This window comes from Dermacentor silvarum, chromosome 4 (genome assembly GCF_013339745.2).
Source record: "Dermacentor silvarum isolate Dsil-2018 chromosome 4, BIME_Dsil_1.4, whole genome shotgun sequence".
Classification (NCBI taxonomy): Eukaryota; Metazoa; Arthropoda; class Arachnida; order Ixodida; family Ixodidae; genus Dermacentor; species Dermacentor silvarum.
Window position 1 is genome coordinate 68,673,893 of NC_051157.2, and position 72,089 is coordinate 68,745,981.

General features: G+C 43.8%; 1 non-coding gene across 1 annotated transcript; it reads right to left on the bottom strand.

Annotated features, from left to right (window-relative positions):
* Window positions 1-21,359: 21,359 nt before the first annotated feature.
* On the bottom strand, window positions 21,360-21,555 carry LOC119451116 (U2 spliceosomal RNA). The gene has a single exon (XR_005191678.1). It is a non-coding gene; the product is annotated as a U2 spliceosomal RNA (small nuclear RNA).
* Between the last annotated feature and the right edge of the window lie 50,534 nt (window positions 21,556-72,089).

Sequence of the window (72,089 nt, forward strand, 5' to 3'; positions counted from 1 at the left end):
TTGTTTCGCTGTCCAACGTCAAGAAATGACCGTCCCGGCCTCGGCACCTCTGTCTGTCGACATCAGCTCCACCCTGTCGCCTTCCGAGAGACAGCACCTCCTGGAGCTGATACAGCAGTTCGAAGATTGGTTTTCAACTACGTAGAAGGTCAAACAAACACCACTGACCAAGTTCCGTATAACCACGGATGACACCCCGAGGCCGATTCGACAAAACCCTACCGTGTAACTCCAAAGGAACGTGAAGAGATTTAGAAGCAAGTGACGAAGATGCTTGAGGATTACGTGATACAGCCTTGGAACAGTCCCTTGGCGTCACCCGTGGTCTTCGTAAAAAAGAAAGACGGCAGCTTGCGCTTCTGCATCAATTACCGCAAATTAAACCAGGTCATGAAAAAAGACGTCTACCCGCTGCCATGCATAGACGATTCGCTGGAGAGGCTATGGCATGCACGTTATTTTTTGGTCAATGGACCTGCGAAGCGGGTAATGGCAGAAAGAGGTCGACGAGAGAGATCGTGAGAAAACTGCCTTCGTGACCCCCGACGGTCTTTACGAAATTAAGGTACTTCCTTTCGGCCTGTGCTCAGCACCAGCCACTTTTCACCGTCTGATGGCCACCGTACTATCAGGCCTGAAGTGGCAAACATGCTTGATTTATCTAGACAACGTCATAGTGTTCTCAGCTACATTCAAGGAGCACCTAAGCCGGTTACTCACTGCTCGTTCGGCTGACCTGACGTTAAAGCCCGAGAAATGTCATTTTGGTTTCAGTGAACTGTGCTTCCTCGCCATGTCATCAGTTACCAGGGTGTACGACCTGACCCAGACAAAATAGACGCTGTGGCAGAGTTCCCCACAACACCCGACAAGAAGGCAGTGAGGCGCTTTTTGGGGCAGTGGGCTTATTACCGACGGTTTATTGCTAACTTCTCATGTATTGTTGTCCCGTTAACACCCCTTACACGAGACGATATTCCATTTCTGTGGGGTGAAAAAGAGCAAGTACCATTTAACGAACTGCACCAACGCCTTCAAACGCCTCCAGTTCTTGCGCACTTCGACCAGGAAGCCCCTACCTCACTTCACACCGATGTGAGCAACGTTGGTCTGGGTGCCGTACTGGCGCAGTGGCAAGACCACTCTGAATAAGTAATCGCCTACGCCAGCCGAACTCTCTCTCGTACAGAGGAAAACTACTCGACTATCGTGAAGGAATGCCTCGCCGTGGTTTGGGCGGTCATCAAATTTCGCCCGCATTTGTACGGGCGTTCGTTCAAGGTTGTCAGCAATCATCAGTTTCTTTGTTGGCTGACTAACTTGCAAGACACATCTGGCCGTCTGGCGTGCTGGAATCTTAGGCTTCAGGAGTTCGACATTACCATAATTTACAAATCAGGAAAGAGGCACACCGACGTCGACGGCCTTTCACGGTCACCCGTCGAGCCAGCAGGTACCGATGACGTGGGCGTGGACGCTGCATTTTTGGGAGTCGTCGAAACCGTCACCATTTCACAGGAGCAGCGCCACGACCCAGAGCTGCTCCCACTCATTATTTCTTGGAAGGCCGAAGTAAAGACGTCCCGTGACTCTGTGCCTGGGGACTGCCGTCGTTTTGTCTGCGGAACGATGTTCTCTATAAGAACTTTTCTGCCAGCAGCAGCACGTACCTGCTTGTCGTACCGGCATCACTTTGAAAAGAAATACTAAAAGCATGCCATGATGAAGCCACCTCATGGTTATCTAGGCTACACGAGAACATCGTCCCGACTCCCACGCAAGTACTATTGGCCAAAGCTACCCGCTGCTGTAAAACATCACGTACAAACATGTGCCGGCTGCCAAAGACGCAAAGCACCCCCCGACAAGCCTGCAGGTCTCTTACATCCAGTCGAGGTACCAGGACAGCCTTTCGCTCATGTGGCAATGAATTTCCTGGGCCCGTTTCAAACTTCTACAGCCGGCAACAGATGGATCATTGTCGCCATCGATTACCGGAGGCGCTACGTGGACACTAAAGCTACGCAGCGGGGCACAGTAGCCGAAGCAGCTAATTTTTTCGTCGAAAACGTCGTGCTTAGGCACGGTGCCCCAAAAGTAGTCATCACAGACAATGGAACTGCCTTCACTGCAGAACTCCTTGACTCGGTTCTCAGACTCAGTGGTACAAGCCACCGGAAAGCAACCGCATATCATTCCCAGAACAACATACTAACCGAGCGCCTTATTAAGACCCTCGCAGACATGCTATGCATGTACGTCGACGTGGAACGTAAGAACTGGCATCAGATTTTGCCTTACGTAACCTTTGCATGTAATAGCTCGACAAGAAACTACTCGAATGACACCGTTCAGCTTAGTACACGGTCGCGAAGCCACGACAACGTTGGAAGCCATGCTGCCGCATGAGTGTGACGACATTCGTACTAACGTTGACGAAATTACTCAGCGCGCCGATGAAGCCAGACAGCTTACCCGCGTACGTATCTGCCATTAGGAAGACCAAGATTTAAAACGGTACGATCTTCGCTAGATACCCGGCAGTACATTGCTCGTTAAACAAGTGGCCATCGGTGGCTTGGCGGCTAATACAAACCAACGCATTCCCTAACCCCATTGCCTTCAGAGTTTATCACCCAGACGAATACAGAGACATATGTAAGCATTGTAACATCCGAGCAGATCTTCAACACATAATCTGGGCATGCCCAAAGAAACAATAACAATAACTGGTCAAATACACAACAACCGAGTTTAATAATAACAAATAAGGAGCAATGGGAGACCGTGCTGCTCAGCTCGGACCCGGATGTTCAAGCAAGAGTAGTCCAAATGGCTGAAGACGCCGCCGCGGCTCAGGGGCTGCCGGCCGCCGTCTAAAGGGGGGACGAGGGAGGCTTCTAGTCATTACCCCCTCCTCTAACCACATTTTGGGCAAAATAAAGTTATTTCTCTGTCTCGACACGCGTCCGTTTTGAATTCTCCCGACGAGAAAGTATGGGTTTGGATACTCAAACGCCGTCGTGGACTTTCCGAAAAACTGCTGAGACGGTACTTTGGGCCGTAAAGAGTCATCCGACGCCTGAGCGACGTGACCTACGAGGTCGTTCCTCACAGTCACAATAGCTCCAGTCACCGCAAGCACTTACCCGAAGTGGTGCATGTGGTGCGGATGAAGCCGTACCTGTCGAACTAAGTTTCTTTTTATTGCGATAGCAATTATATGGACACTCAAAAGCAGATTTCTGCCGTCGGCGTCGCCGTCGCCGTCGCCGTGAGGTTCCGTATGACGTCATTTGGAGATGAAATCGTCGCCGATGATAAGTGGTTCTTGAGGGAAAGGGAAAGGTTGGCGCTATCTTCTGCAGCCCTTGAGGGAGCACGGCTCAGCGCCTTTAGCGCCGAACGCTGTATGTGCGAGTGAAAGGGCGCGAGGGGCGCGTCTTTCACGGGGAGTGAACGCACGGCGGAGAACAAACGCGCGTTCTGCGCCGTACTCGCTTAAGGGCTGCAGAAGTAGGCGTCTCTTTTCTCCTTTACAATCACCATACATGTAGAGCAAACGCGCCTTCTTCAGACGCGTGAGAGGCCGTGGAGGTGGGGGAGGGAAGGGAGGCGACGTTTAGCTGCGGCACCAAGTGCCTATTTATATCAGAGGCTCCGGCAACAGTCACCAACGCCACACGCATTTTGAGCTAACGCGGGCAAAACGCCGATGGCGTCGACAACAGTTCTGCGTGTTGCCGATGCTGCTGCATGTCCAAGTTTATACAGCTGATAAAGCTAATATCATTACTCCGTATAGCTCTCTACAAGTTTGCTATCGCAATTGATGCTTCGGCTTTCAGGTGAAACTGCGACAACTTTTTTGTTGTTGTTTTGCGTGTGTTACTCTGTGTCATTGTACACCACCCTCATACGCTTAAGTAGCGCATCGGGACGATGCTTCCTTAGGAGGCACGCAAATACCACGCCTGTACTGCGGTGAAGAAGAGGACAATACGAGTATGCATGAGCATTTTCATCAAGGTGCAGCGAAGAAGTCGCGGCAGCGCGCAGTATTAAAAAGGCGACCTGCTGCTGCTCTTCTTGAGCAGTGCTATGTGACCCCTGACTTTGACGTTGCGGCATATATATATATATATATATATATATATATATATATATATATTGTAAAGGTGAAGTGAACTCGGCCGCGCGCGCTCGCAAGGCAGGCGCTAGAGAATGAAGACGACGAGGCAGGGAGAAAAGAACAGCCGGCCCAGGAACGGGTGCTGTGTCTCTGTGTCTCTCCTTTACAATTTATATATATATATATATATATATATATATATATATATATATATATATATATATATATATATATATATAGGGTGTGTCAGCGAGCACTTTCAAAAATGTTGAAAGGTTGCCGGTGGCTGATAGGACATGTCTCGTTCATGAGCTGGTCTACTCCAAGAGACGGACATTGCTTGCACAAGAAATTGAAATGCATAATCGTCTAATTAGCTAAAATTCACTAATACAGTTGTCAACTAATTGCCTTACGTATTGTATTGCATGAAATTTCGGAGAGAGGCGTACTCTGCAGACAAGAAAACAGTGCGATATTTTAAAAAACACAAAGACAATGTGCACTATGAATTTCAAAGAGCGCAATGAATTCATCGCGACAGCATATCTCACGAGAAAACAGCTTTTCTGTCATAGCCTAGCCGGTGCACTCATATGTGTCAATGCTGTTGCCACGTTGAGTATTTTGTTGAACTTGATATACGAGTAGGCAAAGGTAATATAGCAAACTTGGTTCGTGTATTGTAGGCTAAACGTGAGGGACATTCAGTTTCTAACCATTTGCATTCCTAGTGTTACAAGTTTCAAAATTGAGGCGTTTTATATTCCTAGTGAAGTTGTTATCCTGTGCTTGGTTGCCGTGGAACGAAACTGTGGAGGCAAACGGTGTGGACTGGTGACAATAAAAAAGAAATAGGTACCACCGAGTACGACATAGGCCTTGCTATACTACACTAACAAAGAGAAAAAACTATGCAAATGAAAAGTTGCTCAAGTAAACACAGAGAGTGAAGAACACAAGCAACGTCAGCAACAGCACTCCTGGTACACGAGGAGGGAAAGTTGTGATTCCGAGCTCACGGGCATCGAAAAGAGGAGGCAATTATGGAGCCCACAAGAAAGCGAACAAAAAAAAGAAGGAAGGATGTGAGAGCCGTGCACCGATAAATATTTCGTCCTCAGGAGTGCAAACGGAAAATAACAGAGGAAGGAACACAAAAACAACAGGCTGAACCTTCTCAGCGTCCGCAGCTGTCTTGGACAGCTGCGAACGCTGGAGATTTTTCTTCTTGCTGCTATTTCTCGGATTAGCACAAGTTCCGGCAACTCTTTCGTTCTTACCCCAGCGCGATGGCGGTTGTCTCAAGCTGAACTTCTGGCTAGCCCCTTTCCGCTCCCAGCCACTTTCTTTATCTGTTGTGCTGGAACATTTCTGCGGGACAACAACGCAGGGATTTTTTTTTCTTTCTGCGTCACTGCCCTAAGTGTTCCTCATAACAAGCTAGGTGGTATCGCGCTTGACACTGCTCAGGTGTGACCAATCATACTGGTCAGGTTTTCCTTTTTTACCTGATGGTGTTTTTAGAGTAAAGCAGGTGTTTTCTCAGGGTAAGGTGCCAAATGAGCGTAATTTAGTCTACAATCAGCAGTTTATTTACAGTTCTTCTAGGTGAATGTTATCGCCTCTGCCATTTTTCTTTCCTTTACGAAAGTTATCGCACTTCGAGATGAAGAAGGTGGGGGGCAGCTTTGTCCATTAAAAGGTAAAGCACTTCCACTAAAAAGTAAAAATAAAAACTATCTTCATACTGCAAGATATTCAACTGTTTTTCAGAACTGTTATTGCTTCCTTAATTCATAGAGCATATCAGTAAGGCACAGTGCAGAGTGTTTAGTCATTGCATTTTGTTTGTTTGTTCAATTGTCCTTTTGTTTGTTTTGCGTCGAAGTGAGGAAACCATTGCACTTGCGCATACAGGCTGCCAGACGGAAACACGGTTTGTTTCATTGATCATTTCGATAAGCTTCTTGGCGGTGTAAACGACAACAGGTATAAATTATTACTAGGAGGAGGTGATATTACCATTGATTTATTACAACATTCTTCTAATCGAACGACCCTTTTTGGTACTGTGGATTCGAATGGGTATACGCTTTTAGGGAACACAGCGACAAGTGTCACTGCCTACACTGCATCACTGCTTGATGTGTTTATCACAAACATAGGCACAGAAATCGTGATAACGGGAGTCCTTGTGCTCCAGTATTAGCGACCACTTTCCCATTTATTTGCTCGCAAAAACTGCAGGTCAACCTAAGCCTAAAAAAACTGAAATTTATTAAAACTAAAAGACTGAAAATTAAAAATAAGAACTCGATAACTCACAGCTCAAACCTTGCATGCCTTCCTTTCAAGGATTCAAAAACGAAATTGGGAAGTAGTTCAACGTAGTGAATCTGCAGATGCAGCTTACGAGGCATTCATTTCCAATTTTAAATGCATCTACCATGAGTATTTCATTGAAATGGCGAAGACAAAAAAAAAAACCGCGGTAAGGGTCGTAAGCCATGGTTTAACCCCAAATGCTTAAAACGAATAAAACAAAAAACGAGATTTGTGGCGAACCACATCGCCAGCGCGGTTATGAAGAAGAGAAGACGACGAAGAGGTTAGAGGGAAGAATGTAGTAATAAATGGGTTCTACGTACAGTACCCTAGTGAAATCTTTACATTGGCGCAGTCGAAAGCAGGAACCTGTGAAGAAGAAGATGAACGTCGTGTTCAACGAGGGACGAACCACCATCAACGGCTACAGAGCAAGTGACGAACAACATGTCAGGCCACTGGAGGACGTCACCACGCCTGATGTTCTGCGGAGCGTTCCAAGTGCCTCCGGGTTTACGGCTGACGACCCCGTCACTAAAGGTATCGTTCCTGCCTGCAATGAACAAGACGAGTCCGAAACTTGTTTTAAAGGAGCCATCTCAGCTCGCGAAACTGAACCAGCTGTAGTGCCGCTGGACAATGATATAACTGTTACGAACGCACTACTTGAGCTTCAGCAATGCCAGATGAGGCAACAGCAGCAGCTGGTAGATCTTCTTGTTGCGCTATCAAGATCTAGAAGCAAGAGAGAACAGCCTTTCTTGAAACCAGACATATTTGATGGAAATTCGTCCGGTGTACATACCTGGCTTCGTTTTTATGAGTACGCTTGCTCCAGGAACCAATGGTTGACTGACGAGGATCGCATACAGAACATGCGGATATTTCTGTGTGGCAATGCGCGGAAATGGTACGATCTTCGGTTCACTTCACAGTTGAGCGAATCGTGGGATGAATGGAAAGAGAGTTTCTCTCGAGCATTTAAAAAGAATCCCGTGGAACTTTGGAATAACGCCATATTCTACAGACAGAAGGCAGTTAACATCAGAGAATATGTGTTGGAAAAATGGCATTTAATTTGTACAGCCGAGCCGAAACTTCCAGAATCGTCTGTTATCGCCCTCATTATACACGGTATGACAAGAGAGTGCCAGAAACAAGTTCTAGCTAGGTCGCCAAGCACAATGGACCAATTGCTTGAGTCACTGGCGTACATTATGACCCCAGATTTTAATGTACCATCAAATAAGACAAGGGTAACAACTCGAGACCAAGCGATAACTACACATGATGCTCGGTACCCCTTCAGCAGTCATACCTCCGAAAGTCAAGGCACCACCGAACCTCACCATTACGCTGAAGAAACGGTGTTCCTTGTTAAATCAGGCGTTTTAATAGTGCCGATGCTTATAAACAGCAGAAACATGTCAGTATTAATTGACACTGGTGCTTCCGTAAGCCTAATTAATGAAAATATTGTGGATTCCTCCAGCATCATTTCCGGGAAGTCTATTCGTGTGTGTAGCTACGATGGTTCATCTCGGGAATATCATAAATGGACAAAAACAGCTCTTGAGTTCCAAGGTCAGAAGTTCAAGGTGGAAGCACTCGTCGTGTCAGCGGTGGACTTCGACTTTCTTTTATCGCGGCCCGATATGAGGAGCATGAAGATTAACATATTATGGAATGACGAGGTGACCATTGGACAACGTGAGCAAGATACGTCTTGGACTGAAACACCCGACGAACGAAAGCTATCTTGCGCGGAAGACGTGCCGTTGAAGTTCCCCGAGCTAATATGCATTGGGCCATATCCCGAAGCCACAACAGCGATTGAGGTGCCGTTCTTGTTGCGCGACAGCACAGTCGTCAGAAAAAAGCCATATAGCCTCAGCCATGAAAAGAAAGTATGGTTAAGGCAAGAACTTCAAGGCATGTTAGAGGCAGGGATCATTAGGCCATCGACATCATCTTTTGCTTCCCCTATTACCATTGTACCGAAGGAAGATGGATCATTCCGACTGTGCACTGATTACCGAATGATAAACAAGCAGACTGATCTTTTTCCATACCCGATGCCTAGGATAGATGATATCATTGATGAGACTGGAGGATGCGAATGGTTTTCACGTATAGACTTATGCAAGGGGTACTGGCAAGTGCCATTAAAAGAAGAAACTAAGAAATTCACTGCCTTTGTCACACCATTCGACATCTACGAGTATAATCGGTTACCATTTGGCTGGAAGAATTCTGGGTCGTGGTTCCAAAAGATGATGAACGAAACACTGAGCAAATTCATTGGAAACTTTTGCAATGTGTATGTGGATGATATCATCGTCTACTCCAGGACAAAGGAAAACCATGAGGAGCATTTGTGTAAAGTACTTCAGGCTCTAGGCGCCGCAAGACTTAAAATTAACATGAAGAAAAGTGAGTTTTTTTGCAATAAGGTGGTTTTCCTCGGTAGGGTGTTTGACGGTAAAACAAAAAGCACCAAGGAAGAGAGTGTGCAACGCATCAAGAAGATGGTGAAGCCGTATGATGTTCATTCCCTCCGAGTGTTTTTGGGACTGGCGGGCCATTTCCGCGCATTCATAAGAGACTATGCCAGAAAGACGAAATGTCTCACTGCACTGACCCAAAAGGGCGTGCCATTTATGTGGTCAGAAGAATGCGAGAATTGCTACACCGAGCTTGTCCGCATCATTTCATCAGACCCTGTATTAATGCTCCCTGACTTTAAGTTGCCCTTTGAGCTATATACCGACGCATCTTATTATGGAGCAGGTGCCATACTCTATCAGCGTGATGCAACAGAACGCCAAGGAAAAGAACTGAGGGTGGTAGGTTACTACTCTTGCACTTTTACGAAAACACAAGAAAATTATGCAACTACGGAGAAGGAAGCACTGGCAGTGGTGATGGCCTTGCGATATTTCAGAAGCTACTTGGAAGGAAACCACTTCAAGCTGTTCACAGACAACCAGGCGTTGACGTACCTGTTAGAGCTATCGCAGCCGAAGGGCAGAATAGCTCGATGGGTTAGCGAAGTACAACAATTCAGCTTTGACGTCATACATCGCCCGGGACAGAAACATCAAGATGCCGATGCCCTATCTCGACTCCACGTGCCGCACGAAACCCCAACTAGAAATGTAAACCTGTTACAGCTTTGGGAAGGCACCCAGGAGATGGAAGTAAGAAATGGAAAATTGCACGTTCCGGAGACCAAAGTGCCGACAGTCCTGAAGCTTTACCACACCAGTCCAGAGTCAGGAGGGCACGACGGATTTTGGAAGACATACCACAAAATAGCCCAGCGATTCACTTGGAAAAACATGAAAGAAGACATCACAAATTATGTGAAGACTTGTCATCAGTGCCAGCTTGTTAAAGCCAAGTACAAGCCTAGAGGCAACAGGATGGTCTTGCCAGAGTATTCCGATATCCCATTCGAGGTTGTTCATCTTGATTTCGCTGAAGTCAAAAAGAAGGGGGAGGGAGTTAAGAAGACGCAAGCATTCCTTGTCGCCGTAGACGAGTGCACGCGTTTTGTCGCCGCCAAAGCTGGGAAAGAGGACGCAAACTGCGTGATATCATTGCTGGAACGAGAACTCTTCAAGAACGTCAGAGTCGTCGTCGCAGACAATGGCCCAGCCTTTAAAAGCGAGAAAGTAAGACTTTGGGCTGAGAAAAGAAATATCACCCTTCGTTTCCCAGCACCTTACCATCCGGAAGCGAATTCCCTTGCAGAGCGAATGATAAGGGACTTGAAGATGTACATACGATTATACCCCGAATTCAAAGGCGGCTGGAAATGCGCCTTAGAAGGAGCCGTAGCGCATCACAACAGATCGTATACAGCGGGCCTGGGATGCAGCCCACATTTTGCGGCGTTTGGCACGAGTTCATGGCTGCCAGCTGATCACGAATTGGGTTTAGTGAAACTAATTGATCTGAAGGAACATCCCAAGACTTCTCAGCAGCGACAAAGATATAGAGTGACAATGAAAAAGAATTTTGACCGCAGACACAGCACAAAAATGCCGGAGATTGAACCAGATTCCTGGGTTCTGGTTCGAAAGGGACTTGATTCGAAAACGCCCTTTACAGGACCTTACTATGTCGTCAAGACAGCCAGACAGCAAGGACTCCTGAAGACAATATACTACCAAGGACCCAGTAAAAAGTTGAAAAGGCTTCAATTGGGAATGTGCTGCCGTATTATCCTCGTGGGGACCAAGATAGCCGATTGGGAGTGTGTGGCGAACCACATCGCCAGCGCGGTTATGAAGAAGAGAAGACGACGAAGAGGTTAGAGGGAAGAATGTAGTAATAAATGGGTTCTACGTACAGTACCCTAGTGAAATCTTTACAAGATTGTTCAAAAAGGTTCTTAAAACTAAATTAGATACTAGTTTCGAAATCTTCAAACAATACCGAAATAAGTTGACCTCCTTTCTTAGGAACGAAAAGAAGATATCTGCATTACCGTTCTCGGCGGGAATACTGTAATGTAAGAGTAGATGTGTAGAAAAACTTAATAAGCTGCTAAACCGTGCGCAGCAGCCATCGACTGTTGAGGGACTCATTGTAAATGGTCAACGCATACACGGAGTAGAACTAGCTGAATAATTTAATACATTGTTTCGGGACGTAGTCAACATTGGGCAACGTACTTCTTCTACAACCTATTTTATTAAGGAAAATGATCAAAGTATTTTTTGTAACCAAGCGATGAGCTTGAGGTGCGAGACATTTACGCGTCCTTTAAAAACGGCAGAGCGCGAGATATGGACGACGTACAAATAGACATGGTAAAGTTTGTGCTCGAAATCATTGCTCCCTTGCTTACTCACATATACAACCTTGCGTTATCGACAGGCTGTTTCCCGAAAATGATGCAGATTTCTAAAGTTAGTGTGCTGTACAAAAAGGGCGATAAAAATGAGTTGTCGAATTATAGACCAATTTGTATATTACCGATACTTTCAAAAGGCACCGAGAATATTATTTGCAAATGGCTAATAAAATTTTGTCAAGCATTTAAATTACGAAACTAATATCAGTATGGCTTCTTCCATGATCAATCAACTGAATACGCCCTTCTGACACAGAAGAAATCATTCATAGGCCTTTTGAAGTGAAAGAGATATGTGTAGGCATTTACACGGACTTTTCAAAGGCTTTTGACTGCCTTAATCATGAAACCTTGCTAGAAAAACTTCAACTGTAGGGTATTCGTGGTGCGCCACTACTTTTCATGAAATCTTGCTTAAAATAGAGGTTTCAATGTGGAAGCTTAGTTATAGTAGTCTCATTTTTACAAGTAGTCAGTGGCGTTCCGCAAGGAAGCATTTTGGGCCCTCTATTGTTCATCCTTTACATAAACGACATAACCACTATCAACAATAAACCCACCTATGGCATATACGCTGATGATACCAGTCTGTTTCTTTAGGGGCCGGAATCTGCGGTGCTTAACCCCTGAAATAAATAAAGCACTGGAAGATATGCAAAACGGTAGTAAAGCAAACTTGTTGTTGAATAATTGTGACAAAACAAAGGCTGTTCTTTTTCATCCGCGTCAACTTCCAGTCGCTATGAACAATCAATTATTTCTGGGCGCAGCGGCTATAGAGTTTGTCAACACAATAACAATTTTAGGTGTGCTTTTTCATAAAAACATGCCCTGGGATGATCGCTTTGACTGCGTTCAATCTCACCTGTGTAAAAGTGTAGGTGTTATGAGAAAATTTCGACACATTTTACCTGTATCGATAAAACTAACGCTCTGTAACACACTGTTTTTATCACGCATAAACTACTGCTCTTTAGTGTGGGGAAATTCAACACAAAAAATAGCCACAGAATAGTTATGTTAGAAAAGAGGGTTTTTCAGTCAATAGCGAATGTTGATCATCGCGTGCATAGTGAGGATTTCTTTCGTCGTTTTAATGTCATACCAGCATATAAACTTTATGATTGGAACTTAGCTGTCAAATATAAAAAGTCTGTTTATCCCAATAAATTTACTTTTATACATATTGCTGATGTAAAAGAAATACTCATTGCTATTCGTTTCGCAGCCAAGATTTCTGGACCATCTCCTTTTGCCGAACTGACTACGGACAACAAATGTTACGGTATTGTTTGCCTCACTTGTTGAACACATTGCGAAGCAGCAGAATGGTATTGCAAAGATGTAGCATGCGAGATATTAAAAATAAATTCTTGAAACTTTCTCCTCTTTTCCAACCTCTTCAATTAGAGTTCGAAGCCATTGTGTTTTGTTTGTTTATAAAAAACAATTTTGCTGAAATATTCTAATTAAGTATGTTTTTCTGATTTGGTTCTGCTTTAAGCCTCAAGATAGAGTTCAACGCCATTGTAGATAGAGACTTCAAATCAATTGTAACAAAAATGTCACAGTTTCGCCCTAAGGGCGAAGCAATGAATGCGATAGCAACACAGCAATGTCATACGAAGTAAGGTGAGCGGCTTTGGTAGCAATATGAATTGTAGTAAACATGAGCTGATTAAGTAAGCAGGTGTGCTGCGGCGTAAGTAGACCGACATGAAGAGAGATTCGATGACCACGAGAAGGCGCGTGTGAAACGGTGGTGTTGATGAGAAGCGCTTCCCGTGGGCAGCGCGTGCGAAGGGACACACCTGTAGCGCTGCACTGCCGATCCGGGCAGCATTGCGTGTGTAGCGTGCGTTGGAAAATGTGGCCCGACTATTACGAACTGAATGAACAAGCGTGGTGTGAGCGCGCACAAACACGAAGAGATCACACTGAATGACAGCAGACAACGACTGTCAAAACGCTGGCAGCAAGCATACGCCGCAGCGGGCGAAGGTACGTGCGGTCTATCGCTTCAACGGAAACTGAGTGGCGAATGCACTTAAAGGTCAGAGCCGTGTGGAGATAAGAGACGGTGCGAGCGAGCGACGAGCGCGGTTGTTGGCAGAGAAGTGCCCCCCCCCCCCCCCCTTGCTCCCTCCGGCGCTGGCTTCCTGCTTCCTTGCTTGCGCGTGGGAGATAGAGTGCGTTCGCTCTCCGTGATAGCGCGCGTCTCCGCACGCTTCCTCTCGGGCATACGGCGCGCGGCGAAGATTTTATCTATAGGGAACGTCACGGCGACGGCGACGGCGACGGCGACGATGACGGCGACGACGACGCCGACGGCAGAAATCCGGTTCAAGTGTCCATATAATTGCTATCGCAATAAAATGCTTATTTTAAAACAAATGCTTCTCTGTACTTCTGAGAACACACAAATTACCTAATGGTGTTAAAGCAGAAAATACAAGCTAGTGCTTTGCGAAATTTACATAATATCGTAACCTATTTGTTACATTCTCAGAAACTGTAAAATTGACATGTGTACATTATCCATCTTCCGTCTATGTAACACGCTTATATGCTGCTGTTGTATGCCTTGTATATGGGGACTCGGGCTTTCTTAAAGCTCGCCTTTTTGCCCAAGCTTCCACACATCTACACGCTGTAAATAAACTCGATGATTGATTGATTGATTGATTGATAGTCCACTCCACCTACCCTATCTGGTTTCTGTACCTAGCACGGTGCCTTAAAGTAATGCTAAGCATTAGGGCTCCTTCAGAGAGGCGGTTTTGTTGTTATTACACCGACGTCGGCTACTGTCTTACAAAATTGCGGACAAGGCTTGAAAAGCTAGATGCGTCTTTAGGTATAACCTAAAAAAATTATTGAAGTGTGAAGAAAAATGCAAGGATGTTTATCCACCTGGCACAAAGGTGCAATCATTTAGTGCAAAAAAAAAAACAGATAGCATTGACGATCAACCTAATTACGGCGTTGCACGTTGCTTATAGAGAGAGAAAGGGAGAGAGAAACAGAAGAGAAGAAAGACAAGGAAGTTGACCAGACGCACGTCCGGTTTGCTGCGCTGCAATAGGAAAGAAGACTATTGATTACCAGTAAGTTTAGCGCTCTATGAATCATAACCACACGGAAAGAAATGGCATTGTTTGTATCTTTAAATATAGGAAGTGCATAAGATTTACACGTATGCTAAACGTGTGTAAGACGCAATGTCTAATAGAAACGCAAGAAGCCTGCCGCAAGCCTAGTGGCACTGCACCGAGCAAAAAAATTTACTTTGCACGAACCACTGCAACAAATTTCTTATCGAGCTAGCAAGAGAGTACCAGCAGGGTGCTCGAGAAAAATAATTCACCAGCCCTTTCCCTGTCGAGAAAATGGGGGTAAGCGAAGCTTTTGTCGTGTGTGTATCTGACCTTCGTTAGGATAACGTAAAGTTCACGACATCTCACAGTAATAACACATAAACGTTTATTAAATGTATGCATCGAGGAAAGGAAACGTACAATGCAATGGAAGTTGCACGAAAAGTTGCACGAAAAGTTGCACGAAAGGGAAACAAAACTAGAAAGAAAGGGAACGAAAAGTAGTAGGAAAGGGAAGGGAAAGTAGTAGGATAAGTACACACACGGCAACACACGATAAATGAATTTTCTCGGCAGGGGAAGGGCTGGTGATTTTCTTTCTTTCTTTCTCTCTATTTTTTTCTCTCTCTTTTTTTTCTCTCTCTCTCTCATTCTCTCTCTGTTTCATTCTCTCTCTCTTTCTTTCTCTTTTGCTCTCTTTCTTCCATTCTTTCTCTCTCTTTCTCTCTTTGACCCTTTCTGCACAATCACCAAGATCGGCCCACTTTTCAGCGGGACACCACCACCACCACCACCGCCGCCGCCGAAACTTGTAAGCCTATAAAGCTTCGCTTAAAATGAACGCGAGATGTTGAAGTGGTGGCATGCTACATAGAATTAAGGAAAGCATTTATTACAGAATTCCCAGAGATGGTTAATTTAGTGCAGATTTTCATCAGTGATGACGCAAATAATGAAAAACGTTCTCGCAGCAAGTAAATATTGTTTTACATGGCACACGTGTACTTGTGAAACTTTAAAGGCTTAACTTGCTTTGGCCTCAGGAAGAAGGCCCAAGAAAATAACAAGCAAATACTTTTTAAAATGTTCTATATTTTTTAAAGCGCATACGGGGATTCATTTCTCTGTTTAATTTTAAGCTGCTGCACCAACTTTATACGGCTATTAATTGTGTGTAACATTAACTTTATACCCGGGTAATCCCTTCATTTGTATAATTTATTCGCTACTTTCACGGCACAATAGGGGCAAGCTTACTGCGCAGTTTTTACTCTTGAAGAAGAGAGACACGTTTGAGAAGATAGACAAATAGAGAATAAATTTTCTTGTTTGCAAAAACCACTGTGTAACTCATGAATTTCTCTGTTTTAAGAGCTGTTCATGTATATGAATGCCATTCTGTGAAATAAAACAGCACTGTACTTACTTTCTACATCATATTATCTTAAATAGTTATTTGGGTTAGCGGGCTTCCTAATATGTGCATGCATAAGTACACCTATGCGTTATCAAACACACAAAAAAGTTCGACAGCATGTTACACTCCTGAATCACGTAAAGGCGAAAGCCTGATGCACACTTGGTAATGCATTAAATTATACGATCGAAGGGGTCAGACTTCTTGCAAGACATAACGAGCGGCAGTATGAAGTACTAATGTGGCGCTCTAGGTCGACCTCCTCAACGACACATGCGATCACTTAATTCACTACCTAAAGGGCAGCATGCTTATCGCCAGTAAGTGTTGCAAATGTGTAACACAAGCCAAACACAATTAAAGATACATATGATTGTTGTACATCTTGACTCTATATAAATCAAAGTCTATTTTCAGCGTCGACCGTTGTGAAGGGATCCACCGACCGCACACCGTCCCCGGGGCTCCGCGGTGGCTCCTCGAAATTCACAATCTGCTAGGCGCCACGCGAGCGTCCTCCATCGTCATCTCTCTCGCTTCGCAGTCGACTGTCGCCATAACCGCCGCCACCGCCGTGTGACGTCAGCGACGCAACACCTGTTTTTGTGTCTGTGCGTGCCACTCGGTCCCTTCTCCACCCGCCGCTCTCTCAGAGAAGGTAACGTGTTTTTTTTTAACCACTTGACTAGACGCCGCCGTTTTTTTTTTTTTCTAGGCCATCGCGCAACGAGCCACTTCAGGCTTTCGCCTTAAAGTTTGCTGAAACGATAAATGATTCCCATAGGGCTGCCGAGGTAGATCAAGTATACTAGAGGGCCTCAAGCTATCGGTACTCCTAGTCTTACCATTAGCAGACTGATTTAGTTGCTGAGCACATGGTGCCGGCATTCCTTGCTTGCTGCGAAGGCCGCATTTGGACGAGGGCGCATTGGAAGACGCAGACTTGAATTTGTAAAGAAAATTTATTGTTTTTTGCATATAAGCAAAACGAAGAAGCCGGAGGCGTACTGCTGCAAACCTCGCCAGTTTGAAAACACTTCAGCCCGACCTAGTTACTTGGACTTCAGAGATTTTTACAATGCTGAAGTCTTTTAATGCCGAGCAGAAATAAACCACGAATGTTATAACAATAGCAGCACATGAACGGCGACTGCTTTGTAACAACGTAGCAAGGTAGTGTGAGCATCATAACAACATTTATATTTTGTGAGCTTTAATGCAGTGTAAACAATTTTTATTGCGTGGACATATAGATTATGTCAATATTTATATGGTGGGGTCATTTATATTTTGTACCTAAAGTAAGTATACCCGATTGTTTCAGTTACCCGATAGTATACCCGATCGTTGTTTCAGTTATGAACTACCATGGCAGCGAAGAGCATTAAATAGACGGCGCCACACATCGGCGCCAAACTCTCTTCAAATACACGTAATAAAACAGCGGCGACGGCGTCATGTTGATGATGGTGGTAATTAGCTGATGCCAATGACGGCCACATCAAGACCACAATTTATTGAATGACTTCTACGAAAGCGAAGAGATATGTTTGTGTGGGGAACGCTGAGCATGCCTGCTGCACTAGATGTCATGAAGAAGTTACAGATACAAGCGCTTATTGGGCAGTTCCCCGTTCCTAAATTTACGTAGTACGTGACGTCTGCAGTTGAAAGGCGCAATACGGAAGACAAGCGCAGGTCTTCAGGACTCACTTGCGACAGACTGTCTTTTCATCCATTTTCATTTCCTTATTGCTTAACATTTCTTTAATTAAGTCAAAATTTTATGTAATATATCCTACTCTTTGTCTTCATTGCCTGCTTGCTTTATATGGGCAAATGTAACTAAAAAAATTAGCCCCTCAGTTCCCCTAAATTTCTCGCTTGTTTTAGATAAATCCGCGTCGCGAACGTTATAATAACAACATTACCATGGCAAAACAGTAGTGCTTCTTTGGCTGATATCAAAGACAGCAATCAGCTGTATTTTCGCTAGAATCATCAAGAATGACGGTAGCGCTAAATAAAAACCCACTTTCGTTTATGTTTGTGTGTGTGTGTTTTCTCCAAATTTTCAGAGCAATAATGAATTATGGAGCGGTTTGCCTAACTGCATGCTTAACATGCTAGTTTAAATGAGAATGATAAAAAAATAAAGTGGTATTCACAGCACATTTCACAGACATAAACATGCACCAAACGCAACACAAAACGCCACATATAAACTGATTAAGTAATCTCATTAAGTCCCATGTCTGTACGGAAGGTTAAAACTGTCTTCATTGCATAAGATGCACGGACAGTGTTAGTCCATGGGCCGAGTATGTGTCGTAGCTGAAACCATGGAAGCCTTTGATGAATATTCAGTGCTGACATTAGGGATTTTCTTTAAAATGTAAATGGCCTGGAAGAGCATGTCAAGTGATGGCTTGGTGCAATGAAGTCTCGGTTCTGAGGAACTTGGGGCTACCAACAGAAAGCGTTAAGTGACGAGCACCGGAGGCGCTTTACCATACGAGTAACTATTGAAGTGTTTAAGTAAAAGACGAGGAGCGTTCTGCCACGTCGCCATGGGCTTGGCTGTGCACGCGACGACGCTTCCTTTTGAAACGCCACCTTGACTTTGCTGACCTGTGATATGCTGCCGCCTCTGCTGCTGTTGCAGCTCCTGCTGCTCCCGCTGTTGCTACTGCTGCTTCTCCTGCTGCTTCGACTGCCGCAGCTGCTACTACTAATGGAACGTACAGGACAGCACTCAAATAACAAATCAGCATAAATATTCAGCTGTACTACCCGCGCATTGTGCAGGTGGTCGGCTCTGTTCATTACGGAATTACGCAATTACGCAATGAAACAACAAATGGTGACCAAATAACCGCACTGTAACATGTATGCGCTTTCAAGTGCATAACTCCTTTATTAAAGCTGAGCTTTTTGTTCCCTTCCTCCTGGTAGTTCGCGTGTCTGCTCGGTCACTTTCTTGCCGAGCAACTGGTCCCATTCCGTAGGAACTGAAATAGAAAAAGTGGGCCGATTACAGTGATTGCGTAATCAGCGGTAGCATGCCTTCCTACCGGCCAGGCAAGTAATCCCTATGGTGCAAAGCGCCGTGCAAAATATAAACAGTTTTCTTACATTTATTTAACCGCTTTACTTGAGACACGCAGGTGTACTTAAGATGCTGACACAGCGACAAATTCATTGCAATTAGCAACTGGGCACAGCGTCAGCCTCACGACAGTAACATGACGTCACTCTCAAGCACAGTTGTTCTATATTTGAATAATACGAACAGTGGCCGTGGAATAGTACGAAACGTACAGCGCTGCCTGTATGCCTCCATGCAGAATGATGGCTATTTTACGCTTCTTCAGCTCTCAATATGTCCATTTTGGTAAAACAATAAAACGTAGGAATATTTGAAATGTCAAATAAATTTATTCCTATCAGCAAACCTAATCCATGGATCCAATGACTCCACTGTCGTCACTCGGTTATTTGCAAGCCCACATGCGAGAAAAAGCTTACTGACACCAGTTTTTATGTAATCTAACTGCAGTTTCGATTTGTTATGCCGTATTAATTACGTGATTAGAGAGATGTCTGGAGGCGCCATTCCTCCTCCGGCGCTAGTGCTTTAGCCTGACACTCCTGTTTTTCAAGCATAAAAAAACTGAAAAAGAAAATTTTGGTGAAATGTTGAGGTGCTACTAAAAAGCGTTACACGCGTTCCATTGCGACTACAATGATACGGACACTCTAGGCGCATCCTTGCCGTGCAGCCACCGTTGTGCTGTTCATGACGTGTGCGTAAGGCCCGGGCGTGCAGGGTGAAGACCAAACCACTTGTACGCTCGGCGGTGCGCGCAAGCTCGCCCCGCCGTGCCTATGCAGGCGCAGATGGTCTGGTACAGATCATATGCGTCCAAGCGTGGCGCGAGAATGGATATCTGTTCCCGACAGATATTGGGCACTCAGGCTTTCTCGCGAATTCACGGGCCTGTTTATGCAGCCACGGCGTGGTACAATTAAGAGTGTACTAGATACACCATTCTAGTACACTCAAGTACAATCAACACTCCGTGAGGCAGCTTTATGTCACACGAGAGTGTTCGTTTTATTTACTTTTATTGGCCATAGCAATTATATGGACATACCAAAGCGGATTTTTGCCGTCATCGTCGCCCTCGCCGTGAGGTTCCGTATGACGTCAACGTCGATGAAATCACCGCCGTACTCCGGACGCTGTATGTGCGAGTTAAAGGGCGCGAAGGACGCGCGCTTTAACGAGGAGCGAACGCACGTCGGAGAGCAAACGCGCGTTCTGCGCCGTGGTGGTGGTAAGTGGTTCTTGAGGGAAAGGGAAAGGTTGGCGCTATCTTCTGCAGCCCTTGAGGGAGCACGGCTCAGCGCCAACTGCGCCGTGCTCCCTGAAGGGCTGTAGAAGTAAGCGTCTTTCCTCCTTTCCATATATAGAGAGCAAACGCGACTTTTTCCGTCACGCGAAAGGCCGGGGGGAGGGGAGGGGACGGGACGCGAGGGAGGGAGGGAGGGGAGGCGACGTTGAGCTGCGGCACCAAATGCGTATTTATATAAAATGTTGTGAGGCGAGAAGGTGGTAAAGACTTCGGACGCTGCTCGACGAGTGTCCCATTCTGATCTCGTCGAAAACCTCCTAGCCGCCCCCAGAGGCTCCGGCAACAGTCACCAACGCCGTGTGGATTCGGTGCGAACGCGGGCAAAACGCCGACGGCGTCGACAACAGTTCTGCGCGTTGCTGGTGCTGCTGCATGTCCAAGTGTATACAGCTGATAAAACTATTATCCTTACTCCGTATAACTCTCTACTAATTTGCTATCGCAATTGATGCTTCGCCTTTCGGGTGAAACTGCGACATTTTTTTTCGCTCATCTAACAACTCCAAAAATAAAACAATTTCGCTTATCCATATTTCAGCATTGTGAAGCACTGTCAATAACAAAGTATGGAAACAATGTTTGTCAAAACGTCTATGAGTGAGCCAAATGCGCGCGCTCCGGCGCGCGTCTCTTGTACATGCAAACCGCCAAACTTCGCGAGGTGTGCCAAACGCTAGCTCGCACATACAGATGCATCGCCGTTGACGTCATAGGGAACCTCACGGCGACGGCGACGGCCGACGACGGCGACGCCGACGGCAGAAATCCGCTCCATATAATTTCTTCGCAATCGCTTATCAATATTTCAGCATTGTGTGCAATAACAAACGCTAGGCCAATGCGCTGGCTTGAGCAAACCGCATTGCGCGCGTCGGCAAGCGTACGTATGGTCTGGACTTTAGAAGGTCGGCAAAAACGGGAACTGCATTTGATTGCAAGAGCGACGAAGCCAAATGAACGCACCAATGTCACCGTCACGCTCTGGTCAGTCGCCTCGGCAGGAGCAATGGCAGCGTTCTGGATTCTGCTTCTGTCATGAGCGCTAATGTGTACGAGTATGTGTTGGTGCGCTGACAGTCGGCTAGTGCTCTTCCGTAGACCAAAAACGTGGGCCGATCCCGAAGATTGTGCAATACCGGGCTGACCGCGGCGGAGGTGAAGCTGGCTTCAAGCACTCCACCAATTTGCAAAAATAAGTTTAATATATTGGGTCCAAATACAACCCGTATCAGATATTAAGCTGATAAGAACAGATACTACACTTTGACCCGCGTCGGCTACGCCTACGTTGGCACCATACACGTGTACGCCGTCCTGTGTATTCAAAGTAGTGTTATACCAATCTGAGTGTCCTCTGTCTCCTGACGTCATGCTCTTCGTGGGCTCCTTTCCTCAGTTCTGTTCGGACTGTGAAGTGGGTAGGCCGCATGTCGTACGGTCTGACGAAGAACAGCGCGCCTGCCGAGAATGACGGCGTGAAAAGAAAAGGGAATGGGCGCAGTGGCGGCGGCGGAAGGAGACCACCGACGGTGAGCGGGCCGCGGCCGCCATGCGTAAGCGTGCTGCCCGCCAGGACCGCCAGGCAGAAAGAAATGCGAACCGTCCATGTGGCGCCGATCCCGCAAACATGAAACGGTACACCGGACTACGGTCAATCACCCAAACACACAGCTTCGATGGTCATCCCCCTTCACAGATTAGAATGTCACAGATTTTCTTATTTTTTCTTTTGCAGAGTAGCTATATGCGCCTGCCATATTGTGGCGCGTATACGCTGGCCTGAGCGGCACAGATACTCTACCTGAAGCTAAATCTGTGTAATCCTTTCTTTGGACGCCGAAAAACACCAACGACTTTCCTTCGGTCTCACCCCGTGCACCATCGAGGTGCGGCGCTTGGAGCGCCGATGGCGGTGCCTCTCATTACGCCAACAGAGATCTTCATACACTGGCCTATACACTGGCCTTCATACACTGGCCTATACAATACGCCAGCGCTTGAGCATGTCTGCTTGCGCTGGCGTTCTGAGACGTCTTCAGTGTAGCGCTATAACCTTGCTATCGATTTCGATGCTTCGTCTAAAGTGCCAATCTTTATTTCAGGCTATGTTTGAGCACTCGATTGTAAGCAGAGAGCAGTAGGTGCAGAAAAGGAACGTGACGAACCCTTCGTATACCAGAATGTTTTTCATCTGAGACGTTTTTATTTCTTTTTTTGCGCAGATTTATTTTCTAAGAGCTTACTCGGTACTTGATTTTGATTACCTTGTGGCGCTTTCCGTGTACCTTAGTGCTTACGTCATCGTTCTCATGTTCCGCTACAGAAAGAAATTTATTAACTCCACAGATTTAACCAGCCTCGGTCCTTGACAATAAAAGATTCCTCTACGTGAACATAAAAGAAATGAAATCCGCAGTTCTTGTACGTTGTTCGGTAGGAAAATAAGCAAAACGCCTCTGCATTTTACATCAATTGACTTGATTATTGTATAGGATGCATGCGACGGTTATTTGTGTATTGCTGTTATTCATGATGGGAAAGAAACTTTGCTCCAGTGGAGCACAATGAACTACGTAACTGTACAAACAAAAGTATAGCTTTGGCAAGTGCTGTTGTTGAATCTTACTACGTACTTTCTGGCCCTGCGAAAACTCAAGGTTTACGTGAAATGGACTGCACCACCTGTTTGTTAAACAATCGATTTGTTTTAGGTGCGTGGAAAATAAACTGAACTGAGCAATATGGCACATAATAACGGCCATTCTCTAAAAGTTGCATGACAGCATCACACATTTATGAACACTTAAATGTGAAGCAGTTTTGTTGCCTCGGCACCTTCTGTAATCATACTTCCTCCCAGCAAGATCAGGAAAAATAATAAAACATATTTGCACATATGTTCCCGGAGACAGCAAATATGTACGCTTTACGTACCACGATACAAAGTAGTTGTGCGCCTACCTATCCATCCGTGTTGTTTTACTGCGGGCCGTGAATGTTGATCGTATCAGCAAAAGTGCGGCGCAGGACAGATTTAAATCAGGCTATCAGGCTGAAAACATACAGGTTCCCTCATTTTAACCTTAATTCACATGATAAGAGCTAGGCTAAACAAACACGTGTATGATTTTGCGAGTGTCGCAAATGAAACGGGAGTAATTAGTTTCTGTAGTGTTTGGTATGGTTCTCCATGCCAACGTCTCAAGAGCTTGAAATGGTTATCTGCTGATTAGTACGACGTCATGAGCTTAAATCCCAGCCTCTACGACTGCATTCCTATCCGAGCGGTATGCATGGAGAAGGTCTTATGTTCCAAGCTTTGTGTGCACATTGGAAGCGCTCATATGAAAAAAATTATCAAAGGCCATTGCATATGGTGTGTTATTGTTTCTTTATTGATTTGTGACACTGTAATCAATCAATCCAATCAATCAATTGATCTATTAAATGCACGTCCAGACATTTATGTTCTAAATCTACAACCGTTCCAGCGCAGACTTTAGCCATTTCTTAAATCACCTCAGACAGCACATTCCCAATCCTTAAACTGGATTTCTGAAACAGGCGGACATTACTTATAGGGGAAATCTAATTGCTTATTCGACTAATTTTTTAAATAAATACTTTATGGCACACATTGAAATTTACGTATTGTAGCCGTGAGCTCGCAAGGTGTATCCACTTAAGAACAAATTTTCAGGATGACACCAGTCTCGAGATAATAATTCGCGAAGTTGGCGACGAAATACATGGGCGTCCCAGCTACTTTTGTGTTTCAATGCGTAAAATGACGTTTTCTTACAAAGTAAGTGGAGCCATAGTTCATATCTACCTAAAGTTTGACTAGCATATTTCGAAGCCAACGCCATCCTTAGTGTTCGCTTCAAGTAGATATAGCTTGCAAGCTCACTGATAAAATTCGTATATTGGAATATATACCGCAAATTATTAAGGTCAAAATATAATTCGTGATTCATTGTTATTTAGTCGATTGTGCATTTCGATTTCTCGGGCGAGTTATGTCTCCCTCTTCGAGTGAACCAGCTCAAGAACTAGAATTCTGCTATCTGCCACAGGTGATTTTTAAAAATTGCTTAATTTCTTTGCAGAAACACCTGGTATTACTGCCCAACCTGTATTGAGTAATGGCGGATTATACCCTATGCTTTTGTCGAGTGAGATAAATGATCTTACGGCCATGATTTGGCTAATAAAGCCTGTTTGTGTGAGGATGAGATTATACAGGGGCACAATGAATAATGCTGGCACGAAGCAAGACGCATCAGGTGGATACTCTGAGATATCAAAGTGATAGCCTAGCGTAAACTGACGAGGTATTTATACCTCGAGTGATTAATTATATCTTAGCGTGTTCGGTCTTCTTTGGCATCTGTCAGAAGTGTGGCGAAATTTATGGGCTTTTTAATCGTGTGTAGGGTTTTGTTTGTGCTACACCATCATAATTAGAGATGATGACCCAGAGTTAATTGTTTCTTGTTCAGTTTAAATACATTCAAGAGGTCAATAACATAATACATGGGCTGACTGTGTGGTATATTACTGGGGACTAAGGCGTGAAAAGACACTTTACTGTTCTTTTGTTGCACAAACGTAGGCAAGCAGTGGAAGACCCCAAAAAGCAGGAGCTTGATCTCTCAATAGCAATTTTTAAAAATGGGCAGCCATATATGCTGAAAGTGGGCGCTTTTCTGCAACAATGCGGGAAACTCTACATATTTTGTCAAGATCAAGCCTTTTGCGTGCGTGCGCAAAAACTTACCATTACATACATTTACCAAACTTAGGGCTACCTTGATTATTTAAGAGCATCAAATGCGCTTCACGGAGCACGTCGCCAACGTCCTAGCTTCGCGATTCACCACCAATCTGCGCAGATTGGACAGATCGGAAATTTCCGCACTGCCGCCAGGTGTAGGCCACATGGAAGAATTACATTGTTTCGTCTCCCCTACTATGCAGTCAGGGCGACTCACAAAACTATAGCATGCAGAAATCTGCCACCCCGCAGTAATGAGCACGTCGCATAGTTGGAGATTCACTGCTGCGCAATGACGTCAGCAAGCATGAGCGTTGCTACAATCGTTATTGCCAGTTCCGTGGAGGGTTGTGCTATTCTGATTGAAGCAGTAAACCGGCGAGCCACGCGCGCCCTGGTCCCGCGAACCTATGAGGATCTACGTGACCAGAGCTTCGCATTACGTGCGGTACGGCTGAGATTGCTTCCAGCGTTCAGGGGTGTATGGGGCGCGCGTTTGGAAATATTGAACTGCAAGAGCTATTGTTTCACTATCGTAGTGGTGTTTCTAGCTTTTGGGGGGGGGGGGGGGGTTAAAGCGTAAGGGGGAACGGGGAGGGAGGGGCGAGATATATTTATAATCCTTGAGCACGAAGTGATTGGTTCAAAGAAATTCAACCCAGAAAAATAACCCTCTATAGAACGAAGAGGAAAATTTAGGTGACTGGGTATTGCTAACGTCCTCTTCTTCATAAAACATATCGCACGATACGCACAAAGAGATGCTCCCATGCTTGTGATTCATCAGTTTGCCTGCAATAAACAACTAGGAAATATTGATATGCGACTGTGGCATACTATGTCGCTTATTGGTTTGTCTCTTAATCTGTATATTTATCAGCCTGATGTTGTGCAAAATGATCTAGAAAAGAAAGTATGGGATTTACATTAAACCTGTAAAAAAATTACCCGATGAAATTTACCTGAAGGCTCCTCTAACATATGCGTAGTCCTTAGTTGATGAAGACGAAGTTGACCAACATGCTGTCACACCCATTTGCCTCGTGAGTAGTAGACACTGGCCAATTGGCACATTCTCTTGCCAATGTATTGGAGACATTTTGTCACTAAGCACCTTGAAGTTTCTGAATGTGTTGTACATACTAGTGCTGGTTCCGTAGCGCCGAAGGAGATAAATGTTGCGCCAATTACTCAAAAACTGACATTTACGTGGAACGATCCAAAATTATTGTGGATTTATGTAAGGTGACTATACTAACGGGACAGTTTTTACTTCATGAAATGTGTCGACTTTTCTTCTTATCTTAGCTTACCATTCCCGTGATGCCCTGCATATTTCATCCGGATAATGGCATGAACAGGCCAGCAAAACACTACTCGATGTGGTTTGCCCGATCTATCATTACGGTTGTTGTGTGCTTGGTGGTATACAAAAGGTTCATTAATCGTACAGAATGAAAATTGATCGAAGGCCTAAACAACGCTTAAGAACGTGTCTATTAACATCTGGTTTTATGGTGCATACGACTGTTTCCAGGAAAAATGTAATCCTGTGATTTTACGTGCCATAACCACGATCTGACTACGAGGTGCAGCATGGTGGGGGCTCGAGTGTGCTTCAATTTCGAGAGTACACGAGAGTGCTTCAATTTCGCCCCCCATTAAAAGGGGCCACCGCGGTTGGGATTAAACCTATGACATCGAGTTCAGCAGTGTAACGTTAAAGCCGTTGCAGTATCCCAGCAGGTGGTTATTTTTAATGAAGCAAGGGCTACCCCGATAACAAAAAAAAAATCACGGCGCCTAATGTAAGGGTTGTGGAACAGAAACAAAATTTTAACGCTAGCAGCCTTGAACAAGCTTGGAGCCTCCTATGCACTGGATATTCTTAAACATTCTGAACTTACCAGTTTTTTTTGGCTTGAATCAGGGGGAGGGAGCGCCGAGGGTGGGAGTGTAGTGCTTAATCAGCCAATCAGCACATCCGGATTTTCTCAACGAGCCCCTAAGCGCGCATTCAAAGTTACATGACCGAACGTGATCATCCGATATAACTTCCCCTAGTCAGCCGAATACTTCTCTTTCTTTATTTGAAATAGAAGAAACCAAATAAACATTTTAATTTTTAATTCGTAAGTGTTGTTTCGCATTGGCCGGCCGCCTTGGCAAATAGATTTTATTGATTAGTGCCATCATATTCCTAAGATATCACGATTTGCTGAGATTTGGCCTTTTTAACTGCTTTAGCATAGGAACGTTTTTGTAAAACGTGCCCATATTTAGAACAAAGCCCGCTGGGCAAGCGTGTTTTGCGTTCTACCGTTGCTCCACACACCATCATTAACGCAGAGCAGTGCCGTGGCAAGCCACCGTGCGGACTATAAAGAGAATGAGCGCCGCTGCCCAGATTGAAAATTAAGTCAGGACATAAGGCCAACTCTAGAAAGCCTTCATTAATAAGGCATCGGGAGATAGGCTTTCCAAATTTATTTAGTAATTCTCTATAATCAGCTCAGTCGTCGTTCGTTCGAAAATTTATGAGAAATACAAAAAGTCTATACTACTAAAGATGAGCTTTCAAAGATGAGGCAAGCAAAAAAAAAAAAACCCAACAACAATTAAACAGAGGTGTAGTGATACTTTGTATAAGCATTCTGCTTTCCAACGACTGTATTAATGGTTCTTTGTTCATTTGATTCTTGTTCTCTGGAAAAACGCACGGGTCAGGAAATAACTTTTTCTAAATAATAGTGACGATAAATTAGCCATGCGTCGTGTTCGGCAATTCTTGCCGCCCTATCTATGCGCGAATAATTTACTCTCCTGAGTAAAGAAAGCCCGGCTCTAACTTATCTTAAGAATAAAACCTATCCCGCTGGTCAGACTATAATAGGGCAAATAAAACACCTGATACAATTGTTGGGCCGCCGTTTTCGCCGTTGTGCTGCAATTGCCGTCGTGCCATCATTGCCATCTCGTCATCATTATGGCACTGTATCTGTATCTGTATCTATCTGTGGCTCTGTATCTGTATTGCCGGTAAAGGTTCAAGAACTTTGCGCAAGATTTCAGTAGTTTGCACAGAGTCGAGAGCATTGCAAGAAATATTGAAGGGAAATACTTTTGCAACAAGAGAGCAAATAGCCACCGAGGTAGCTTGGTGGCTATGGCGTTGAGGCATGCTGACCACGAGGTGGCAAGTTCGATCAGTGATCACAAGCCCGTTTCAAAGGGGAGGCCAATAAATCATCATCATCATGATCATCAAGGTGGTGGCTTTCGATGGTGACAAAATACGAAAAGGTGCGAGTACCTGTGGAATACGGTGAATGCTAAAGAACCATAAGTAGTCAAAATCAGTCCCGAGCCCACCACTACCGTGTTGCTGCTAACCTACTTTGCAGTTTCTGGGGATTAAACCATATATTATTTAGTAAATTTGTTCGCAACTGGGAGTATTGCTGACTTGTGTCATGTTCATTGCTGGCATAGTCATTCCGCACAGAAAGGTTGTGGATATTGGGACCAACGTATATTACAACGTTGGGCCAACGTATATTAGAAATTTTGAAACGACCACTGATTTTCTCTATAATTACTAAAATGCCAGTAGCAAACGCTATAGGAAAATACTCTAGGGCACTGTGATGAAATTACGGTATTGAAACTGTGCTACATGAATTATTGAATAACAAAAGACTAACAGTTGTATTGAGATATTATTCTGCCAAATCTGCTACCAAACACATTGGGGTTTCCGGATAATGCGTGTCATGCCTACCTCGCCATAACGGAAGCCCTCATCCATATTTAGGATTTCACAACTGCTGCATTCTATTGCCAGAACGAAGTATAGCTGAGGCAACCGATAAAACTTGAACATTTCAATTAAACAAAAGAAGGGACAACTCTCATTGGATTTTCTCCAGCAGCTTTCCGACACGCCGGCTATTGTTTGCCGACTAAACAGTCCGTAAAGCCTGTTTAAGCTTATTGATCAAATGAAACGCCTTAGGGGCGGCTGTGCTAAACTTCGGAGCACTCCGCTTCCCTCAGGCGTAGCATCTAGCAAGACAATGCGCATGTGTGAAAACAATAACGAAAGGAGTGGAAACAGTGAAACTTTGTTTCACATCTCGCAGTCTGAACTAGCCTATTTTAAATGCCTCGGGTCAACTTTCACATTCCACCGAAAGGGATATACCAGCAACGCAGGGCTGGCTATTGCCCTTCATACAATACACCGAGCCAAACAGCGCTCAGCGTACGTTGAAATGCTTGTATGTATGTGTTGTCAATCAATCTATGGTAACTACTTCGCACTTGCGTTTTGCGTTTATCGAATGAAACACACTACACTCTGCCTACTTATTGGGGATTGTCTGTGATTGTGCGCTGTACTTTTTATGATTATAAGCAAAGTAGGGCCGAACGCATAAAACTATTCGTTCTTCCGGCGCGGGTGCTCAGTGGCTGTGGCGTTTAGTTGGTAAACACCATGTTGCGGGTTCAATTGTCGGCCATATTTCTATAAGGGACACTGTGAAAAAGAAAAAAGAAAATCGGCGGGACACATTTTTCACTATGCTTGTCGACGGCAATGCATTTAGCATTGGATCGACATATCGTCAAAGCGTATTTCTACCATTGAAACGAGTTATGTATGAGGCGTGCACTGCTTCGGGACTCTTCCTTCGCGCTTCCCTAAGAACGCTCGGCGCCATCTAGCGCCGACGTCGCGAAGCCGACGCGTAGCCTCCGAAATGCATGGCGCGCCGGTGTGTGCAGACGCTGAGAAACGCGTCATGCGGTAGCCGGACTCCTCTATCGTGCTCCTTTCCGGACACGCTGCGCCTTCTGGTGGCGATTTCGAGAAGTTGGCGCGTAGCCTCCGAGAGAAGAAGCGTGTCTAGCCGGTGCCTGCGAGCGCTGAAAATTGTTTCCTGGTTTGCCACACACCCAGTGGCACATACACAGTGACTCCAAGTTGGTGAGAGGTTTATTGAAGAGCTGCGCATACCCAGTGTACTTATGGTACAACTCGCTAATGCACTGGCGTGGAAGGCGATCATTGAAAAATGGAACATACGTAGTGCATTTGTGGCGCATCCTGCTAATGCATCGGACTGTTGTCTTTGAGGAAACCTTGTGACGTGGGTTCGGTTCCGCTCACCATGAGCGAAATTTCAGGGATATTTTACGTCATTGCAGAGGAGCAGATTCCCAGTGACATATACTAAGATACCGAAGTTGGCGGCAAAGACGTTCATTGAAGAGGGACACTCACGCACTGGCAATGCCCAGTCACCCAAGTAGGCATCAATGAGGTTCGTTGACGACCAGCACAGACCGAGTGGCACACATCCAGTGCTTTAAGTTGGCATCAAAGAGTGTCTTCGAACAGCGGTGCCTACCTAGTCCCGCATCTACAGCGACCCATGTCGGTGTGAAAGGCGTTCTTTGACGAGCGGCACTTTTTTTCATATTGCCGCATACTCTGTGACCCATGTTGGTGCGATGGTTGGCTTCGAGCCCTGTTCCTTCGGCAGAGAATAGCGACGCGCTGCGCATCCGACCACGGACTACCAATTGACCCAAGTAGGCTGGGAAGCGGTTAGACACAAACATACTAGATAGACACAAACACAGAAACATACATACAAACATAGATAGGCCCGAAAAATACGTGAAGGGGTGCGAAACACACATCCAGCATGCACAAAAGTACGTAGCATTTTCCTATTTCGCTCGCCTACGATTGAGGGCGGAATATGTGAAAAAGCACCTTTCAATACGTGTTACGCTGATCTTATTTAAAAGCCATCGATACTGCTGTCTTGCTTCAGCAACGTCTTGCGAGCCATCTTGCGGGTTTTTACTTTGTTTACTCACGACCGACAAAGGCGTGAAAGCAAAGTGAAAATGAGATAAACTAAAGCTTACACAAGCAATCAGCATTATTGTGTGCGCGCCATCTCTCATACCTATGGACACAAGCCCGAAGGATTCACTCTGGCGCACCAACATTCATAAGCATAGCGAAGTGATATATCAGGCAGCCTGAACCTATCGTATTGTTTCCTGGCTTTACAAATGGCGCACGAATGTGCTTCTGAAAATTTGTTTGAAAATATTGGCACTCGAGTGTGAACGTCGAAACTTCCACATCCTGCGTTAACAATGTTGGCAGAGAAAAAATACTTATGAAAAGGGAATGCATAGAACAAAGCATTTGAAATATACAGAAGCATCTTAATTGGTTGACTTAATTTATAGTTATTATACAAATGATGTCACAGAATTTGTGCTTTATGTCACATATAAATAGAACGCATCAGTATTACAGAAGGTTCGGTTTAGAATACCCGAAGCAGCATCCACACACCTGCTAGGCGTTTACAAAAGTTCGCTTGTAAGCTTTATGGCATCATTACAAATATAGCGTCATAATAAATGCACCATAATTAGTCGGTTTGTCCCCTTTTGCCACAATTATACTTATACTGTAAAGGATAATCGTGATTGAACTACCAAAGCTAGGCAACGAAATATTCATTACATTTTGCACCGTTCCAGCAAGCGTTTATACGTAAAATTCAGTGATAGTGAACGTGAATCCTAATAGAATACAATAAATCGACAAAAAATTGTCAAGATAGGAAAAACTTCCAACAAAATTATCTGTAGGATCGCCTTAATTGCATGGAATTAAATGCTTCAGCAACGACTCCTATAAACTAATAGTCTGACCACCCCGACCCTGCCCCGACAGCTTGGATCTGACATGGCCTAACATTACTAAATCTGGCGTAGCACACACTGAACGCAGAAGCTATTCTCCCTTTGAACCATTTTTTTAATATACGAATACTAAATTACCGCTTTCTTTTCTTTTAACACTACCTTTTATTCCACCTCATCGGCAACACTGTGAAGCTTATTTTTCAGTTCTCTACCGCAATCCAGACCGGAGTCAAATTAGGTTTGCGAAAAACATTTTGAAATAAACCCTTTATATTTAAAAAAGGGATACAGATTCAAGCGGACACACAAAGTGCATTGTACTTGCATACTGAAACGAATAAAAAAAAAACAACTTTCTAGTTGAAAAGTGTTTTTTGAAGCCAGAAGGATACGAACAACTTAATGCCGCCAATGCGAAGACTGCGCGGTAAGCACGGCTTCAATAGCGGATTGCACAGGCACACATTTGTAAGACAGCAACATGCACGCCTAATCTTACGTGAGAAGATCCGTCCTTTTTTGTGTTGTTGGGGGGGATAAAGAAACACAACTGAACTATTCGCGCTTACATACGACGGGTAAATACTTTCTCTCGCGCGGACGTATATAAATACAGCTCGGCGTAAAAGCAGCGGAGAGCGTATGTTGCCTGGCTCAGGGAGGATTACACAACATCTTGTGCAAACTTTCGCAAGATCCTGGCCTGCAACAACGAATTCCCGTGCCAACTTGCGCGTGGGTCGTTGAAAGCTGGCAGCACCAAAATCGCGAGAAAAGTTGGTGGCGCTTCCATTTAGAGGGATGGATATACTGGGACGTCAAATGAGCGTGTGTCCAAAAGATAGCGGATGACATCATGTTGCTGTTGCCGCTGCAGTGACCTACAAGAGCGAAAATATGAGGTTGATGCCAAATCTTATAAATGCTCATATTGCAGTTCGATTGGAGACAACCTAACGTTCACTAGAGAGCCCTGAAGGCGAATGAAAAGCTCTCTAACTTCCCGCCCAGTGTTATTATTTTATTACCTTTCTCTCTGGATTATGGCAACACCCGGACAAGGCTTGAAAAGAAATGCACCAAAAAGGTCGGCTTCTCCGCAGTGTGCTTTCGTCACTGGGGATTACATAATCTTTTGTCACTATTTTTCAAATGCTGAGTGGTCGCCTATAGTAACGCTTGATGATGCGAATTGTCACGTCGAACATTTCACTGGCTTCCTGCAGGGGCTACGAGTAAGCCCGCTCCCTTAAAGCGAAATCGGCCTTCACGCTACGCATTTTGGTTTTCGACCGAACTCCAGAAATCACTGAAATGCAAGAAGCGTGCCCACACACACAAAAAAGGCGACGACCGTATCCGACAATTGAAAACCTAATTTATGGAATGCTGATGTCTCTTTAAAGTGTTTATGTCCGTGATAACAATAATTACAGTATCTCAATCAATCGAAAATGTTTTTATGAATCTTGAAATTTCTGGAAATAAGTGCAAATTAGGTCAACGTCAAATAAAACAGATAAAATACCTATGTTAACGAGCGATCACGAAACTGTCAAGGATTTCTCAAATGCGTTTGCATAACACTTTGCAAACGCATTTCAGTCAGTTCGCAAACTGATTGAAAAGTCAGTTTTCGGCAGAGACGGTGAACCATTTCGTGCCATCTTCCGTAAGCCAGTGGTGATGCGTTAAGGAACTGCGTCGATTAGGGAAGAAGTTATGGTCAAAAGCATTGACAATGCAAAGCCGTCGTTGGCATGACAACTTGATGGCACTGCTATGGCTTTATTTAATGACTCAGCGCTGGGCTTATGCTAATAATATCTTTTATGTGCAACACCCGGCTCAAAACACGAGAATTTCCCACACCATGAAAAGTTTCTCGGGTTTTCCCATCCACAAACCTGGTTCGAAAACAGATTTGAAAAACTACATGCCAACATCTCTCCTCTGCCGCTCTGCCTCGCGAGCTTTATTGCGATAGTAATTATATGGACACTCCAGGCGCATTTTTGCCTTCGCCGTCACCATAAGGTTCCGTATAAGGTGCGAGTGAAAGCGTTCGACGTGAGTCAACAATTGCGGCTCAATCTCGCCCGCGCGAAAGAGAGGAAAGCGGGCAGGAAGCGCGCCGTCTTCTGTCACGCGCGAGGCACCCAATGTTGACAGGCATCGGGAGAAGGGGAGGGAGAGGGGCGGCATTTTACTCCGGCTGCAAATGCGTATGTGGCAGCTGCGCGTGGTCGCGCAGCCGTATATGAGAGCGATCTGCATTGAGGGCAGAGTCTAGGTCACGGTGTAAGATATATACTCTTTAGGTGAGGACACTCGCCAGACTCGATCGACCAGATAAAGTAGCAAAGGCGCGCGCCGAAAGGCCCGGTGACGGCAGCGGATACCTATCGGCAGTACGACGCAACTTCAACACAGAAAGCTTTTTATTGGTTTAATCTCCCGTTGTTATAGCAACCGGCGGTTCGCGGGAAATCCAAAATGATTGAGTGACGCACGAAAGTAGGTCACCGGGGAGAGGGCATGCGCGCGTTCCTTGTCGGCGCACGCTCTCGCCTGCCTTCTAACTGAAGCTGCGTCGCTCCGCCGATAGGTATCCGCTGCCGTCACCGCCCCGATAGACGCGCGCCCTTGCTACTTTATCTGGTCGATCGCGTCTAGCAAGCAAGCCGAGAAGTGTCCCCACCTGAAGGGTATATATCTTACACCGTGGTCTAGGTGCATCGGCGGCTCGTAGCTTTTAACGCGATAGCGTTAAGGGCCTCGTGTCGCAGAAATTCCAGCGTCGGCGTCGGTGTCGGCATCTGGCGGAAATAATCATGCTGAGCGACAACATCCCGAACCACCCCGAACGGGCGGGCCCTACGCGTGGCGCAAGGTGTTAGTGAACAAAAATTGAATTTATCAAAGTAAAATTCGTCAAAAAATAGTAGAGTACTACTTAACCACAACCTACAGGCGGGATAGCGTCGGATTGTAATGTGAATATACTACAAAAAAGCCTGATAAGCAGCCAGGGATCTCTGAATGCTATCGCGTTCCACTCTTAAAGGCGAAGCTTAAGCGTCCTCCAATTCTGATGGTGTTTCGCTGTACTTTGGTTCTAGGAAACATTGAGGGGAATGTTGAAAACCGAGCCTTTCTAAATTTTGATCGGGCCCCATGTCGTAGAAAATCTGGTGTCGGTGTCGGCATCAACGCTATCGCGTTCCACTCTTAAAGGTGAAGCTTAAGCATACTCCAAGTTTTTTGCGTGCTGTGTGTTCTCGGCGCTCAGTTTGCATTGAAGCGATGGACAACACGAAAGTCATTTTGCTCGCTGCTGCGGCCGCGCTTCCTCCAGCCAGCGTTTTGACACCCAGTGTCCGCGGTCATCGAGTGTGATGTGTTCATGTTTGCTGTGCGCGCTGATACCATGCTTGTTAATTTAGTTATCAAGCAAATGTTAACAAGTTGATACGGCCGCTAAATGTACTATCCTTACTTCGTATGGATATCTGCTTATTTGCTATCGCAATCGATGCTTCGCCTTTCGGGCTAAGCTGCTACTTTTTTTTATTTTCTCCTGCACACAATATTTGTATGCAGCGTGCGCAACACCTTAATCTCCAATCAACATGGGTTTATCCCCGCCAGTTCCACAATAACAAACTTCGTCACCTTCATGACACAGGCTGTGGGAGCAATCGAGAACAAGAACCCAATAAGCAATGTTTGCGATCATCTATGCTAGGCGTTTGGTCTTTATCAGTTATGCCCTGTGTATCCAAAACTCTGATTCAGGTCTTTCCGCGTATAATAAATTTGCTACAGTGCCACCTGTCACACCGACAATGATATGTCACGTCGAACAGGCAGTCCTGAAGCATGTTTATAGCTTCCAGCGGTGCGTCACAGAACTATGTCCTTGAACGGCTTCTCTTGTCTATTCGTGAATAATACATGCATTTACCTGAATGACATAAAAATATTTTGAAAAATCCCAACATTCGTGACTACACTCAACTTCAAGAAGACATATCCGCCTTTGCTGATTTGCGCACGTACTGGCTGTTAAACGCGAAAAAATAAAGTTACAAGCCTGCGCGGCACACGCAGCACAGTAACAGCGTAAGCTGGTGGAGCGGCTCAAGAGTAGCTCCAATTTCGGCACCACACAAAACAGGGTCTTCGTGGCAAAGTGTCTTCGCCTCGTTTTGACGAAAATGATCTGAACTGTCCGCCCGGCGTCGATGGCGAGCTGCGGCTTGTAATGCGCTATGCACAGCAGTCTGCTGAGCCCAATGATGCCTCATTGTAGCCGCTCACGTAGCTCTACGATTCGCTTCTTCAGCAGTGGTTCGTACCATGCGAGGAGACACCATAACTTGTGCCGAAGATATATCCGGAATACGTGTCACACATGTCACATCCCTTGACCCGTGCCACAGTACGTTAATGTTGTTGTTGGTGATGATGATAATGATCATGATTGTTTATTGGAATCTTCAAAACGGGCTGGTGACAAATAGTCACCTAGCCTGCTTGAGTTAACCAGGTCCAGTTACATACAGCATGCAACTGCTATACGCAACTTACATGTCGGGCACGCTGCATTTGTAGGCGCCTCAACTAGATGGCACCACCATACTGGTGGAGGCTCCGGATCGCGTTGATTGCGCGCCTCGTCTGAATTGCATCTTGTTGTCTGCGCCTGCGCACGCTGCGTTTGCAGGCACCTTAACCAGATGGCCCAACCATACTGGCGGTAGGCTCGGGATCGCGTTGATGCACGTCTCGTCTGAAATGCATCTCGTCGTCTACGCCTGCGCACGCTGCGTTGGCAGGTGCCCTAACTAAATGGCGCCACCATACTGGCGAGAGACTCGGGATAGCGTTGATTGCGCGGCTCGCCTGAATCGCATCTCGTCGTCTGCGCCTGCGCGCCTGCCAAGGGCGCGTTTATAGGACATTTTTTCCCTGCCTGATAGCAAGCGCTTGCGTGGCTCAGTGGTAAAGTATCCGACTCCTGCGCAGTGGACCTGGGTTCGATCCCGGCGGGGACCGGGCACTTTTTTTCGCATTTCCGGCGATAGCGGTTAAGGTCATCAGCGGCGGTCGCGGAGGCGGTGGCGGTGGACACCATCGCGATTCAAAACGGCGATTGTAATGAGCCCATAACAGCTTACGCTGTAATACGAAAGTGGTGTTATGTACACACAAGACAAATAAATTACGTTTCCTTTACCACCTGGGGACACACACTCTCTCGGGAGTGCGAAGTTATTGACTTCGAAGTCATCCTTGATTCTAAGCTCACTTCCTCGACCCTACATAGACTGTTTGGCAAAGCGCATCCGGCGCCATCCTGAGTCCATCAAGTCAAATCTCGAGCAAATTCAGAAATGCATGTCTATTTCTAACCCTGTACGGATCTATCTACCAACCTTTGCTAGAATATAGCACTGTCATGTGGAATAGTGCATGATGGTCTAACAAATATCCAGTAGACAGTCTTAAGAGGAAATTTAATTGTGTCTGTACACTAATATCGGTGCTCCAAGAAGGTCGGCCGTGAACAACAGCCACGCTGTAAAGTAATCGTTGGTCTGTAAGACCTGGACTGCAGACGCACCAAAGCTGACGTAACCTTCTTATTCAAGCATCTAAATGGTCTCATTGATTCAATATCAGGAGTAAGTTCGGTTAGCTTAGGAATTTCATTAAAAACACACTGGTATGTATAAGCCTTTTTATGTATATACTTCGGGCCCCTTAACGATTTATTTCGTCAGGATACTGGGGTCTCAACGAAAAATAACAGAAAATGGACATATTTCACAGTTTCCCACTTTTGAAGCCGCACTCAAGTGCCTTTCATAACCTACTTTCAGAAATTTCAATGTTATTTTTGTATGGTACATTCTAAACCGTTATCGTATAAACTGTGTACGTTTATTCTAGTTTATTGATACATGTTTAACCATCTGGATCCACGTAACAGTTCCCATGCTTGGTGCCACGACGTATCTTGGAATATTGCTTTGTTTCATATATTTCTAACGTCTGCCCGATCTTGCCCTGAGGAAGCCACAATTGCTTTGATCAAATGAGTCAATTTCATGTACCCAACCAAATATTGGGAGATGGGTAGTTGACCGGCGAATTATTCCTATTCTCACTTGTGCCGGTACCAAGACTAGCAAGTTGTTGGTAGGCATATCAATAAAATTGATTGATTGGTTCCTTGATTAAATTTGTTAATTCATTGATATATATTAAACTTTCCTATTATTATTATTATTCTGAAAACATGAATACAATTGCAAGAGAGAGAGAAAAAAGGTAGAGCAGGCTCGCAACTGCCACCTGGAAGGTGCACAACGCCTGCCTAGTGTTTAGAAAGAAAAAAAGAAAAACTAGAAATTAAAGTTAGGAAAAAGCGAATGGAATTGAAACAAGAAGAAAATGAAGGGTCACAATATTTCTAGATAAAACAATCACAATAAAGTGATAATGAATAGAGTATGAGAGTTGAAACCAAAAACATATCACTGCAGGGTCGATAATTAGCATATAACATTAATTAACAAATTAACAAATGACGATTTTGTGAAGCTGCTAAGTAAATACGTATATAGCGACAACCGATTGCAAATTGTATGAGAAGGCAGGCAAAGTAATGAAGTTGTGGAACTTCACTAAGGACTGAAGCAAGGATTCCCTCTGTTTCCATTGTTGTTGATGCTTTATGTTAAGGGCATAGAAATAAAACTGCAAAACGGTGAACGAGAGTTTTATTTATCTTAAATGTGTAATGGACAAAGGGTGCTACAAAAGGTCCCTGGACTGATGTATGCGGACAGCATAATGCGGCTAGTGGACAATGTCAGAGATTTACAGACTTGTGAATGTCTGTGGCAATGCCCCCACAAATCTAGGCCTTAAGTTTGATACAGTGAAATCGGGTATGTATTATGACCTTAAATGAAGACACAAATAAGGACGTAGTATCAATCTAACAGCAAGCCATACCCATAGTCACGCACTATACATGGTGTTTCAGCGAACACTTTCAAAATTTATTTAAGGTTGCCAGTGGCAGATAGCCCAATTCTAGTTAATGAGCTGGTCTACTCGAAGAGGCGGACATTACTTGCACAAAAAATTGAAATACATAATCGAATAATCAACAAAAATTCACTAAATAACTTTTTCACTAATTACCTGATGGCACATATTAATTCCCGAACTTTGCGGAGAAATGCATTGGCGTTCCAGTTAATTTTGTGCTTCAATGCATAAAGCGACGTTATGTTAAGAAACTAACTGGAACGCCAATGCATTTCTCCGCAAAGTTCGGGAATTAATATATCGAAACTGGTGTCATCCCGAGAATTCGTTCCAAGTGGATCCGCCTTGCGAATTCCACGGCTACAATTTATACATTGCAACATGGGCCACCAGGTAATTAGCTAAAACTTAGTGATTTTTTGATAATTAATCAATTAAACATTTCAATTTCTTGTGCAAGTAATGTCCGCCTCTTCGAGTAGACCAGCTCAGGAACTAGAATTGCGCTATCTGCCACAGGCAACATATCGGCATTTTTGAAAGTGTTCGCTGAAACACCCTGTATATACCTGAGTATACATCAACGAAAGAAAGAACTACTCAAGCAACCACCAAGATAATCTTAAAGTGAACGGGAAGTGGAATGCAGCATTAATAAAACATAGTGCACATTGGGGCAACAATATGTAAGAGGTAGTGCGTCGGATCTGGAAAGGGAGTAATGGGGCAAGAACTGATGTTTGCAAATGCCATTCTGGGCTTGAAGTGGATACTTCATTGTGGCAACCAGGTACAAGATCATTGAATGTGTAAATAGACAACATGGAGTTATCAAAAAGGAAAGGAGCGAAACACAGACAAGGATGCAGAGAACGGAGACAAAGAAGACCACGGAGATTTAAAAGAATACCACGAATGAAACCAGAAAGAAAAATCTGTAGAATACCACAAACGGCTGTGCCTTGCTTTCTGAGACTAGAGCTGGTTGCCCAAGGACAAAAATCTACGGGAGTAATTTCGACAGGATGAGGCATGTGTGTTCTGCAGCTAAATTCCTGACACAACTCAGCCCATCCTAGTACAATGCGAAGGTATTAGCTCACCACGACCCATAGGAACTCTCCACCTTTCAGAGGGGCTGCGTTGTAAAGCGGATGGAAGCATTATCCATCAGCAGTGAAGATAAGCAAGAGATGGTTACAGTATTGGTGGAAAAAAGGCAGGGAAGAAATTAATAGGATCGGATCAGTTACAGGCATGGGATTATAGGTACAAGGTAGGTATAGAGGTTTTAAGGAAGAGAGAATAGATTACGAGACACAGACAAAATGCTAGACTGGGGCTTGCTTGTAACCAGGATAGGACACGAAGAGTTAATGACTATTAGTACTCTTTATGATCATTAACCCATGTCAATTTAAAGCAGTGGCTAGCAACTGCAATTGGTAACCATAATAGGCGCAAGGAATTACGCAGTAAGCCATTTCGTTCTCCACATTTGTTTCATCTCAAATGAATTGCTCTCGGTATCAATGACCGTCATTGTGGTTATACTTCTGTGAACGGCCCACTTTCACGTTGAAAAAAGGTAACCAAATCATGAAATGCAATACCGCAGCATTGTGTCTATGACTTGCGCACAACAAGTAGGATTAATAATAGAGTAAAATATTGTTTTTTCTCTTGCGAACTGTTTTGATAGCCTACTAATTGACACTTTATTTACGGTTACCTATTTCTTTTACTTTTCATGACCTGACAGTATGAATGAAATATCTTGGGCAATGTGAGTTAAGTCATTGGCAGTTTAATTCACGGCAACATTTTTAAATTTTGTATGAACTGACAGTATGGATGAAATGTCTTGGGAAATGTGAGTTCAATGTGTTTCCGTTAACTTTTCAGATGTTTTTATAAGCAAACAATTGCAGCGCGTTATCAGGTCATGCTGCGTGATTTTTGTCACTGCAGACGCTGGTGTTGTATGCCCATTAAACCTAGCGCGGATATGCCAACAATTTATTGCACCATTAATAATCCTTTGTGTATACAGTCCGCTGTTTGATATATTGGTCACCTTTTATTTCTTTTATGCAGATACACTAACTATTAAGGCCAATTTATTGGTAACTGAGGATGGCCACAATACTTAGTCAACTTTACACACCGAACTATACATTTCCATCGATTATGGTAACTGTATACTAACAATACGAATATTCGCCATCTTCGAGGTTTGATTTCAGGTCCTATGAAACAATTAGAAAATTTCAGTTAATAGAGAAAGTTATATATTAAGATATGCATCTTTGTTTACTGCGTGGCACAGTGCTCACACACCCTAGAGAAAATTAAGTTAATCTCTTTTAAGAACATAAACAAATGGTCCACCTAAACTAACTCTTCTTGTGTCATCTGAAACAATTTTTATGCTATACCATTTTTTCACCTTGTTTGCATCAGTAAGATCTTGTTGAGCGGCCACAGAATTCACAACTTGGGAGCCTGCAGAAACAGAAAATCCACAAATATTGCCTATAGCTTTCGCCACTGACGGCACACTTAATACGTCCACAAAGGAGTGTTCGGATATAGAAATTCTGGCTACATAGTTAACGCAGACGTTAAGGAGGAGCAGTGTTCTTCTCCCTACATAACTGTCATTAAGTGAAAAGGGGGTACAGCAGTTCTGAGAGAATGATACTGAAGCTTCTGCCGCATGTTTTGTACTGAATTTAGCCGATGTTGTGTACGCTACCGCATCTTCTTCATTTGTAACCCTGTTTTGCGACGATGATTTCTACTCCTTTTTGTGGTCCTCGAGTCTCGGTATTCACGTGTAAAAGTGTCTTGCAGTGATGCCCCCGTTACTCAATGCTCCTCATGGGGCCTGTAAGGTATTTTGAAATAAACAAATAAATAAATAAATATGCCGTACAAACTAATCAACTCAGGTTTCTTCAGTTGTAACTTAGCGTTCGTATTGAGATTGTGCGAGCTGAATTCATTGACGAAACTGTGACCCTCGAGTCTCTATTCACCTGTAAAAGTGTCTTGCAGTGAGACTCAATGTCCTACCGTACAAACTAATCAACTCAGGCTTCCTCAGTTGTAACGTAGCGTTCGTATGGAGATTGTGCCGCTGAGGAAATTACTGCATTCAAGCGAATGGCCCACTATGAGTCTCCAACAGCTTTGTTTCATAGTCTTGTTTGCAGAAGCAGGCTTTGCCTACCCAGAATCAATCCCACGTGTGTGATGCCCCCCCCCCCAATGTTATACTGTTATATTGAGTTTTGTAGGCTGCCTACCAGCAACCAGATTCTTACGTTGCCATTGTTTTTTTACGCAAACACAACATGACTGTCGGCAAATTGACCTCTTATTAGTCATAGAGATCAATTCTGCCCTGGAGCACGCTGAGCGATACCGAAAGGGCATAACACATACCGAAACCGAAAGCAAGCAAAACATCACAGATCGCTAAACATACAGCGGTCAACCTCGCACACCCACTTGGAGATCATGCCACGGCTATGCAAGCAATAAATGGACACTCAGCGCAGCTCAATTACCTGTTTGAAATATTACGTAAAACCTTTTTGCTGATAGTTTACCTCATTCCTGAAGTGTAAAAACAGTGTACAGCTCTTTTGAGCCTATTGGACCAGTGATGTCACTACAACTGATGCGACATATGTAATATGTTCGTCAAGTATATGGTCGCATTGGTCACTCATTGTGGGCCGGATGAAGTTTATTTTCGTGCTTTCCTGACCTCTTTTGCGAACTCGGTCGAAAACTCGGTAGGCAATAAAAAGCGAACATCATTGCAGATAAACAAAGCATAAATCGCAATGCGAAACCGAACTCGGCCGCTGCGGATGATAGCGCACCACTGCCTCAACCGCGATTTAAACAGCGACAGAAAGAGCTCTTTTGAAAGTATAATGTAATCAAACCGAGCTTGAAGCATACACCGGAACACGCAGGAGAAATGCGGTTGCTCAAAGGACACTGGGAAATACAAGAAATATTAAGAATACAGAAGATTTTGCATGCGCCATGGAACATTACAGAAGAAAAAAGAGGCGCCATGAACACACGGGGGAAGTGAAAGCTAAATAACTGAATACATGAAGTAGGATGAAAAAAAATAAGCCTGAAGCACGACCCCTATAATTTATTCCGCGCAGATGTGAATAACGTTTCCTCCTCGAGCCATCATTTTGACGTTGAATGTATTCAAACACACGCGAGTGGCATATCTGGACACAATGGGATTCTATAGTTCTGCATATGGGCTCTTTTTTAACGGAGATATATATTGCGGATTTATTTGAACTCGATTCATCTTTTTAGTGTTTTTTTTTCAGCTTCAAGTCTCAGAAATTACTTTTGGTGCAGTGGGGAAATGATTCACGCAAACCGGAAACTATGTCCTATTTTTTTTAAATATATGTTTTCACAAGCGCTAGTTTAAAAAACTGTACTGCCATTACGGTATGAATAAATAAAAACTATTTAGCGACTGACACTTCCGCGACCACACAACTGTTCTCATCGATTTAGCCCAATTAGTTCAACTCTTTCTGTATGAGATGTGCCTTAAGGTAAATATATTGAAATAACGCTTCGCAAGGGATGTTTCTTTTGTGTGCCTGAAGTAACCAAAAATGTCTTCTTACGGAAAGCGTCAACATTGTTGAACACAGAAACCAAATCGGCAGCATAATTTTGTCTTTGATGGGGAAGCTCGGAGAACCATTTTCAAATAATTCAGCAGTCAGTGTACGCAGTAATTTGTACCTTGCAGCTCTTGCACCAAATACAAGCAGGAAAAGGAGCAAAAAAAAAAAAACGAAAGCACCAGTTCCTCTAACAGCGTATAGCTTTTATTCTTGTTCCGTGCTATTATTACCCTCTGTTCCTTACGAATTTTTGCCTTGATTTAACGTTCGCATTGACACACTATTTCAAAGAATACTTCGAAATGCTCGCGTGGAGTCCTCTAGCGAAATGTTCAGGAGGATCCGATTAGTCGTTACAAAGCATTTGTAAAGAATAAATTTGACTTCTTCCACGTCCATCTAGAAGACAAGAACGCAATATCCCTATCAGGTAGTGTCTGAACATTATGTCGTATACTAATAATTATGCTTCGCGGAAACCCCGTGATATTCTTCGTCCTACAAGAATACGTCGATAAAATCTAGAGAGCTCAGAAACCTGGAACTTAAGTATAAAGTAACTATATTTGAATTTCATTGTCAGTAATACTTTCCGCATTTTAAGCTCAAGCAAGAAGTAAAAATGATATCTCAGAAATACACGGAACCACTTCTCGATCGGAAAAAGTGAATAAGACTTCACAATGCATGCGAAGCCAGAATTCTCTACCAGAATTAAATGATCTGCGGTGAACGCCTTCCGGCATCGCTTAAATGGACTACACTCCAAACACCGCGCCTGCCTCGAGAGGCACCCACATCTATAAAACTGTAGGCCGGGAATGTCGAGGGCAAAGCTCGATGCTTCCGAAACTCGTTAAAATGCTATCATCTTTTCCAAAAAGCGGCTCGAACTCGCAACAAGTGTAGATACGCTGCGGAATTTTATGCTGCTTAGCTGCTATTTCATCTTCTTAAGCACTCTTTTTCTGTAGCATTTAGAAAGTTCCAAGACATACAGCAACAAACAACGGCCATTGCCAAAATTAAGAACGAAGATTTTAGAAAGCTGCTGTGTTGATATGAAGGCATTCCGCAAATAAAACATTTAGGTCTTTGTAAGAAAATAAATAGAAGTGAAAAAGAAACACACTACAACTTTGTAAACCACAGCCATAAAGATTACTCGGCGAGTAACATATAAGAAAACATACCAGAGAACAATAAGAAAAAAAAAACACATGAAAAAGTGAGACAATTACATGCCATTAAAGTGCTTCTGCAAGCATTTTGATTTCATTCTTTTGATCTAGTCCTTCAAATGAATGCATCGCTAAATGACAAAACTGAATGCAATAAAAATGCATTTAAGTGTAGTAGTGGCCTGCGCAGTAGTTTCCTACTCAGCACTTGTCTTTTCAAGAATTTATTCTACTTTACAAAAAAAAAGTTATACGAACACGCCCATACTGTAGATGTCGTAGGGTCCTCCGACACCGTGAAGCAGCACGGGCTGTTCTGTGCATTTTTTACGTGAACACTCCGTGGTGCTTGGTCGGAAGATCGTTCTTCGATGCTCTTATGCGGTACCGAACATCAGAGGACGGAAGGACGTGCAGTAAATTGCACGTAGCGGCGATTTCTATTTTGTTTTTTTCCGGTTGGTGACATTGTGCTCGTAATTTTACATGGCTGGAACAAACACGGCTACGTGCTACTTGTAATGCATTGCGTTTCGCGTATTTCTTTTATCGCACGTACGCTTCCATTCGCACGAGCTAACTAAGAAACGTAAGCTATAGAACAACTCTGCATGCGCAAGTGTAATTGCCACGTAGTTTTTTCTTAAAATATCACGCAAGCGCTCATGTTGTTATTAATATAACGGTAACATCTTAGGGTGCTTCTTGATACGTAGAGCTGTCCTCATGATTATAAAGCTGCTTGTTTAGTTAATACGGAAGCACTGCATAAACTCAAAGAACAAGTACCATGTACCAAAAATAAAAGTGTGCAAAGCAGCATCGACGTGATTATATGGTTACCATTCAATAAAGCTTAGCCGGTTGTACTGTTTTCTGACAATAAAGGTGTATCTTCTTTTCGCCTACATATTGACTACGACCACTTACGCTAGAACACAGCAAAACATTCTACGCTGCAAACTTTATTACGTAAATACGGGCATGCTTCTTTTACGAGTCCATACGGCAATAGACATAGATGATTATGCTGATAATATTATTGCGCGTTACAGAGAATATGACAAATCTTTCTTCAACGTAACACCTTCTTTACATGCACACGACAAACTTATGATTAGATTTCACAACACAGAGTTTAGACTTCAAATTCAACTGCCTGCCGCAACCTGTTCTATATTTTCCCGGATTTTACACGGTAACGGTTATATTGTTCGAAGCGCCTACGCTCCTTACTTGCGGCCTCTACTGTCGAGCTGATCTTGCAGAGAAGATTGAAGGCGTCGTTCAGCCGCGCCTTCGAGTATATGGCCCACTTTGCCCGCTTCGGGCACATCTTTGTCCACTTTTCGGCAAAGGTATGGAACGCCATGAATGCACAAGACGTGCCCTTCTATCGTCGTCTGGGGGCGGCATGCGAGTTTATTCTTTGCAGCGAGCCGCCGAGCAACAGGTTTTCCGAACAGATCGCAAAGCTTCTCTTTGCAAATGCATCAACTGGTCATGTTATTCTCGTGCGTTTCAAACCGTACGTACGCCATGCCTACGAAACTAATGTTGACATTGACGAGCATAAGCGTAGCGTCCCACCAATTATTGACGCTGACAAGCTCGTACATTTCGAGCCCGCCTTCTACATTGATGCCATTGGTGACGGTGAACATCCCCAAGTCACGCAGATGAGCGAGCGGAGACTGATGATCCCGAAGTAGGCGTAGCTGACGGACCAGGAGTGGAATGGTCTTCACCGTCAGGCATAGTGTCGGGACCAATGTGGCATCCGCTAAGAAGATCCGGTGCCGTGTACTTGCGAGCGGAACCCACAACCTCCGCCAGAATGTTACGGTGACATTTGATTTATTAGCGAAGACTAACAAGATGGCACCGCCCTGCAGCCAAGGCCAAGGTCAACACGAGCACACAGCGTCAGCCAAAACCGTTGTTGTCGTCTTTGTCAATGCGCAGAGCGCCCGCTGCAGTGTGTCTAAATAAGCGAAGGAATAAGGTTGCCAATTGTGAACTGTGAGCTGTGAAGTTACCGTATCAAGACAAGCGGAGCATTCGTTAGGATTTGAGCAGAAAGACAGCCATGACTTATGTTGACGCAGAAAAGAAGATCAATAATATAGCCAAGTCAACAGACCGCCTCATCTGTATTTCTTTACACGAGTGATAAAACATTAGGGAGTTGCGTGAGCGCGTGAGAGAAAAATAAATGCGTGGCGGATTGTAACGGACTGCACGCTAGCTTGGTTATTTGAAATTAAAGGGCTTCAAAATGATTTTCAGCGCCATCACTACTGCACGAGCAATTTTAAGTTTTGAAAAGTGGCGTTAATATTTCAAACCATATTACGAGACCCATAACAAACTCCAATGAAATTCAATCGCATCGATTGCTTCTAAGTAAAGCCGAAAGAATGGGGAGCATTGGCAGGATGAACGTCAACAACACCTTGCATAACATTGTCTCATACATTTATTCTACTATCCTTTTCATGCAGAGAACTTGAGCTTCCGTGAAATCGACCTAGGCATTTATCGTTCTCAGCGGTGACAGTGCTTACTCATTACCAATAATAGTAAGAATTAAGCGCATGGGGAAAAAAAAGTGATTTTACCAACCACAATTTACTTTTGATTTGTCTGCGAGTTTGCATTGTACTAGGCACCGCCTTGAAACTCCTTTAGGTACTCGTAATAGGTTTTTGCCACCTACGTGCAGCAGGCGAACGACTTGAGGAAGAAATAGTGACTGAAGGTTTGCTGGAAACATTTACGTGCTGTCTGAGTGGAAATTTGCCCTTAAAATAGGATTGCCTATGGAAGGCCTAATGCCTCCTTTCTACTCCAGCATTTGCATTCACAGGACTGTAACGCTAGTAACCAAGCACTGTAATGACCCCAAGAATGCATATTCGTGTAGGTGAGTCACGAACAAGCGTTGCGCAGTCTTTTTTTTTTCTTTTTTTCGGAGAAGCTACTGAAAAGGGAGAACACAGCCCCCGTAGCACTTGTTCTGTTAGCCGCAATCATCAGTGAGGCTTGTACAAGTGCTCTACTAAGAAACATAAAGTCATGTTCATTAAATATTTCTTCCAATTCCAAGAACTTCTAGCCATAATCCCTAATGTGCTATGCTGGCTACTGAATTTACGGTGTTCTGAACAAGATTGCTCCGTTAGGAAGTGCTATCCGCAAATAAGACGTTAGTATTAGCATGTAAAATAAGCTCATCACGATAATGTAAACGGTATTTAATGCAAGAGCCTATACTCAGAGCATAGGAATGAACTACCGCTCAGGCACATCTATGCTTCTCGTCTAAAGGCCAATTCGGCGATGTCTCTACAAACCACTCAGCTACTAACGCCTGCGGTAAAGCGCGATTGAACGAGTGATCTGCGTTGGTTGGGATGCCCGTTTAGACTTAAGTCGAACACAAAGAACGAATTGCCTTCCCCAAAGAACGTATCCTCAAATTTGCACGCTAGTTGAGTGGGAGCTCTGTTGGGCGGGTCGGGAGCACATTACATAATTGTGTACAAAGTCGGTGGCGTGCTGCGGTCGATAACTTATCGAGTCATTTTGGTTAGTGCTGCCTGAGTACAAAGCACTGTGCACAGGTGGTACAGCACATTTAGAAAACGGCGCTGCTCTATTGTATATTTTATAGGAAGCAACGCGGATGCTGCAGTGCGACGGGTTTCAGCACAGCACGTGCAAGAGGCTCTGTGAAATCTCCTAACCGTATCAAGCGTTCAGGAATGCCATAGTGGATTCCAACGCATGAAAAAAAAATGGCACTAGAAAAAAGTTGTTGAATCAACGCGCTCCGACGTTGTTGTTGCTCTTACTTGTATTTTGTTCAACATACCTTTTTCTACGATGTATCAGCTCCAGTGTGAGTAGTTAATTTATTGTCGTCAAGCACGCGACCCATGTCTGAAAAAATTCTAATATATATATATATATATATATATATATATATATATATAGTAACTGACTAGACGTAGCCGTAGCTTGTGCAAAAACGACAGACATACAAAGTGCGAAAACAGCTTATGCAGACCTACACAAAGCCACTAAAAAATACATCACGTAATAGTTTACTTGTACGCACTCAAGATACATTAGGCCGTACAAAACTGACTTTTTTTATGACCGGAGACTGCCCCGTTCCGAAAGGCATAAAAGATGGCTGCCCACCTATCGCTCTGGCACTGGCTCATCGGTGCTGCCTGGGAGAATGAATTTTTCTGCATACAAGAATTATTAACGCGATAGCATTAAGTGCCCCATGTCGCAGAAAATCCAGCGTTGGTGTCGGCGCCGGCGTCGGCGTGAATGTCGGCGTCCGTGGTGGAGAAAATAATCCTCAACCACCTCGACCGCCCAGGCCCTCCACGTGGTGCAAAGTTTTCGTGAACAAAATTTAATTTCTCACAGTTAAATCCCCTCAGAAAATGGTAAAATACGACTTAACTACAGTCTACAGACACGGCAGCGTCGAACTGTAATTTCAGTGTACGAGAAAACGTAATTCTGTTACGAGGAAACTCAAACACAAAGCCCTTTTGCAGTATTTCTACCATAGCAACACCGGCGTGCTCGGGTACTTTACTGGCGAAAATACTATCCCTATGGCGCTCATATCTTCGGCAGGTCAAATTGGGGCTTCACTTGCCTTATGCGTTTTGGACACGCACGCGCCATCGGGACAATAGCAAACAATTTAAAAAATAAAAAAGGTGCTAGGGCCTTCACATTTTCATATAAGACGACTTATATTGCCCCTGGAAAAACGCCTTTTCAGCAATGCAGTTCTGTGTAAAAGTGAAGCCGACTTTAACTGGATCGGTGTAAGCCTGGTCTTTGTAAGATGGCTTTCCCACGTGATGCGTTGCAGTGAAGCCCACTGAAAGAAAAATGCGGTGCGAACGGGGCTCGATAACGCTATCGCGTTCCACTCTTAAAGGCGAAGCTTAAGCCTCCTCCTAATTTTTTTGGGGTGGCATTATAACGCTGTCGAGCCCTTTCGGTCAGGCAAATGACATCGCTCTGCCAATGCTTTTGTGCTGAGGATCCGTTTCAGCAGTGTTCTTCACCTTCCGTGGCACGCCACCGCAATTTTCGACCAGCCACCCCAAGCTAATCAAGGAGAAGCGGATCAATCGCAGATGCCGGCACCGCTTTCTAAATCTGGTTTTCTACTTTCACTGGGCTAGCTCACACCCAGCGAAACCCTCTACACTTATGTGCGCTCCTTGCCTCTTGTCAACCAATCGGATAACTAAAACCTTTCAAGGTAGGCAGTGCAAACAAATTTCAAAGCAAACAAAAGTGGCCTTCTATAAACGAGGAGAGCGTGTGATTGAGCTGTTCAAACAATGATGATTGCCACCGCCCGATGCTCGCGTCGACAGTTACGTGAATTTGACGTCAGGCGATTAGGATAAAGTCAGAGTGTAATAGTTTCCCACTATATGGTCAAAGATTTTGCCAATAGCTGAAGTTGTATAGCTGACGGGAAATCGCTGGGTATATTACTGCAAATTCTTTACTCCACTCACTAGGCATGTGTCAAGGTGCTGTCATTGGCACGCTCACTTTTAGTGGCGTTTGTCAATTGTAGACAGTGCGAGTACACTTCAGATCGCACTCTTCACGTGTTCTAGACAACTGTGCCGGGGACACTACACTGGACTTAAGGAATAAAGTAATCGTATTAGCTGCCATGGGTTTAAATATATTAAAAACGTTTTTGTATTGGGACCAATAAAAATTAAAAATTTTCTTTCATTGCTTACAAGGAAACATAATTACATGCGTCTGAAATTATCAGAACGAAATGCTCGTGAAAACAGCGCTAAATTTAGGTAACATACTGTATGACAATGTCACATGTCAGCCAAGTGTGGAGGAGGAGCAATAAATATTTATTATATGATGATCAGTTAGCCGTGTTACAATGGTTCAGCTGGCCGGGGTGCCAAGTCCAGCCAAGGCTGAACTTGATGCCACGGCTAGTAGAAACAGTTGTCACAGTATTCATGCCGCTTCATTCCATGCTTGCGTGTTTATTTCTTCTATAGTGTAGCGTAGCCCCAGGATGCTACATTGCTAAACGTTTTCTCTGCAATAATAGCTTCACCGAAATATATTGAGTGCCTAGCTCTGTTTTATTTATTACCTGCCTGTTTCTATGCCTGTATTCTGGCTTCTGAAAGAAAGAGAGCATCGTGAAAGCAGGTAAAGCAGTAGAAACCGACACAAGAGGACCATACAACACAAACACCAACACGGCATCTGTGCTCTCTGGTTCTCTTCTCTTTTGTCGTTGTCTGCACGCTTTACCTTCTTTCACGATTAATCCCTACCCACTAGCTCAACTTTCTGTAGTTCAACGAAAGCATGTAGAGCGAATTCATGAACGCTAATTCTGTACCTACTAAGCACTGAACTTGACATAAAGAGACCCACGCACACAGCAGCGCAGTCTCACAACTCTAGTTTAGTGAAGCAAACTAGTTCGGATAAAGTTTACACGCTCGTTTTAAATTGAACAAAGTGAAATGCCTGCAATGTTTAAAATAAGGCCACGAGACGCCATCAGACTGAAGTTTTAAGACAGCTTAAGACAGTTGTTTTCCGTGAAGCTCCTAGAGGACGGTAAAACCGATACCTCGTTTGTGGCTGATCTTTCCGCATGAACTGGCTTAGTGAATTCTACGGTCTGGTGGAGAGAAATCCACTTCATCTTTGGAGCGCTGGGTGGCGGGAGTGCCCATAGGCTCCTATACTTATAGTTTCCTTCCGTTTGGTAGTTAGACGCAATGGTGAAAACACACAAGAAATGTAATCTCAATATAATGAGGTTTCTGCAGAAACAATGTGCTTCACAATACCAAGACGAGTACTGGTATTATGCTTGACCTGGCCGATTAGGTACGCCGTCTTGTTGTGCGTTTTATAACCAACAACAGACCCACACAAAGACGAAGGCGAAAAGAAGTTGGGGACCGAAGACAACGCAGTTATCTTAGTTAGAAAACAGGGAAACTGCTCGATCTTAGCGACGCATTGGGAGGATGCATGAAGCAACTGAAGGGGAAAACAATGGAACTGAATAAGGTATAAAATCCCGATAAGGGGCAGTGACACAAATCGCCTGTTAGAGTATTTCCCGTTTCTTGCTTGCCTCTCGGATCCTGAGAGTTAACGGGAGACAAGTCTTGATCCGACTGATGGTTTGGGGCAATGAACTCTGACTCACGCTATTGCAACCAAAACAAAGATCGCGGAACGGTTTCCGGTGTTTGCGCCATGCCCGAGAGGCTCTTCCTTGGATCGGGCTATGTTTCTTACGATTCTGAATCTGTCAGTTCAAGTGCCATGGCTCCTATACTAAATCATTACTTTATTAAGTTATATTGATGTAGCTTATTGACTGATCTTTCCGCATGAACTCTCTCTCCAACTTCCTGATCCTGAGCTTTTGATGCGGTCACTGACTCCATTTCTTCCATAAACTAGGTGCGTTTCTTCTGCAAGAGTGCACTGGAACTCTTCGTCTTCCTAGAAAACGTGCTTCTTATTCATACTTAGAAATCGGGTACTTGAGTGGCCCTAATTAACGATTACTTGTGTGCTCTCTTAGCTCTTTATTGTTATTACAATTTTATTGTCTTGTGTCACATTACACTGTTCATGGTGCTTCCAAAATTTTTTCCAGAGAGTGCTGCAAATTATGTTGTTTTGACTCATGAAGCGTATTGTTCTCACGCTTTTCCTTCGCACACTGTTTCGATCTTTCTCCAACACTGAAGTATCTCAACTTTGCTCTTTTCTGTTTTTCACGCAGCACCATTTAAGAGCACCTAGTGGGACATCAAAGTGATGACGGTCAACTGTAGCAAACAGTGGTCATAAATAAAACCACAAAAAGTATCGCCGGGACAAAATAAAATAGTAACATGCATGTAAGAGCAAAAGCGGAACAAACGATATGTAAAACAACACAATTCTGTAAATTACTCAGCAGGGCAAAAGGAGCTTCAGTTGGTGGTGTGGGGTCACTAAAGCACTGCACGGGCTCGGGCTTACCCGAAAGCCCGGGCCCGGCCCGGCCCGTGGGCCGGGCCGGGCCGGGTAGAGGAGTTTTTTCACGAGCTCGGGCCGGGCTCGGGCACGGCGTGTGCTTTTTGACCCGGGCCCGGGCCGGGCTCGGGCTTTCTGCGAGTTATTCTCGGGCTTCTCAACTCTGGAAAACATGTATTTTTCGGTCTCGGGCCGGGTTCGGGCCGGGTTCGGGCCGGTTTCGAGTCGGGCTCGGGCCGGGCTCGGGCTTAAGGTAAAGGGGTGGCGGGCCGGGCCGGGCGGGTAACGTAGATTATTTCCTGGCCCGGGCCGGGCCCGGGTCTCGCCATAAAAGTTTTGATCGGGCTCGGGCGGGCCGCCCAATGTAAAAACGGGCCCGGGCCGGGCCCGGGCCGCAAAAATCGGCCCGTGCAGTGCTCTAGGGGTGACTGCGTAGATGTTGTGACAGTACTTCTGGAAGCTTGAAGAGTTCCGTTCAGTTAATATGGAATTGGCCAGTTTGATCCGCTCGTAAATGACACCTAAAAGAAATAATCGAGTAAAAGCAATAGTCGAACCATGTCATCATGGTATGCTTAAAGAATTACGTAGACAACGCGATGTTCGATGTTGTGGAAGAAGCATTGTTCCACGTGGGCAAGTGCAGAACTGCTTGTGGAAAAGGCACATATGTGAAATTTTGCGATGTGATGCTCATTTGGAAAGTCCCCGGCTTGCATTTATATCACTTACGTTATGTTGCCAGCAATATTTATAAGCAATCAAATGAGTAGCTTTATTATGAACTCCTTCTAAGGCATTCATTAAAGATTTTGGAGCTCTCGCAGCCTGTTTATCGTTCCCGTATTGCTAAAAAAGTGTTCTTCTTCTTCTTCTTCTTCTTCTTCTATATTATTATTATTATTATTATTATTATTATTATTATTATTATTATTATTATTATTATTATTTTCACTGAAAGAAACCTATATTTTCGCGAGAGCTCTGCACAAATGAGCAAAGTGTGATTGTATACAAGTTCCCTCAGGCTTCTTGTTAAGACACTCAATTTTATCTTCTCTCATTAGTGGTTATCGCTTCCTATCTTTTATGATGTTAAGCAATAAACAATCTAGTTTACGGAGCGCACAAGCATCGCACCGACATGATCAGATTTAGTCGTAAAAGGTAGCACTTATACTGCTACAGTACGAGTAATTATTTAGCTCCTTTACTAATGTTCGTCTTTGCCCATAAAGATACAAGATTGAAAATTGTTCGGGAAGCAGATGCATGTACCTGAATAATTTCATGTTATCGAGAGACAACAGTTAACTTAGATAAATATTAACAGAGACAACTCTTGGTCATGTATTAGAACAGGTATGGTTAGATTAGCCGACAGCTAAAGACCAACTAGTATTTCAAAATACAATTAAATGTTTCTCACGATTCTTCAATTATTTTTTTCGCAAGCTTTCAGGATCTCACTAGATTTTCAGCCGATCGCCTCGATACCTATATTCTTCTGCTACTTTCTTTCCTGTAGGTTTACGAAAATAACATGAACTCTTGAAGCGTGAGGTGGCTGAAGTTCACCCGAACGTCTGCCTATGCTTTTATGTTTATTGCAGACGTTGAACTTATTGGGTTCTGATTTTTATCGGATACGTTTGAAGAAACGCATCAATATATATATATATATATATATATATATATATATAAGCTCTACACACTATCTTTATAATTTGAACCCGTTATTGTTATACTCGCCTATTTATACGAATTTTGTAAGTGAAGCTTGCATTGGCTCACAAGTTTCGGTGGCATTTTAGTCATGCAATAACGCACGTGTGGCCCATATCCGCATTGCATATGCTGGTATGAGCCAGGGACAAGAAAGAAAGAAGGAAGGAAAGAAAGGAAAAAGAGAGAAAAGAAAAATAAATAAACTTCTCAAATATTATAGTCAGATGAAAAGTGTAAAAGAGAAAATTGTAGAGCAACATGAGAAATCACCAGCCCTTCCCCTGTCGAGAAAAGGGGGGTAAGCGAAGCTTGCCGTGTGTGTATCTGACCTTCGTGATGATTTTCTTTCTTTGTTTCTCTCTCTCTTTCTTTCTCTCTTTCTCTCTCTTTTTTCTCTTTCTCTCTATCTTTCTTTCTCTCTCTCTCTTTCTTTCTCTATTTATCTCTGTATCTCTCTCTTTCTTTCTTTTTATCTCTTTCTCTTTCTTCCTTTCTCTTTCTCTATTTCTTCTCTCTCTCTTTCTTCTCTTCTTCTCTCTCTTCTCTCTTTATTTATTTATTTTATTTATTACAAAAACCCGCATTCGCTCCAAGAGCATTACTCTCTCTTTCTTCTATTTCTCTATAGGCTCACTTGTGAGCCTATAAAGCTTCGCTTAAAAAGAAAGAGCAGGTGCGGGGAAAGCGGCACCAGAACCGGATCACGTGACTCGCGCGACAAATCAGGATCGTTTGGTGTGTCGCGGAGAGGAACAGGGAAGGAAAAGGCGTTGGCGTGCGCTCCGCCGGACTTCCCTCGCCTCAAATCAGTTTCGGCGCCCGGATGGGAAGGCCTCATACGTGGTGAGTTCCGCCGAGCAGCAGGCTGCGTTTGAGCAATGGCGCCGCGAACGCGCTCGGGAAAGGGCTCGTCGTCGACGTGCCGATTCTAGAGTGAGGGCTTCAGAAGCCCTGGTGAAAGGTCAGCGAAGAGCCGCGGACCCCGAGTGGTGGGAGCGGGATGTTGAGGTCAAACGTCAGCATCGTCTTGCCCTCCAAGAACCTGACAACGGTGGTGCACGCCTCGGCAACGATAGCGCCAACTTCCCCGGTGCGTCGGCCACGTTTCAACGCGGGTTTCTCGACCGGAACTTCGGCGCCAGCTGCAGTGGGTTGACCGGTTGTGGTTCGAACACAACGTGGTACTCGTCAGTGCAATTCGTTCCGAGGAACACCGAAGAAACACACGACGCGCTTCGCTTACCCCCATTTCGTCGACAGGGGAGGGGCTACCGATTTTTTATATAGCCCCTGCAGACAGCGAAACCCGGACGTACGGTTTCCTGGAGCACAGAAGGTGGCAAATCATAGAAAAGCCCTCTGTAAAATCCCGAACTTTATTCTTCTAACTTTGAAGGCGGATGTTCACAATACGTATTAAACGTAACGGCATAGCATCCTAAACAATACGCCAGTTAATGTATCTACATTGTATTCATGCAAAATATTAACGCTAAAAAGCTAACACACATAGGCGTATCAGCTTCGATATTCCAGAAATCATAGCTAACTTTGAACCGGATGGACGAGCACACCGGAGAAAGTAAAAAAAAATGACTTGCAAACAACTCTGAAAAAAACAATTCAAACAGGAACACGTGCACTGCAACGGGCTGTGGCAAGTGACAATTCGTCAACCCCCTTCGAAACCATGTGAACAAGCCGGAATCCGGTTGTCACGGCGGGCGATGAATTGCAGCGATAATCAGATCTGTGTATTTCGTTCCTATAGCTCGGTGACCAACCATGAAGCCTAAAATACCTCGTCACAGTTTCGGCGTATACTGTTGTGCGTCCACTAGCTCCCAAGCTTCGTTAGGACTGCGCTAGCGCCTCTGCTACTTTCACCTCTTCCATCAAGTTCGAGAAGCGTCTTGGGTACAGCGTCATAGGCGGCAACGTTAATTATAGGGGCATGTCGGATCACCCCTGTAGGGACTTTGCGTCAACTCCAGGGGAAAGCAGTGACGCAAATGAAATGGTAACGGCTGCACTCAACTCTAGAAGTCTGTTCCGCCACCTATTTGGCTTTATCTAACTGGATGACCAACAACGAAGCATATTGCGAGAACACCAACTGAAGTTTATCAGAGTACTATGGTGTGCTAATAATTAGCGCATAGCTTAAGAATCATATATGGCTCAAGCTTAAAATCAGCGGAAGAAATAAGAGGAGACAGAAAGAGCGCCAAACTGGCAACTAATATTGTTCCAGGAAGCACCTGATATATAGGCACAACACGTATACATGCGCACAATCATTAAACACGCCGCACGTGCAAAAATGCTGACAAAATAGTGGAAATCGCAAGGCAGCTATCACAGGTGAGAGAAACTGGGAGCAAACGGAATCTAAAATTTTTTATTCGCTTTCGTGCAATGAAAACGACGGAACGCTAATGCAGGAATATATATAGTTTCCTCTAGAGTGTGTGCAGGAGTACGTTTAACTAGGCCAATTACTCACAGGGGACCACAATCATGATAAGGAAACTTACAGAAGAATAAAATTAGGTTGGAGTACATACGGCAGCTATTGCCAAATCCTGACTGGGAGCTTACCACTGTCGTTGAAAAGAAAAGTGTGCAATTATTGGATTCTACCATTCTAACACATGGGGCAGAAACTTGGAGTTAGCAACCAGAGAGAAAGCAAGGAGAGTAAAGGCAGGGAGGCTAACAAAGAAGCTCGAGAACCAGTTGAGGACCGCACAGTGATGGAAAGAAATATGTTAGGCCTAACGTTAAGAGACAGGAAGAGAGCGGTGTGGATCAGAGAGCAAACTGGGGATAGCCGATATTGTAGTTGACAGTAAGAGAAAAAAATGCAGCTCGGCAGGCCATGTCATGCGTAGGGCAGACAGCCGGTGGACCATTAGATTTACTGAATGGGTGCCAAGGAAAGAAAAGCGCAGTCAAAGATGGCAAAAAACTAGGTGGGGTTACGAAATGAGAAAACTTATAGGCGCAAGTTGAGATCAGCAAGTGCAACCCAGGGTTATTGGTGTGCGCTGGGAGATGCCTTCGTCCTGCAGTGGACATAAAAATAGTCTTATGATGGTGATCACTATGATGATAATAACACAACAAAATAAAACGAATTAGAAGAATTCAGAATTATTACATCTGCAATACAGAGGTAGTTTAGCAAAATAATGATGTAATTCATCGCACACAACATCTGGTGCTACTAAAGTTAAATATTTATATCAGAATTGCAATTTTTTTTTCAATTTCGCCTTTATTTTCAACAGACTTAATACAGAGCCTGCTAAAGGGGCAGGCTCTGTATGAAACAAAGACCATCCTGTCGTACCATTATCGATTAGACTGTTGTACTTGATGGACGCTAAAGCAGCGGTAAGCTCGCCGCAAGTAATCCGAGACAAAAATAAACTTGTTATTTTTCTTACTTTTCCTGCATTGGAAGCACCGTGTTCGGTGTACATAAAGCTAAGGTGCATCCTGTGAAGGCAGCTTCTCCGCCTCTGTAAGATGTATTTTTGAGATTTAAATTGACGAATAATTGAGGAACTGAAAGTGATATCAATTCAGCAAAATCAAGCAAGTTGTGGGTCTCACTGTTTGTGTGTTTAATGTCATGTTTAGCGATGCCATATATTTTTGTCACAGTGGCTTTACTGCCTAAAGGCGCACATGGAGGTCAACAGCAAAGACTAAATAGTATTTCATGTTCTTTTGTTCAATTTTATCATTATGAGCGAAGAGGTAACATGGGACACATCCTTCCTGCAAGCGATTGAAGACGGTGCACTGTAAAGGTACTTGCCTTTTTACGCATAGCAAATATTCTACTTATTTCTTTGTTTCTATAGTAAACAAATATTTAGTGCTTCCAGCATATCGAGAGTGGGAAAGCCAGAATAAGCGCTTACGTGAAAGTTTGCATCTTTTGCTTGTCTCCAGGTAATAAACTTGGAGACAAGACAATATCCCTTAAGATAAATAGAATAATTAATAGTTAACCGCATGAGATAAATTCCATTTTGTGCTCGCGGGCTGTCGACTGTTCAATATTGCTGCGTCAGGTTGAGTGTTCTGTGCACCTCGCTTATGTTAAAGCGTAATGTAAAAGCGTCCACGCAAGGTCGTCATTATTTTTGCGCGTGCACTTCGCAGCGGTCGATATCATCGAGAGCTATAGGATGACAGAGCGGGGAACAAAGTTGCTGCCATGACAGATTTATTAAGTCCATTACCTGAAGGATGGTGCAAAGAGTGGTCGTTCATCAAGATTAGTATAATGTATTTCGCTGCACATTCTTAATTTTCATTGTCAATGAGGTGTTGAGGTAGTAACCCTTAAAACACGGTATTCTATTGTTGTTTGTATAAATTCCGTACGATGTACACTGTAATATAGTATAGTTTGATTTATTTACCTTTACGTATGCACATGACCAATCATGACTTCCTTTGTGGGTATTCTTATTAGCCATGTAATCCCTCTTATTTGCCATGTGATCCCTGTAATTTCTGCTTTTTGGGTGGGCGGTGATTTTTCAAGCGGTAGTCTGTGCACTTTTTATTGTTCGCCATCTCCCCCATTTTCAGAAATGCAAACTGTTAGGTGGAATAAAAAAAAGTTTGATTTTTATTTTAGCAGCCGTGACGGTGTTCAAGAGTGAGAATAGCACTTCTACGTTGGTGTGGTATCGACTCCATCATACAGGAGCGCGCGTAAGAATTATCGCACTGTATTAAAAAGCAACCAACAAAGCTTCACCAATACGGTATGATGACAAAGCAAGAGCCTGCAGAATTTATATCGTAGGAAGCTGAAAGTGCTACCACAAACCTCAACTACCTCTATCCACGCTGAATATTGTTTAGATAGTTCAGTTATGATACTTCTTTTCATAGGAGTGCTCCTGGCCTAAGTGCCAGCATGCAGATGTATGTAAAATAAACAAGGGCTTTTGTGCTGTGCTGTTAGTGCGTTTCAAAGAACCACACGTGGACAAAATATAATCAGAAATCAGCCACTGTGGCATCCCTCATAGTCTGTGGTTGCTTTAGGCCGTCGAGCCCTACCAATCATCACCATAAGAGTACTATAGCAAACAATGTTTGCCTTAATCATTCACTCTATTTGATTAAGAGTGGTCCACACAGAAATTACCGTACGAGGTATAAATTCGTCAACAGCAGCAGAAAATAATGAATGACAACACCATTTAATGCGGCCATTCACGGCCGCGTAACGAGGTAACGTCGGAGACCATCTGTCATTAATATACAAATGAAACCGACGATGTTACAGCTATAAATGTTGAGGTTCTAGAAATATACTTTCTATCACTTTCTCAACTCATCTGCAAGTAGAGTCGGTGACAGTATCATTATCATCATCATCACCGTCATCATCAACCGACATTTAATGTCCTCTGCAGGACGACGGCCTCCCCGAGCGATATTTAATTAACCCTGCCTTACGCTAGCTGATTTCAACTGGCGCCGGAAAATTGAGTAATTTTATCGCACTACCTAATCTTCTGCCGTCCTCGACTATGCTTCCCTTTTCCTGGCACCCATTCCGTATATATATATATATATATATATATATATATATATATATATATATATATATATATATATAGTTAAAAACCACACAAAGAGCAATGGAACGAAAACTGTTAGTCCTAACGTTAAGCGACAGGAAGAGAGTGGTGTGGATCAGGGAACAAACAGGGATAACCGATATTCTGGTTGACATGAAAAGGCAAAAATGGATCTGAGCAGGCTTTCTAATGCGTAGGATGGATAACCGGTGGACCTTTAGAGTTACAGCATGGATACCAAGAGAAGGGACGGCAGAAACCTAGGTGGGGTGATGAAGTTAGGAAATTTGCAGGCGCAAGGTGGAATCAGCTAGCGCAACGCAGGGGTAATTGGAGATCACAGGGAGAGGCATTCGTCCTGCAGTGGACATGAATATAGGCTGATTATATATATATATATATATATATATATATATATATATATATATACAAAGAAACAGAGTATGTGCAGTTGAGGCTTTTCTCTATATATCTTGATATTTGAGCTGGAGGAATGGCCTTTATCAAGACGCACTCATAATAACGGCTGGCCTTCCAGTCGAAATGCCGAGTAACGAAACGACTAAATGGATCACGCTCTCTTTCATTAACTAAGTTGTGCAACCCGTTCACCTTATTGCTATATATATTATTGTTAACGACTTTGAACTTTACGAATAATTGTATCTCTGTGCCCTTCAATTTATTTTGTCGTGGATAATTATGAGGTTATCTGAAATAAACACAGAAGCCAAACAAGAGCAAACTACTAGTAAGAAGTAAAACATTCTTCCAGACCACCGTTGCGCACAATTACAGCAATTTAATGGTAACTTCGCATCAACACAATTTATAATGCGTTATGTTAGTCCAACAAAACTAGATTCCTAGTTCAACACATCGTAGCTTCCCAGAATGTTTATATAAGCGTTCATTACTAGATTGCAACTAATTACAGCATTCCTTATCACGTCTTGTATACGGTCATGTATGGCTTTTGTCTGCGTCATGCACTGATGCTGTACTGGCTTAGAATTCATGGTGGCTGCCTATCTTGAACGCGCAGCCTAGCGCGATGCAATTAGGCTGGACAGTGAGACGGGCCTCTGCAGACATGGCGCGCAGTCATGCGGTTTCTGCCTTGTACAAAATAAGCCCCCGTTAATCAAAAGTGGCCGAATTATTCCGAATTGTGTATACCATGCCAGCGTATGGAGCTCTGTCCCACTTCCAGTACATCTGTGTTATTGTTATCACATTTTATTCATCTGCAACGGAGATTGTGCATGGTAGAGTGCTTTTCAATGAACCATGAAGTAGAAAGCAATGAATTTGGAACAAGAAAAAAATTTGAAATTGTTTTGTGCATCTTCGAATGTGCTGGACACGCTTTAGAAAATAATGGTGTGGGCGCAGAAACTATCCAAATTCAGAAGCATTGGAAACAGCAGTGTGCATGGGGGCTGCAAAATAAACCGACCTTGCTTAACTTGTTGTTATATGAAGTAATTTTTGCCAGAACAATAAATTGGGGGGGGGGGGGGGGGGGGAGGCGATAACTGAGAGGATCATGTGTAAATTTTCTGATGGTCAGAAAAGAGCGCATTCCAGTAGAGAGAGAGATAAATACGTTTATTAAATTATAAAAAAATAGAAAACTGTACGTGTATGAAAAGGCAACCCCGGTGGTTTTTCCGGTGAGGTGCCTAGATTAAGTTAATGGTTTCTCTTCTTATTAGGTAGGTGAGCAAGCTGTCATATATAGCTTTGCGGTGTTGAGGGGTCCCTCTAGGAAGGATCCAGTCATTGAGTGTGATGACTGAGCTCTGCAGCCCAGCAAGGCAGATTCTTGTCACGCCTGCGCATTCCAGTAGTATTAAAAAAATCGAAACGAGAAGTCCTGCACCAAGCAGGCAGGACGCACTTTTTACATATGGTTTGAGCATGTGTGAAGCGAAATGATGTGTTTTTCAGCAATTTACTCTATACGAGAAGGTGGTTTATGATTGTGCTTCAGAGCACTCTGTCTCTCTTGCATTTTCTTTGTACCTAATGTCAAACACATTACCGCGGATACTCCAGTGATCTCTTAAAGTGAACAAAAGCAGCCTACGATTAAATTTTTACTGCAACAACATTGAAAATAAGTTACTCAAATCATTTTTGTGCCGCTTAGCACACTTGAAGATACAACCTTAAGCCTGCCAAGACACGGGACAAGGCCTTAGGCACAAGTGAACAGCTTAACAAAAACTTGCTATGTCTGGAGGATATATATTCCTGCACTTTGGTTCGTGTAAGAACAAGTTGAGTAACAGCTGCCACTTACGTTCCAAGATCACAAATTCATTAGAGCACGAAAGCACAAATTCATCGAAAGCAAGCAACTTCCACAAGACGGCGTCATTGTCCTCTACTGAACAACGAGGCGCGCTTGTATAAATTTACAGGAGGCAGTAAAATTCAAGATATTGACTGCAACTAAGCTGATATAGCGTGAATAGCGCAAATACTATAGCCAAGAGCGCCTATATTGGCGCTCTTGGGCTTGGGCTTTTCCTTGCACTTCGCGGAAAATTATATACAATGAATTCAATTCCGGGTTTTTACGTTTTGCTTATCAATTCATTGACTGATTATCTCTCTGTGTTGTGCGACGCGAAGCGCATGAGCCCTCAGAGACATGTGACATTTTGGTCGGTGAAGGGAGGCCCAATGGAAAGCGCACCACGCGACCACCGAAACGTATCGGGGAATTGAATTGAACTCTGGGTTTTTACGTGCCAAAACGACTATTTAATTATGATGCACGCCGTAGTGGGGGACTCGGGAATAATCTTGACCCCCAGAGGTTCTTTACCATGTCCCCAATGCACGAGAGACGGGCGTTTTTTTTTTTTTTTCATTTATCCCCCATCGAAATGTGGCGCCGTGGCCAGAATTTGATACCGGGACCTGCTGCTTAGTAGCGTAACACCATAGTCGCAAAGCCACCATGGCGGGTAAATTATATACAATAGTGTTGCTTTCTTGGGGGCATACAGCGAAAGCTAAAATTGCCAGCAAGTCCTGCCCTGTTGTCGCCTTGTACGTTTCACGCAGGTAGTGTAGGTAAACATATACGTCGTTCACAATGACAATACAGCCTGGTGAACACTTTGGCAAGGCTCTGTCGCTAATGCGGAACGCAATCTGCTTGTTCAATACACATACTGTCATATACAATACATATTGTCATAGCGACAATATGTAATGGGCCGGCAACTTCGCACGTGCGCGAATGCCTTGGCTACCAGGAAGGCGTTCGTGAAATCACTTATTCTTGTACTTGCATAGCAGTGCCGCTGCTAAGGTAATTCTAGTTATTTTTGGTCCCAAAGAAGTTCCTTTTTTCTTTTTATTGGAAGGATGTCAGACATTCCCATTTTCACGAAAGATTTATTGCACCGCGAGGTCACTTCTACGGTCCCGGAAGCAATCGCTGAACTTAATTGCGCAATAAATTTGTCCGTGGCTTATCGCCGAACGTATCCAAAAAGGCTTTTTCATTTGCATTGATATAATAAATGAATGGTAATTAGAATTCGAAAATTCTTCTTTCTCGAAAGGCCTCGGCTTCGTCTTATAGCGGCGCCATTGTCACTCCCTATTTTTTTTTCTAGCACTATATAATCTCGACAAATTCTAGAACTGTACTTGTCTCCTAAAATATAATACGTATCGTGCGTTCTTATTATCCATAAAACTTTCAAGCTCCAATCTTGAACGCTAATTAAGGTGGGCAACTTTCTCAGTTCGTTATGAAAATTTTTACTGCATAATTATATTATCGGGCAGTCGATTAGGTATTATGAACTACAATACAGTTATGCATTAATTTACAGCTTCCCAGAGTCAAAATTATTTTTTCATTTATATTTTCCTTCACAATTTAGGCTAAGAGCTTTTTTTCTTCTGAATTTACGATTTTTATACAACAATGCACAAGCGTCAAAATATGCTTCAAAAGAAGTCTGAATGAAAACTCGACAAATTTTCCCTAGTAAACACCTTTGGAGGTAATTCTTTCCGCTGCTTTTTTTTCCTTTTTTTCATTTGGCTAGTGAAATTGAATCGACATAGAAGTGCGCATGCAAGGAGGAAACAGCTACGGCCATATAGAAAGTGCCCCATAAAAGTTATCTTTCATATGTACTAGTAAGCTAGAAGCAAGGTTATTCAGCGTGCAAATGCCTTTCCAGGTGTACATACTGGAGTGTACGAGAGGGAGGGGGTTGAGGGAGGTCGCATTGTTTCTTAGATGACGCGACGCTACTTGCCTTTAATTAAAACTCGTATTCAATTATTTTTACATAACTAAAACTATTCCGTTTTTTTATGTAGCAGGTACTACACCACGGTTTACTGTCGGTGAAGCGATCGAAAGCAAGAAAATGTTAGCGTTTGTGACAAGCAGCACAGTGGCTGTACAATACGTTATTCAAACGCCATCATCCTTTACAGCCTCGTGTTCAACACAAAGATGCATGCAAACGAAGCAATACGGGTAATACTTTTTGACGAAGCAAGCTTGTGAGCACGTCGCGGTTAACCTGTAGCCCAAGGACACGATATTGCAATCATCGTGGTATCGTTGAAGTTCCTTTCTTCAGCGGGATATCGGACGCGTCGAAGCTTTCTATTTTGTGTGTTTGTGTGTGCTCGCACGTCACATTACAGCTGTCTATACCAGCGTTTGATTTGCTTGAATTTCGGCCTGCTTGTGTGTGTGCCTATTGTTTTAAACATTCACCGCACGATCCAGAACACGACAGTGTGTAAATTGTACTCAAGTGTACAGGCTGTGAAATAAATGAGTGAAAGCGGGACATACAATGTAACCTTTCACAATGAAAGTAGCTCGTGGTGAGGAAATGCTGGTTACGTGAATCATAACTGGCATGTTTCCTTGTACAAAACCACACTCGGCAAAATTGCGTCAAATAAAAGGACTGAACTTTCACGTTTGGTTAAAGGAACGGAATGAAGGATTAACTGGCGGGAAAGGGGTTTTGCTCAAGTAACATTATGTATATCGTCTGCCGAGCGAGTTGAATCTGCAGCACTTCTAAAAGCTGTCGATAAAGAACTACTTGATGAAAAGGGCTGGTTTGCATGTGTTAAGAATCACAGAACGCAAAAAAAAAAGAATTCACATTATCCCTCATTGTAATTGCAGCGAAGCTTACAAAATAAAGCGAGACCTACGAGAAGAATCTTGCTGTCCCCCCTAGCCGTGTGACAGCGGCGCCATTTCCAGAGCGGTCATTCTCTTTCAGTATACTGTGCTATTAGGTTTTGTTAAGCTTCGCTTTTTAACCTTTTCGAGCAAGGCACTTTAAGTTGTTCAAGCGTATACTCTACAGAAAGATGTCACTACAGGAGAAAACGGTATGAAAGCATGGTTGCTGGGGGAATATTTATGGTCGGCATTTAGGCGTTTAGGGATATTGTCTTCTACTGAGCTACATTCGCAGCTAACAGGCTGAGGCCATCCACTGACAGAGCACGTTACAGCAACTTTCTGGTGCATATTTTTCACAGGCGTCGTGAGTTGCTCAGGTGTTATGAGCACTGGGCAGGGTACACTCCACTACGCATCCGCGTGGCAACCACTTGGATTTTCTTTTTGTTTCTGGGTGGTCGGAAAGGCCTGCGTGGTGTCGGGTCACGAGTCAGTATGCTCGCCGTGTGGGTGCGCTACAGACGCGGATAACGGATTCGGAGAACGCGGTCTCGAAAGCACCGAGTTCATATTTCGCCGACGGTCATAATTTGTCCACGCAGAAAAACCTTGAGTGGGACTGCTGTGCGCGGTGTTGTGGCACTGGTTACCGAGTAGTTTGCTCGTCATAGAGACGCCACCGAGGTTTGGAACTGCTTATAAATATTGGTCACGTGTTATGTGGACGAAGCATGTCTACTTCCCTACGCGTCCGAGCGGCAACTGCTTGAACTGGATTGACTTTTCATTCTTGAGTGCTAAGAAAATCCCGCGTGGTGTCGAGCGACCAGTCACAGTGCGCGCAATATAGGCGCGATACGGGTGCGAAGAACCCATTCGGAGAACGCCGTCTTGTAAACACCGAGTTCGGATTCCGCTGATGATCATAAATTGCCCCCGCGAGCAAACCTTTAGTGAGACTGGTGTGCGTGGTTTGGCGGCGCCGTCTCCCGAATTCTTTGCTGGCTAGGGACGCCGCCGAGGTTTGGAATGGCCTGGCAATAAATTGTGCCTACGTAGCGTTTTTCTCTGAAGCCATTACTGACTTCGTGGAAATGAGAAAGGGAAAAATAGATTTACTTTTAAGAGTGAGCGCATCTCTATAGGTCGTTCAATACGAAACAGTTGACTTTCATTCGCAATTGCATATGTGGGACGGGCCATCGGCCCTTCCGCCCTCTTTCATTGTCTAACACGGATGATATCCTGTGCCTCAGTCTGGGCTGAAATCAGGATTGCTGATAGATAATGATGCTACGTAGAATGTACGTTAAAAGGAGTCTAGGCTGTAATCAGATTTGCTGATCGACCAGAGGCACCTGTACCGTAGTCTCGGGTCTGTTTGATTATGGGTTCTAACAGTTACCGAGACAGTCAACGAGTGAGACACTGCATGCTCGATTGTTCACTGCATAGAAACGTTCACCTTTAAGTATTTCTTCTCTATTTTTTCTACATCGCTTCCTCTCTGCGTTTGATCATCGCTGCTGATCATGATCGGATAAACTTCAAGTTCCAACGAAGAACAGAGAAGTAAGAATATAGAAACAACATCAAAACCTTACTGACACACTCTTGGATCGTTTACGTCTCAATGTAGCATACTTATGCCGTTTTTTTTTTTTGTATACCGAAAAGAGGCTCTTCAGACTGCGTACACAATGGCATCCCGGAAGCCTGCGTAGAACTTATCCTAGAGCGTGGCCACGCCCACTTTCATGCCTGTTAATATTTTTATGGTGAGTATACATACGTGAAAGCTAGAACACCTTTTTAATACACGACATAAACAAAGGACGACACAAAAGTGCTATCAGACACTTTTGCTATCGGGAACACAGCATTACTGTCAGGCTGATCTTGCTTTTGATCGTCCATTCTGTACCTAATAAAGCATACCTCCTTCTCCTCTTGCACTTTACAGGTGTTGGCTACGGGCTAGTACTGCTTTGCGCAGAAGGCAGGTCCCGAACATACTGGCAAGCAGCACCGGATGAAGTGCAAACCAGCATCAGATATAACGCAAACCAAGGTGGTAGACTGATATACGTAAGAGCAGACGTGAACTCCTACACAAACACAGCGTCATCGTAGTGCCACAGCCGTTATCCCGTCATCGCCATTTTGTCATAATCATTCCTTCGTTGTCATGCCACCGTAATCATTCCCTCGTCTTTACATTAGCCTCGTCATCACGTCGTCTTCACGCCATCATCATCATTACGTTTTCACCCAGTCGTCTTCATTCCATCGTCCTTATTCCGTTGTCGTCCTACCGACCCAATCATGCACTTGTCATCGCTCCGTTAAAACCCCTTCATCGTTGTCATGGCGTTGTCACCCGATGTCTGGATCGTTCAATCGTCGTCATTCTGTCGTCGTCTTACCGTTGTAGCCATGCCGTCGTCGTCATGTGACAAAGCCACAAGGTGTGCGTAGACAATTGTTCAAGTAGTTTGATAAGGATGTTTCATGGCGGTGTTTGGTGCTTCATGGCGTGACTGCTACATACTTTTATCTTAATAGGAAGCTTCAGCTAGTTCTCCTGCCTAAATACATGGCCACAGAGACACCGTCTTGTTCGGCAACCACTGCACCACATTTGATTAAGTATGTTGCATTCAAAAGAAAAAAAAAGTTAGAATCCAGCGACTGCACGAAGCAGACATTTATTTAGGTGGTCGACGTTATAAACATTGTTGGAAATTGCTTAGTAACAAAAAGCATAGTACCATCAAGTTTACAACTCTAATTCAGCAATGAAAAGTTATATTTCACTTTTGTAAACAGCACCTAACAATAGATCTGAATGGGACAAAATTGATGTATTTTAATCCTTATTGAAACACACGACTAAATGGTGAGCACCACTTTTGGAAAATACTTGTTTGCGTTGTATTAAAGCTACCGAGCTGGTAAATTATTATTTTTTTAACTTTGTCTGCTTTAGATGTCCTCATGGGTGCAGTTTACAGATCTGGGATATCTGTTTTGGGTGCAGAGTAATGAGATTGTAAACTTCGTGCTCGTATTTATGTGTAACTTACCTGATTCCAGCAATTTTTTCAAAATATTACAACACTTTTATAATATTTCTCCTTACTGCAGTTACTATAGAATTAGCTTTCTCTCTCAGTTGCAACAATTGTTGTTGAAACTGGTGAAGCGGTTGTCCCGCGAAAGCATTTATGCGTTTACATGTATTTTAATCGCAAATAGGAGTTGGCCCCGAGCTAATGTACCAATTTCCACAAGAAAAAAAAAGATTAATTTTCTTCTTTTCGAGCATAATTAGCATAAGCTTGTATGATAACTCGCGTGCTCACATCATCATTAGCTTAAATTAATGACCACTGCAGGACGAAGGTCTCTTCCTGCGATCTCCGCATACCCCTGTCTTGCGCTAGCTGATTCCAACTTGCGCCTGCAAATTCCTAACTTCATCACCCCACCTAGTTTTCTGCCATCCTCGATTGCACTTCCCTTCTCTTGCACACACACACACACACACACACACACACACACACACACACACACACACACACACACACACACACACACACACACACACACACACACACACACACACACACACACACACACACACACACACACACACACACACACACACACACACACACACACACACACACACATATATATATATATATATATATATATATATATATATATATATATATATATATATATAGTATAATATAAAGACGTGCTCTCATATACGTCTCCAAATACGAAATGAATCTATGAGTCCCAGCAGAGAGTTAATGCTCAACAAAGCACTGTGCAGCATTTTAGGTGCTCTCTATATCGAAAGAGAGCATAGCAGATGCGGCCAATGCGGCGCTACATTTTGGAGACTTCCGAATACTGGTGTTGCTTGTGTGAGAACTGTGTTGCATCAATATCTGGCTAAATGTCGAACCCTGGCTAAATATCTACCTATTTTATTTTACGCTCCACGTAGAATATGCATTAATGACGTAAGCGCAGCTCAAAACACCGAAAAACTGGTGCTGTGCGCTGCATTTAGGTCACAACCTTTGGCAAGCACACCCAAACTACTATCCTTATTTATTGCATATGCGGTATTGAAGCCGGTAAGTGCTGATGGCATATCGCAGTACGGTCGAATCCCGAGCAAAAGAACACGCTTCAAAATGTTCATTCACAAAATGTGCCCCCCCCCACTGCGCTGACCAACTAATAATAACCCGTAGCCTTTTTGGGGACTGCAAGGCAAAATTAGGTCGCATACATAGAGCACATTGACATGCCACGTCTGGGGCCGGTATCATGCTGCCTACAGCTATGAAATTGGGCTGTACGACCTAGCGAAATGAGATGTTTTGTTCCGAATACCTTATTATTATGGGTCATTACCACTGTTATTATCAAACTTAATGCCAACCTTCCCAAATAACCGAACTGCTGTGGAAGAGTCCACCTTTATCTATGGAGACGATTCTTGAAAATTTTGTGCTGCAAGAATAAAGCATGCTATATTTCTATATCTCTAACCTAACTCAATGTCTTCTGTTTTTTATCACGGCCCACTTTCTACATAGTTACCCTTCAGAAGTTTTCTGTTTGGTCGAACTTTATGTCGGGTGTCTCGTACGTTATGCTTTATGGCTTACGCAAGTACCTATCAGGCGCTAAAGTATTCTCTCTCAAATGGGTATACTTTACGAGTTGTTTACTCAAAACTGAGAAAGTGCGAACAGTGCATTACTTTCTGCGGTCCCCAGAGCTTAGGCTCCCGATTCGCGCAAGCTATGCCTACATGAAAATATATGCGCAGCGTGGCGTCGTTCCAACTACTATATTTCTCATACACCTCTTTCGTCAGTGTCGCAGGGGATCCGTTACAGCTGCCGCAGCGCACATTCTACAAGTTTCGTAAACTCCAGCTCTTCCTGGCGGTGCCAAGTTGGCCAAAGTTACGTTTTCGGCATTTTCTGTCCGAGGTGCCTTGCGTCAAGGTAAATTTAGCGGAAGTAAATTTAGCCTTCAGCATCGCGGATAAAAAGAAAAATATTCTTTATTGTGTTGGAATGTAGAAGGCCGTAGTCCTGTGAGCACACGAGAGCAGCAGTTTTTTTTTTATGCTGGACATAGTGTCTTGGTTGCTATGAAAACCATTACTGCTGAAAGTATCTTGCGCCCCATCAGTCAATCTTTCTAAATTTCCACTGTGCTGTCCTCTTTACTTACCTTCTCAGCATGTCATCAGGCGTGTTCAGCTCTATTGTAACAGACACCGAATACTTTAGAAGGTGCTTTAATTTTGAATGCAGAAGATATATATATATATATATATATATATATATATATATATATATATATATATATATGAATCACCCCATAAGAGCTGTGTAATGGGTCAAAGCTCAAGTAATAAAGAACGTCAAAAGCTTACGGTGGCCCGGTGGCTAACCTGCGATATGTGCGACACAATAAGTTACACGTCAATAAGTGGCGTCATATATAGCTTCCGCCTATTACAATAACTTACAATGTATTCAGGAAAAAGGTAAAAAAATGATTACAGCTGCAAGCGGAGTTAGCTCGGTCAAGGTACTAGAAACATCTGGTATACAGCTGTTTGTAAACGTTAACGAGCGCCCACCAGTCGTCACGCCAGTATCAAATGATTGAAGTTGAAATAATCTCAGCCCGATTCTTAATGCGACGTTCATTTAGCTTGATTGTGCTCTCGTATGGATCATTTATTCTACGAGTACTTCGACGTAGTCACATCTGCATCATATATGTTTGTTATAATGTCCCATTATGCACCACATACCTGAAGGCTTCATGAGACTCACGATATATCTAAGTGTTTCGACCAGCCAATATCGTTGAGCTGTTCCACAAACCCCTATTGCATCATTCAAGTCTTTTAAAGCAAGCACCTTTCTGTTAAGACCTCATAATGTTTCAAATGCTACACCGTCGTTGTTAACTTACCACATTTAGAAGTAAACTGCCTTAATGCTCACGCATCGGCTCTGAGCTGTCAACAGGCCGAAAGTTATTTAGCTCTGACACTGTTTCCCAACAGTGGCTTTGTCTCTTAGAGCAAGCGCTCATTTTCGACATATATACCCTGAAGTATGGTTCGATGCTTTAGATAATAAATTAACAAATGTTAAACGTGCTGGTTGTGCAGGTATTATCTATAAAATCATGCGAAGCATTACTTTAGCACAATCATTCTTATGAACGTAGCAATACGGGTCTCTAGCACTTGAGCATCTCCACAAAAATCAGACATCAACATCACAATTATGTATCCTGAATAATTTGGCGACACAGCAACAGCGGTGAAACTGGTCACCCTTACGTTCGTGCTTTTTTTTTTTCTTGCATTACTGACATCCCGCCTAAAGGTCTCTCCTGAAGGTCTAATGTTTCTCGTGAACAAAGTTCAAAGAAAGGTTCACGAAGGGAAGTGTTATTACCAATGCTGTTCTGCTTGCAGGCATAATCACTTACCAGAAAAAGAAGAAAAAAAATCATTTCAAATAATGTTTCTAGGCCATAGCAGTCAGATGAATATTCATGTGGCTTCTTCATTAGCGGGCTCCTATGCAACAAAGAACCCCGCCACTCCGAAGAAAAGTGGCTGGTAGCAAAGCAAAGTTAAAAGCCGTTAT